At 30.1% G+C, this 72,089-nt stretch overlaps 3 protein-coding genes across 5 annotated transcripts; all 3 read right to left on the reverse strand.

Moving 5' to 3' along the window:
* Positions 1-9,989: 9,989 nt before the first annotated feature.
* On the reverse strand, positions 9,990-17,864 carry LOC142330230 (cyclin-dependent kinase 2-associated protein 2-like). 2 transcript variants are annotated; one of them, XM_075375384.1, is made up of 2 exons: positions 17,659-17,864; positions 9,990-10,720 (listed from the first exon to the last, which is right to left on the reverse strand). In XM_075375384.1, exon 2 carries the CDS (start codon positions 10,658-10,660, stop codon positions 10,268-10,270), a length of 393 nt encoding a protein of 130 aa, XP_075231499.1. In that variant the 5' UTR covers positions 10,661-10,720; positions 17,659-17,864; the 3' UTR covers positions 9,990-10,267. The 2 variants fall into 2 exon arrangements, with proteins under 2 accessions (XP_075231499.1, XP_075231500.1); XM_075375385.1 differs by lacking the exon at positions 17,659-17,864 and adding an exon at positions 17,517-17,628.
* A 7,041-nt stretch (positions 17,865-24,905) lies between these two features.
* LOC142330245 (thymidine kinase, cytosolic-like) lies at positions 24,906-58,402 on the reverse strand. 2 transcript variants are annotated; one of them, XM_075375413.1, is made up of 4 exons: positions 58,217-58,402; positions 34,067-34,306; positions 33,407-33,616; positions 24,906-26,865 (listed from the first exon to the last, which is right to left on the reverse strand). In XM_075375413.1, the coding sequence occupies exons 1-4, from the start codon at positions 58,268-58,270 to the stop codon at positions 26,701-26,703; spliced, it is 669 nt and encodes a 222-aa protein (XP_075231528.1). In that variant the 5' UTR covers positions 58,271-58,402; the 3' UTR covers positions 24,906-26,700. The 2 variants fall into 2 exon arrangements, with proteins under 2 accessions (XP_075231528.1, XP_075231529.1); XM_075375414.1 differs by lacking the exon at positions 58,217-58,402 and adding an exon at positions 54,774-54,905.
* Positions 54,900-57,732, reverse strand: LOC142330244 (ankyrin repeat domain-containing protein 27-like). The gene has a single exon (XM_075375412.1). It carries the CDS (start codon positions 57,684-57,686, stop codon positions 54,915-54,917), a length of 2,772 nt encoding a protein of 923 aa, XP_075231527.1. The 5' UTR covers positions 57,687-57,732; the 3' UTR covers positions 54,900-54,914.
* Positions 58,403-72,089: the final 13,687 nt, after the last annotated feature.

The raw sequence follows: 72,089 nt of genomic DNA on the forward strand, positions 1-72,089 counted from the left end.
TACATTTGTTTGACATGAATGCTTTGAGGCATTTAATAAATAAATTGTATGCAACCAAAAAATGCATACCTATTGTGAAGAGATTATGCAAAAAGCCTGTGAAAATGAAATTAATTTCAAAGGGAGTGAAAGATCTTTGAATATTATGTAAAATAGGATTTTGATGATAAAAACGGAAAACAATGGAAAATACTGATAGAACGGCATGACATTAAAATGCAAAGAATGAAATTTCTAGGACAAATTTCCCTGTTTTGTGAAGGAAGACTGATTATTGTATACGCAGATGAAACCTACATTTATAATAGTCATGTGAATCAAAATCATGAGTAGACACAACAAACCTTCATTAGGGACTGAAACACCAGTATCTAAGGGCATAACATTAGTAACTGTTCATGCCGGCTGTAATAAAGGATTCATTAACAACGCTTTACTTATGTAAGTCAAATAAGAAAGGAAAATAACACAAATCGATGGATTCCAAAATGTATATGAAATGGTTACTCCTGTAACCACTTAATATTCCTTACTTGTAACCGAAGTGTATAACGCATCATATCACAATGTTCTGCTACAAAAGCAGCCAAATTCTAACTCTTTAATAAGTGATATAATAAAACGGTTAGCTGAACAACAAATTAACTCCTACTATGACAAAGACTGAATTATATGATACTATAAAATTACACAAAGAAAATCAAGAGAAATTTCTAATACATGATTTGTTTGAAAATTATGGTCACACATTTCTACGGTTACCCACACCTACTCTACGGTTATTATCACCCTGACTTAAATGCCACTGAAATGATTTGGAGTCAAGTGAAAGGGCAAGTAGCTAAAAGAAATACAATTTTAACATGTCGGACATTTTTAAGTTAGCTGAAGAGGAATTTCATAAAGTGTCTGAAGCTGAGTGGAACAATGTCTGCGAGCATGTTGTCAATGTTGAAAAAAAATACATTGAAGATGAACATTTATATGATGTGCACATTGATAATTTTGTAACAAATGTGAATTCACAATCGGACACGAGCTCTTTAACATCTATCGACACAACAGCGACTTCAGAATTTATGAGCTACAGCAACAAAGTGAGTAGAAAATAATTATTTAAAGAACTTTAAAATAATAATATTAATTGGGATACTTAACTAATTTTAATTAAATAACATCGCATGTATTTTTAGTTACAAATATCATCTATATTAAACTGATGCACTACATTAAGTAAAATATACATTTCAATAAATACTTTCACAGCATTATAAGATTTCAAATATAATGATAGAACATGTTAAGCAATATTAATATATCAAGTTCAACCTACAGATTGATGATATTGGTATCTGAATTGTTGATAAAGGCTGGGTATATATTCACAGGCAGTAGGACTCGCAATAGATAGTGGGTTGGTTTTACTGAAATTGTAATTTGTAAATAGGCCAAGTATAGAAGGCTAGTTAATATCAAGAAATTCTCCCTTGTCCTCATGATGATACTGTCATCAACAAAAGACCAGGCATGTAGAAAACACTTAATTGAAAATTTCATTATAACACTCCTAATCAAAACTTACATCTACTCCAGAACTTATAAACTAAAACATGTAAATCCCACGTACATAAAGCATTTTTCATGATTGGTTCTTGTCTACAGTCATGATTTGAGAACGAAGAGGATACGATAAAACAACCAGATACTGAACACAATCCACAAAAGACTTCCAGGAATCTTAAAAAAAATACTGGGTAAAATGTCACAAGTATTACAATTTAAAAACAATATGAGCAAGACAAAATTTACAAGTTATTTTTTACTTAAAACACTACATGATTGAATACATTTTGAACAGACCTATCTTTTGCTGATAGAATTCAATTATTGGCAATGAGGAAGTATAATCTAATAATACCCGATTTAAAGTTTTTTCTCAACTGGTTGGTAACAACATCAAATCAAAATATTTGTAGTAAAAATGCCATTGTCAAAGACCACATTTAATACAATAATTCCTAAACATTACCACAGTATTTAATTAGGAAACTGGTATATTGTTAGTATAATCTGGCTGATAACCTTAAAAGTAAATACCTGCAAAATTGTCAATGAAAATTTTATAAAACATGTATATTTGGTTAACTTACAGCACTAAAAAAATATTTGATTAATGTTGTTAGTACATGTTATGTAACTTTTTACTGGCAGTGATCTGTGATAATATTATAACAAAGCTACATACACAGTTCTTTTTAGGGATCTAGAGAAAAAAAGGTTGCTTGTGCATCATATCTGAAATTACTAAATACAATCCTTTCTTTTTCAGCAGTAAATAAACAATGTCAAATATACTGAATGACAAGTAGGTAATTCAATTAATCAAATACAAATAAGCTAATGGATTTTATGAGATAATAAAAGCTAGCATAAAATTTATCAATTGCAAAAGAATCACTGTAAGGATGTGATGAAATGACTAATGGATTACCAGAAATTGGAGAAAAATTAACGAAAAGTAAAAGACTCAATTCAATGAAGATCACATAGGAGAGCAAAACCATCATTATATGAAGAACATAATCAGAGCAATTAAGAGTACTGCTAAAGAGGTTTAAAAAGGAATTACCCATCAAACTGTTAGCAGAAAATATGATTATCCTAAAACCCAATGAGAAATTAAACACTGAGCATCAAATATGGTTTTGTGATTATCCTCATAATCAGATACAAGAATTGTAACACAGAAGCAATTCATGAATCTTGTGTTACATAATATCAATTCTTACCATACCAGATAATTAATTAATTACCAAATATGAGGACTGGGTATTCACTTTGAACGCTTAAAACAATGAACATAATCAGAAAGTTTCTAAAAAGAGTTCCAATCCACAATATTAATTTCATTAACAGCAGAGTATTAGAATTTATATCAAATGATGTGTTATAAGGTAGTTAACTCTTCAGGAACATCATTTTGCAAAAAAATATAACTCCAATGTTTTAATATCACTCACTGTACCAAAAGTGATTTGACTTCATTGTAAAGCCCCATGTTTAAAGAAAAATTTATCACAAGAACTGTTATGGAGTACTTGTAATGAATGAAGTACAGATGAATCATGAGATCTGAACATAACTAAGGACTTTTGGGCTGATCTCAATGATACTAAGTTTCTGATAAATATGATTCAATGATAATAAATTTTTGATGGTTGTCTAATAACCATTTTTCAAATGACATTTATTGGGTTAAGAATATGCCATTATTCATGATATAAAGTGGAAACATAAATTTTAAACACTTATTGTCTTATCTTAAAAGATTGTGTTCTATTTTGAACCTAACCAGTGGGCACAACTAACACCAACATAAATATATGTATACATGCTTATTAAAGTTTAAAGGGCATAAGCTATATATGAGGTGTAGTTCAAAAGTAAGGAGTGATGAGTTATTTAAGGAAGGCTGTCCAAAATTTCACAACAAATAGAGATGTGGCAGGCCTAGTGTCCGAACTGATGAATGTTGAATTCTATTGAATGTAAAACTGAGAAAATCATCACTTTACGATTAGCAATCTTTTTCTAGAATCACCAGAAATTCTAAAAACAACATTGATGTGAATCATAACTGACACTCTAGGCTATCATAAACTATGTGCACTATGGAAGCCAAAAATTTTGACAAGTGTTCAAAAAGTATGACAACTGCATGTGCTTTCCTCAACCACTTTAACCACAAGGAAGTGGTTAAAGTGGACAAATTTTTTCCCGTATCGTCATAGGTAACAAAACACGGATTTCTTATGTAAATGCCGAGATGAAACTACAATCCATGCAATGACATCAATCCGGTTCACCAAAACTGGTAAAATTCAAACAAGACTAGTCTCAAAGGAAAATCATGACAACTGTATTCTAGGACCAAAAAAGTGTGCTTTTGATTGATATCCTGGTACCTGGAAGATCCATCACATCACAAGTCTACTGAAAAACACTTTTTAAACTGCACTGTGCCATTCAAAACTGATGACTGGAAATGCTGAGGTCAAAATTGTTCTTCATGCACAACAGAAATAAATAAAAAATTTGAATGGGAAATTTTTTACCATCCCCCCTTACAGTCCTGATCTTGCACCAACCTGACCTTCATAGGAGGCTACTGGGATTGTCTTGTGACAATCCCAGTAGCCATACTAATTTCTCAATTCCCAGCTCAGATGGAGTTTTTTGGAGGTCGTTTTTTAGACCCTCTAAACCTGATAACACATTTAGTCATCAGTCCTCTGTTAGGATGCAATTGATGCAAGACATTTGTCTGATGGCAATGTCTGCCTTGGCAGACATTTCCATCATGGTATTTGCACAACTATCACCTTCCTCCAACCATAACCACCTACCATAACTTATAACTCTTAGATGGTAACCTAGTGACTAATATCTTTTCCTACAACTCAAAAATTGGCTTGCATTTCAACAATTCGAGGAAGTGAAGAGTTAAAAATCTGAACACAAAAGTGGTCATAATCCCAGGCAATGGAATTTTATGCAGTGGTTTGAAGAAGCTTGTTTCCAAAATATCACAAGTGTTTGGAAAAAAATGGTGATATTTAGAAAAATAAAGTAAATATGTATTTGAAACCATTAATGAAGTTTTCATTAATTTTTTCAACTGTTTTCATTTTGTTACTAATCAGCCCATACTTTTGAATGCCTTGCAGTAACCTCTTTTTTATTAACACCTAAACTATTGGCAACATGTCAAACCAAACAGTCTGATATATAAAACACATAACAAATTTATTATCAGTAATTTTTTTGATGGAACAAATATTGCATTTAGTAGAGTCTAGATAATGAACTTGTTGAAGTTCTCAATTTAATAACCGATATCTAAAACTTTAGATACTAATTATCAAACTAAAACTGTTAAGCCAAGTTATTTAAGTAATTAAAAAGCAATTATCTTACCTTCATTATATCTACTCTAGATACTTATATTTTAACAATCAAAAAATATATAATAGTTTATTCTAAAATAATATAAATATTTTAATATTAAATAGAATTTTAATAATAACAGGTCAAGTCAATTAAGTTATTAATAACAAGTCAAGTTTAAATTAAGTAAATTTTTCTCACTTAACTAAGTTGCTGCTTTACTTTTCTGTCATCAAACAAATGATTTTATTTAATTTTCAGGTGATCAATGTAAAATATATAAAATCATTTCCCCTTTACCTAAAGATAAATAGTTAAACCTTTAAGGTAACATTTATAATTATATCTATAGTATAAATATACTATTTACTTCAATATAGTATTTATATTCTACAATTATGTAAAAGAAAACTACAACTAAATTTCACATAATAAGTAGGTACAATAATACATCTATCTAGGTTATTACAGATAACAGCAAGTATTCTAGTTTACAAACTCATTTATTTTAATATAAAATTGGTTTTGATTGTAGTTGTTTACACTTACACTGAAAAAAAGTAACATTCTAAAATAAGAAACTATGTGATACTATTATATTTAATGGACTTAATAATTACATGCATCAATAAAAACTCAACTAATAAAATTAATTTGATCTTTATTCTTTTACAATATTTTAAATCAGTCTCAACAAATGTATAACTTACTTGCTAGTTAAACAACTATATAAATATTATAATCAAGAAAATTCAAGTACCTGGAAACATAATGGTCCCAGATGTGCAGTACATCATACACAACAGAATATCATTTCAATTTTTATAAAATGAAGTCTTTTAATATTTTTCCTTTTAGATTCTTTTAAATGTCAACAAATATAGTTTGTTAATACTAATAACGATTATAAATTTGGTTATTATAAAGTGTCCAATAGAATTAAAACAATTAAGATACTACAAGTCAATTCCAATAAAATGCTTTGATTTATTTTGTGAAAAAATTCAATCTAACTTCGTTATTATAAATGCATTATTATTTTTAAAAAAATATATATTTACATTTATTCTAACTACACTCAACTATATAACATTTGGGATATTATATGAATATAAAAATATATGGATTTTCTTTTTCATAAGCATACATTTTATGACACAACATGAGATAAAATCCAGACTGAGTAAACCAAACCTACTGTTCCAATCATTTAATTTATATCTATTAACAAAAACCAAAGATTACTTTACATATAATGGGGTAACCTTAATTTGACATAATTGCTGCATTAGCACAATTTATTTTTACTTCATCCAAATATTTAAGAAAACTACTTCCTTTCTTCAAGTGTAAACTAATAAGTTTACAACTAGTTTAAACTAATAAAATATACTTATTTTTTCACAACTTCCTAGTTACTTATGAACACAATATGTAAAAAATATTGGAAAGAGCAGAGAGAAAATACAGCAATTATAAAAATAGAGGATACACAAAGTTAGTGGCTTGACCTAGAAATAAGAGTTGGGGCAAGGGAGATGCTTTCCCATATCTTGTTTGATATGATCAACAGTAAGAGGAACATGTAAGAAGAATGGTAACAGAAATACAGAAGAAAAATAAAGCTAACTAAAGAGTCACACATAGCATTATGTTATAGGAAATGAAGCATAGAATACCCAATAAACAATTAAAAAAAAAAAAATTATAAAAAATATGATTGAAAATGAATATTAAAGAGAACAAAATTTATAAGACTAGGAGACAGTAAACCAGTGAATATCTACACAAAAGAAAGAAGAATATTAGGTACAATGTTAATACAAGATTACAAAAGTGAAAACTGAAATAAAGAAGGATCTTATAAAGAAATACATTTGAATCTTAATATTATATAAATATAGGATGCAGATACTAAAAATGGGGAAAGAAAGACTAGAAGCATTTGAAGATGGACCAGAAGGTATGGGCTCAAAAGAATTCGGAGAAGATTGAATGGAATGAATGAAAAATTAAGAATTAACGAGTGTGTATGAGAATGAAAAATCAGAACTCTAAATAAAAAAGCTAACTGACAGGGACATTTCATGAGAGGATTGATTTAACACTGCTAGAAGAATCAAAAGAAAAGATGAAATGAGATGCTGGAAAAGATTAAAAATTATAAGTAATCTATAAGAAAATGGAAGCTATCAGGAATTAAATGAAAGAGAATGAATGGAATGGATATGATGCAATGGACCTGTCTCAGGGCAAAAAAACTTTCTGCTATACCAGACAGATATCATGTATCATAAAAGATACATGTATCTGATATCACTAAATGCTCTTTTATATTAATGACTTTCATCAACAGAAATTATAATTTGAAGAAAGTAAAAGTAGAGATGAAATGATATGAGATACAGTCGTATCTAGTACCATTTCATCTCATGAAGGAGAAGGAAACCTCTGAACCTTGTGATTCTACCATGGAATCAAAGAGGGGATAAATAATTCAAACTGTAGATTTGAATGGATGATTATGTATATAAGAGGCTGATGGTATACATGCACGTCTATCTTTAATGTTATATTATTTATTTTGTCTACATAACATATGAGCCAAAATATACAGTAATCAATTTTGCGCAGTTCTCATGCACATGTCCGTTCACCAGTGTATTGTTGCATCAGCATAATGTGTTGTTGTTAATAGTGCAAAGAACGTTGTGCTGTAAGGTTGGAATTGAAAACTGGTCTCGCAATGGAGGAAAATGTTTTCATTGTGGAGTATTATTTTCACTCTACAGAAATGCAATCAAGGCAGTCCGAGTTTGAAGTTAGTGGCGAAACAATATCGCAAACAATTTAATAAGGTGACACTGATCAACACAGTTATGCTGTCTATCATTATGAAATTTCACTCTACTGGTAGTATATTGTGTCAACAACAGGAAAGGTCTGGTAGGCCAGCAACTGTGTTCTCAAATGAGAATTATGGATGTGTCCTCAATCAGGTTTTGAAGTCACCTAAACAAAGTCTTCAATGAATGACCTTGAAAATGAACATCAGCAATACGTTGCTTCAGTGACTGTTCCAAAACATAGATGGATTTCCATACCGAATTCAGGTTGGACAAGGATTGACGAACCAAGATATGGATGCCAGGGTTGTGTATTGTGGAAGATTTTTGGCCATGGTACGAGTATCCAGATTTGTTGCTCAATGTGTGGTTCTCTGCAAAAGTCACATTCACTTGGGCAATTTACATCAATCACCAAACAACTCGCTTCCTTGGTTTCAAGAGACCAGATGTTATTGTCAACAAACAGTTACATAGTGAGCATGTGACAATATGGTGTGCAGTGTCAGCACACGATGTGCTTCGTCCATATATTTCATTGAAGATGATAATGGTATACCTCTTACTGTTACCCAGGAACGTTATAGGAAAATGGTGGTCTGGCCATTTATTCAGGATTTGAGGTTTTGTCATGGCAGGAACCTTTGAATGGATAGAAAGTGGTTTCAACAGGATGGGGTGACCAGCCACATAGCTTGACAGTCTTTAGCAATGCTAAAGACTGCAGGAAACCTTTAGCTGCAGGAAACCTTTCCAGGACAAACCATTTCCCATTGGACTGAGTTCATTACCCATCACATTACACCACCTGATGCCTACAAATGGGAAATGCTGTAAGAGAAAGTGTTCAGCTGTGCAGATCTATCCAGAAGTGTGTCTGCATTACATGAGAAAATAGTCTAGATTTTCAGTAATCTACAGCAACCTATGTTCCAGGATATATTTGAAAATCTGCATGACTGTTATGAACAATGCCTACAGCACAGTGGTGTATATTTTGAAATAAAAATAGTACGGAATAACAGATCCAGTACTGTATATTTTGGTGCATACTGTATGTATGTGTATATGATGAAGCTTACGATTATCAGATATGTTATAAAATTGTAAATTAGGGTGAAAACATTTGTCCTTTAAAAAAATGAAGGCTGATCTAACTATTTATAAAAATAAAAGAGTGACAATTGTTACAAATATTATGAAGGTTTTAGGATAAAAAAATTATTTGTTTGTTGTGTTTTACAACTTGTTCGGTACCTGGTTTTCTGTTAGCACATTTTAAATTAATATTAAAAACTGTGCAATATATAATATTGATACAATTCAATGATTTAAAACAAACAAAATACAATAACACACCTTATGTATGCTTGCATTATTCAGTAGCAGATTCACAATTAATATAGAGCAAAGTAAACACATTATATAAAAAGTAATTTTAAATACAATATAGACTCTACAGAATTTAAAAGAAATGCAATATATTAAAAATAATATACATCATAAAGGTAATTTTACTTTCTTTGGTAAATTAAAATAAATTTTCCCTTAACATAGTCAGGGCATCCCTTTTTCCTACTTCTGGATCCATCTTTGGCTTTGATATAAAACATAGTAATGTAATGATGTCTTTACATTCCATTAACAAATATATAAACAAAATGAATAGTATAAAAATGAAAGTAAAAACTAATCACTCTTTTTCTTGTAATTAATGGAAAAAAATTATAAATGAGAATTATCACAATCCTCTGTGGTTATACTATACCTAGGATGCAGTATACATTTACAGTATGAATACTTTATAACATAAATCATGTTTTACTAGAGCCAAAAAAAGATTACTTCAGAAAATACAGCACCACAGTTAATATGAATACACTAATTTTTTCTTATAAACTTAATGATACTTACAGAATAACAGATTTAAATAAATTTATTAATTTAAATATGCTTCAATTTATAGCACACAATAAATCTAAAGTACAAAGACAAATAATTTCTGTTTATTAAATACAACAAATAGCAAAATTGAATCCAGATAATAAATAATATATAAATATAAACAATGCAGTTAAAAACTTAAAACTATAAAAATGAATCATTTTAGTTTGATACCTAGTTTTGTTTTATATTTAAAAATAACTTATTTCATAAGACTTAGAAATCAATATTAAGAACAGACTAACACTTGTACATTATTTATAATAATTATTTCACAAACACAACCTCAATTTGTATTAACATTTCATTAAACATAAGCGTATAAGGTCATTCATTACCTAAAGAAAAATATTTTCAAAAATATCTCAGAAAATCTGATGACTACAAAAAGAAACAAATAATAATCTATACAAATACATAAATAAGGAAAAAAGGATGAGCAACATTAATACTTTTAAGTACTGGTATAACTACAATTTTTTTAAAAAAGTCTAATCATCTTCGCAAAGATCAGGTAATTTAACTGGCCATCACTGTTGCTGAGCACTTCTTTCAGTTTCCATAAGACATTCCCTAACTAATATTCTAGCATGAACAATACCTCTTTTAAGGCGTTCGGTAGATGACTTACTACCAGCATAAGTGGGTCTGATATCCTTACCCATTTCTTCTATAACTGACAGCAACTGAGCATATTTAGTTTGTCCAGGAGGTATTTGTAATCCCACTACTCCTGGAGAAACCGATTTATGATTCAGATTATTATTATTGTTATTGATGCTATTACTATTATTATTATTATTATTACTGCTATTATTATTACTACTACTGCTATTACTATTTGAGCCAGGAGACATCACATCCGTTTTTAATATTATTCCTGAGGAATGTTCAATACCATTAACATTATCTTCTTCCATCATGATGTTATATCATTTTCAAATGAACTATAACTTCTTATTTAATTTATCTTTCCACATAACCTGAAAATTTTAAACAGTTATATTAAATATTTATCGATACTTAGTTTTTTATGTCAAAAAACTTAAAATGCAAGTATTTCTTATATTTTTATTTTTAATTATTTTTTGTAAAAAAAAAAAGAAAAATTATTAAGTTTGTGCCTAGCATAGGAGATGGGTGGGGATAGAGCCACCATCTTGGCATCAAAATGTTTCTACACTCAGTACGCATTAATCTTTCATAGCGTGTGGACTGTGATTTTTCTACTTTGTTTGTTGTGTATTATTGAAATGTGTGCTTTAATAGAAAATCCCACGAGTTGTGAGCTGCATTCAGTGATTAGGTTTTTACTGGCAAAAAACCCCAAGCCAATTGAAATTCATCTGCAACTTTGTGAGGTGTATGGAGATGGAATAATGAGTGAAAGTGGAGTGAGGCAGTGGTGCATTCAATTTAAAAATGGCTGCAACAATGTTCATGATGAGGACTGCAGTGGTCAGCCTAGGCTTGTGAATGATGAACCGATGATGAAAATCAACAATAAAATTTGTGAAAATCACGGCATTATGATTACAGAACTCTCGCTTCATTTCATTACGTTTACTACATGAAATTGTATCGGGGAAGCTTGGTTATCACAAGTTTTATGCAAGATGGTGCCAAAAATCTAAGACAGCAGATTTCTACAAAGAAGGAATTGAAAAGGGCTTGTACATCGTTACGATAAGTGCCTCAATTTAAATGGCAACTATATAGAAAAAATAGTTTAAGACTGCCCCTAATTTTTTATTTTGTTGGTTTTTTATATCCACATGTAAGTTACTTCTGGGCAGCCCTCTTAAATAAATGTGATTCTAAATTCAAAGATTCTAAAATACACAGATGTTATCTGATTAATAAAATAAATATTATGGCATATATACAAATGACATTCAATATGAGCTGTTATTTTAAACATGGAGTGCTCTGTAACAAAAACATTTATATTACAAGCAGGTGACCATCAATGATCAGTAGTCACTAACATTTTTAAACCGATTCAAATCCAAAAATTAATCATAATTAATTGAATTTCAATGCTTAGGATACTGCTAGAATTGTTTAGGTGATTGTAATATAAAATCAGGTTGACACCTACAGCTCTTCAAAAAAGAGCCTACTGTACCACAGATATTAAATGGTTACTTCCTTAAATTTTGTGCCCAGTTTAATCACCTGACCTTATGTATTTTAAACTGTTTTGTATAATTAGGAAAAGTTGATATTTGTGATTTAGAAGTATTTATAATAAATTATTTTCAAGGAAAATTCAAGTAAAACTTTATTAGTGCTTATAAATTCAAAACTTATTCCTTAGTCCACATTCTCGAGATCTCCTCCAAATTCTTCCCAAACAAATTTTAATTGACAGGGACTGATGTCCAAGATCTGCGATGAATAGGAGGATATATATGCCCAGACATCCTTGCATTCTGTTCTCTTATTCCACATAATTTTTTTATTTATTAATTTCATGCTTCTGTAGGATTTCTTACATTTAACTGATTGTGAAGCAATCACAAATATACATGCACTTTTTCAACATAGCATACTACCAGCATAAATATTTACAGTTTGCCATGCACTCAAACTATATATCAAGCCAACCCACTTTTTTAACATAGAATAAAGAAAACAACACTGCAGTCAATCTTTGAGTAGGAAACTTTTTCATTGTTTACAGTACTTCATTCGACTCTTGCACTACTGTAGAAAAAACTCCACTTGTTGGTCTAGACTGGTGCAATTATCACAGCGATATGAGTTATTAAAAAACTGTAAACTGGTCAATTAAGTCTCATGAAATTTGTACTTGGTCAAACAAAAATCATTCTTTATTAGGAAAAACTAGACTTCATAATTTATTGACTGCTGGTGTACCTCAACATAAAGAATCTGGAAATGACTTATGAAAATACAAACCACAAGCAAACATATATCCCGGATTTAACTGATGGACTCATAATGTATAGAACAAATGTTGGGAACCACATAACAAAGAGACAAAAAACAACACTATACAGCACAATCAACACTTAACTAGCCAAGTTCATGTCCAAATTCAGATGGATTGCGGATTCTTTAAAAAGCCTAATATCAGGAATTCATGTCTTCTGGCCACTAGAATAAGTAAATAAACAAACTATTTTTTAAAATAATAAGAAACAACAGCTTTTACATCTTGATAACTGAAAAGAACCAATTAATATAATAAAAAATGAATATGTTTTCATAGATTTTACTAAAACTGAAAACAAATGAATAAACATTTCATTACCAACAAATAAAACTTAAAATTTAAGTTGCATCTACACAACGAACAAAGAATTTAGCTGAATTTATTTATTTTTCAAATCTCATAATCTGTTTTGAAGCCTACCATTCACTTCATAAATAAACATCATAACTTCTTGTATTATCAAATTAACATTCCAAAGTACTCAATACTATAGGAGATAGGTTTAATGTAAAACTCACTGACCACTTCTACACAAAATAAATTTAAAAATTAAAAACGACATCACTCTGGTGAGTGTTCAAATATAAGTTAAAAAAAAGTGCTAAAATTAAAGAAAAATAAATAAATATATTACACAAACCAAATAATTCTACTCCTTTTAAAGTAATCTGTTCAAATTGAACAATGTAATACATAATTTTGAATTATGAAGGTATAACAATTTCTAATAAGATGGTACAGTAATTTTCCTCATAGAAATAAACAGCAACATTAATTAAAATCAAGACATCTTATACACAGAAAGGATAACATTTTACATTCTACAATATTCAGGAAAAGGTCAGTTAGTTAACTGATATAATAAAAGTCACCTCAAAAATGGTACAACCATTCCAAAAATAAACTTAACATATCAACAAAGTGAGGGATTACCGGTTTCCCAAGGTGTTCTCTACAAATATATTGTTGTACATTAGCATGACAAGCCTACCAAGATGCAGGTAATATTCAGCAGCTGACTTTCAAGTAACATAATTCTCACTATTCTGGTTATTCAGGGTTCCCATCAAATTTTAAGACTTGTTTTTCCTACCTTTTCTGACCAATTTAGTAAATATTTCCTGACTCATACAGTAAAATGTATAGATATTTAACTTTTTTACAGCTTCCAACATCCCCATAACTGCTAAAGTCACACCTTTTTCTATTATTTATTGTTATATGCATTTTGAAAGTTTATTTTTTAATGATTTTTTTTTTTTACAAAATATATTAAAAATTAGGCTATTTTTTGTGATAAACTGTTTCAGTAAATTATATTGCAAAGTACAAAAAAAAAATATTTAATAAGTTCTTTTTCATAAAAATTAACATCATGGTCAACTAAAAGTAACACAGATAAGAAATAAAAACTAACTACAAAGTCAATCAATTTGAAGTGACCCCAAGGGTGGTTACTTGACCAATTCAAAAAAAATTGAAACTTACCCACTTGTTTCCTATATATCCAAAAACCTTAAAACTATTTTTTTTAAGTTTTTTATTTAAGCAGTTTACCTGTGGCAGCCATTTTTGTTACGGTGCGCACACCTATTTCTGTGATTGTAAGGGTTTACGGAAAAAATCATAACTAAAAAAAAATTATTGCTCCTGGAAGGATGAAACAAAAAGCAATTTATTCATATTTTCTCCAGGTAAAAAACTGATCCAGTGGTTTATTTACCTATCTCTCATCTTTCTATGAAAAAATTACCAATAAAGTTGAACATGAAAAATGGTAAAATTTCACTTTTGATAATTTTTTTCAAGAGGCAGGGATGGTATACAGTTGAATTATTTTTTTATATGTAAGTAGCTTTACCATAAATAACGTAAATAGTGAAATACTTACCCCTAAATTTTTATGAATTTCTGAAAACTAACCTTTTTAAAAATTTTGGTTTCAAATAACTCTGATGGGGCGGTGATAAAAATCTCAAATTTACACAACTTACAGTGTTTTTGTAGATGTTTATGGCAAATAAAAATGTTTCTTGTGGATTGTACTAATAAAAAAGTACAAACTGTGAAAAAGCGAGAGGTGGCAAACCTAAAAAGACCATTAACAGTCGGATACGAAACCAATTCAAACACAAATTCTATAGTCACAGTTTTCTATATAATCAATATAAATAGAGTCTCTTTTTCTTTTACCTTGAGAAAATAAGAATAACTTGCATTCTGTTTCATCCTTCCAGGAGCAATAATTTTTTAGTTATGATTTTTTCCATAAACCCTTACAATCATTGAGGCGGCCAAAAATGGCCGCCACAAGTAAACTGGTTAAATTAAAAATAGAAAAAAAAAATAGTTTAAGGTCCTGAAACATGTAGAAAACAAGTGGGTAAGTTTCAATTTTTTTGAATTGATAAAGCAACCAGCTTATGTTTTTTTTAGGACACTTCAAATGAAATGACCCTAAAGCAATTTTTTTAAATAACTGGCTTGCACCTAAGATTGCTAAAAAATTTTCACAAAAACTAGCTTACATTATTTTGGAAAGTAAACAAAAAAAAAACAATAACTTGGTTTGTATAAAAATACTAAGAAACACAGATTTCAATTTAACGAAGAATACATAAATGATTAATTCAATTTAACTGATCAAGAAAAGTAAAATTACTGTGACTAAAAGTAATACAGATAAGAAAATTGGAACAGCAGAACACCTTATTTTTTACAGAAAACAAACATTATTAACATTTACTTGAAAAATATTTTGTCATTATTATTGAATGAATATGCAGAATACCATCAAAGTATGGTGCAAGGACATGATTAATGACATAAGAGCAGTTAGTAGCTCCAAGCTAGAGTTTTGACGCTATATATCAAGAAACAATTTTAAAAGCTGCTCCAATATCTTCCCATGAACTTAAGGATAACTTCTTTTGTACAACATTGAGAATATACACAATCTCCACCTTAGAAACATCATCTTTATAACAAAAATAAGTAATTGAGTGTCATTTTGCATAAATGAAGTCGAGGACTCAAATGTGCCATTTGGTGCTAAAATGCTATTACTCTGACCAGAAAATCCAGGCAAAAATCAGACAGATGTATCACAACTGTTCATCAAAGTTTTAGTCTGCTGAGTTGAAGTACCATTGGAAGATTGGAAGAAAACTTTTTCAGTGAACACTGCTTCTTATCTTTACTACTTCATTATGTTGCATTCCTTTACAGTGTGAAGTCACTGCCTTTCGGCCCACATTGCCCTGTCCAAAATGTATTTTACACACGTCACAAAAAGCATGATACATATCTCTATCTCTTCTTAATCAACTGAACTCTGGGTGTAAGTTTATATCTAACCACTGGTCATTAAACAGTCTTTTTAGTGCCATTTAAGAACAATTAATTATCTAAAATATAAAGAAATTCATGGTGGTTTGAGAGAAATTCCAAGAAAACTGTTAACAACCTTAAATTGTTAAAGCCATTCTAATTCAAAAATCATAGGTAACTTTTCATTAAAATTTCACCAGTGAAAAATTAACTGCAATTTGGAATATTCCTCCTTTAATATAAAAGAATTAGGAAATGTTTAGTTAATGGCTGCTTGATGTACTTAGTTGCAATGTGCTGGGTGATGGGGTGACTTCCCGATGTTGGGAAGGTACATCAAATGTATTTTGTCATTACTTAAAAATTTGAAATAAAATAATCTTAATTCGGTAACAAAAATGCAATTCTCAGGAATTTTTGCAATTTTCATGACTTTTTCTGATTAAGTTTATATTTCCTGCCAGTGGGAATCGTGTTATAGGACTATTAAAAAAAAATAATTATTCTCAGAGATGCAGTCCTGATTAATGTTTCTTGTACTACATTTCTTTACAAAAAGCAAATAAGAAAATATAAGCAGTTTAAAACTGCAGTGATTCTGGAAAATTGTGAAATACATGAAGAAACAAATTGATCAATTTATTAAAGTTAAATAAAATGTTAACTGTTAGCCCGTAGAAGCAATGCATCTAAAAAGGGTTTAAATTATCTAATGATGAATAGGCTATCTATAAAATAAAAAACTATAACATAAAATGTCATCATCTTCTTTACTAAAACACATATTAATATTAAAAAATATATTTGTTAAATATTATGAATTGCATGTTAATGAATCATAAAATAGGTATGCTCTTCAGTACAAAATATAAATGCCATTTTTGCATATATTGTATTTCTATGTAGTCTTTCTTTGACATCCAAAAATTACAAATTTTGAATCAAAATATTTCTGAAAGGGGAGAGGAGAAACATCTTAACCCTGACAATACTTTACGAATAATTTTTTCATTGAGGAAAAATACATCATTATTCGGAGAATAAAAAGAATTTTATATAACCTAGAAATGGAAATTACAAATTATCAATTAATCTGTTTTAGTGGTAAAATTACTACTTTTCCAACTTACTTAAATGTGTCAAAATATACAATGTAAAGCCATTACCAATACACAATGTAAATAACCAAAAATATTAAATACATATAAAGTGTACGACAATCAAACGATATCCTCATTCAAACCTTGATTAAAAAATTCATACAATCAACTACAAACCAAAACGTAATATTAATCATAAAATTAAATTTTCAAATAATCGACGTAGGTAGGGTACCATTACTAGGAAAACATGCTATTAATAACAGGGTGTATAAAAATGTATATTTACGTCAACCAAGTACAAATTTATCAGTTAACATGATTAAGTTCTGAAAACAAACATTACTAAAGGTAAGAGTATAACCAATAACGATGATGATCATTCACCTTCCACAAAAGACTATCCTACTTTTTCCGAAAGAAAAATACACTACAAGTTCCCGCAAAAATTGTAAAAAAACAGTTTTCTCATTTTCTATCACATAAAAGAAGTTTCCCTAAAAAAAAAAAAATCACACAAGTTACTTACAAAATTTTGAATTTGGTAATGTAACAAATAGAATAATCATTCTATTCAATTTAGATAAGTGTGATACTTGGGAAATCTAACCACAAACACACGCGGCCGTAGTAAACGATTACTACCTGCGCTGTATGAGAACTGCACTCGACACTGGCGCCATATTGCAAGCAGCTGCTAATGTATATACTGCTGCGGAGATTTAGGTAGGGGAATGTGAATATTTCTTGCCAACTGTGAAATGACTGTCCATTATTACAGAAGTAAACAGTATAACTATCATTTTATAAAAACATCTTTTACTTCCCTTCTCAGATGAGCCCGAATTTTAAGTGTCCTAAAAAACTGATTAAAGTTAGATTCATAACACCTAAGCCGACAAGTACTATTGGGCAGAATTTAAAAGTTGAATTTTTCAAAACCTCTAGCATCAATTTTAATGTTTACTTTCATGTGTACTCGTAAGTTTTGATTTGTACCGCAACAAGTCATAGATATCAAGAAACAGGCCACTTTATTAGGCTTGAGTAATTTTTCATATTTCATCAAACAGTAAACACACATATTCGTCCTACAGCACACTCGCGTGTTGACATTCCTCGTTCTCTCACCGCCAACAGTTCATCCTTAATCTGGGTCTTTAACGACTTTTTAAACTCTGACGATTAATTCAATACTATATTTTAAAGACAATTTTCATAAAATATTATATATATATATATATATATATATATATATAGCTTTTCCTTCAGTGAAGAAATATCAAGGATGGTAAATTACAGTCATACTATTCCTGAAACATCTCAAGTAGCATCCTGTAAATTACAGTGTAAAATATGCAAAACTGCCAGTGACCTAAGCTACATTTAATAAATTGGTTTCCATTGGTCACTAAGACTTAACGATTTAAATCTTTTTTTTTTTTTTTTTTTTTTTTTATACATTGGCTATTATTATACCTTGATATCAGTGCCACTTACATTTCAAAAAACTTCTGATAAACCCACATCATTTATTACAATCAATATCAATATGGCTAACTAATCTTCAAATCTTGGTTGGATCAATATCTATCGTGCTAATTGCCCAAAAGAATTTCTCTTCCTTTTTTTTATTTTTAGATATTGTTGGCTACATTTTTAGTTATATTCTTTTATATATCAACTTTTTTTTTAATTTTAAATTATTTAAGTCGAATTTTTATGGATGCACATAACATTCTAATGTTATCTAATTGCAGTGCATGTGTTTATTAATCTATTTCAATAGAAAAACTCCTCTTATTGATGATTAGAAATAAATGAGCAAAAGGTAACCAATTTAAAATCTTTTTTGTTCAATTATAGGTTGGTAATTAAAGTGCTAATCAGACTAAGATCTTTTATAAATATCATGTTAATACATCGGTCGTTCAGACATAGTATAATGCATGAAACACTTTAGTTAAAAAACTAAAATATTTTACATGAAACTATAGTTGTTTTACACTGCCACTAGTTTATATGAAAAATTACCTACAAGTCTTATTACATTTACAAATAACAGTGTATTCTAGAAAATTTTCTGGTACTTGTAAAAACTTGGACTTAACATTCAGATAAATTTTACATTAAATCAAACATTAAAAAAATTAATGAAGGTTATCAATTTATTCAAACTAAAGCATAAACCTGAGATCCTGTTATCAGCATATATTTCTGGGAATTTTAACTGTTTTAAACATGAGGCAGTACTCAGCCAATTTAATGCACAAAGCTTAAATCAAGATGTGCAAAGGTAAAATATTTTGACAAAATAATATATAAAATGAAGAAAAAATAACAATCACATGATGAAAGGGATTTCTGAGCTACTACAAAACAATGGTGCTACTTAATACCAACAATGAAGCTTAGAAAACCTACGACTATATTTCTACTTCTTATATTAGTTACCATAACCAAATGGTTGTAGCAACCTGAAACAATCAGCTATTCCCAAAAGTAGGATTGACACTCTGATGAATAAGAAACACCTAACATCAGGTTTATAAGGTCAAGTAAAGAAGTTTCGTGCAGAGCCAAATTTACTGATATAAGAATATGAGAACAAGACAGAAAGTATCTGCACTTTCGCCATAACACCTCTTCAAGGTTTGTTTGTTGTCTACTGCCTACTGTGCATGCATGCTTATAGTTAGTACGACTATGGTCGTGTGTATGAAGTTTAATCCTGATCATGTCATTTGCCTTCTCGCTATTTCAGGGTAAACATATCTGTTCAGCTAGCAGTTTGCACAAAGAAATAACAAGTATTTCTCTGGTTGAAGGGTGTGAAAGGAGTTAAAATTTATCATACTTTTATCGCAATATGGTGACAGAGCTTAACCACATAAGTGTTTTATCATTGATCAAGAAGTTTAAAAGTGGCTGGGTGGGTGTGACGTATGAAAGAGAGAGCAGGACGCTGTCAATCTCTATCATGGAAGATAAGATTCAGCAAATTCAGGAGATTGTTCTGGCGAATAAGCGAGTTATCATCAATTAGGTAGCTGTTTCTTTGAACATCAGTCACAGTTCTATCCATAAGATCATGCATGACACAGTTTCTGTAAAGTCTGTGTGTGATGGGTACAAAGAAAGCTTACTGCAGAACACAAGCTCAAAAGGGTTGACATCTTCCAATGCTTACTCGATTGCTTCAACAAGGAAGGTGACACATTTTTGAGTAGAATAGTCAATGGTGATGAAATGAAGAATTCAAATGGTGGTGTTGTACGACAATGCCCGCCACATTGTACAAATTATCAAACTGAATTCTAAGGTAATGGTTCAAGATCCAATACCTTAGAATCTTGCTTCCTCTGACTTTCATCTGTTTGTGATGCTCAAGAATACATGATTTTCCCCAGACTTAGACATGCAAGAAGCAGTGCAAAAGTGACTTCACAACCAAACGAAAACCTTCTTGGAAGGAACACGCAAGCTAGTATATGTAGAAAAATGATGTACAAGTTGAACCCCTACCTTTGTGTAAATAATTTTTGACCAGCCTTTGTATATCAGTATGCAAAGCCCACCAAAACGCAGATAATATGAAGATGAATAACACTCTGTTTCACCCACCATTGGTCTGGATTTATAATGATCATCATTACTATCAGAAAAAGTTACCTGACATGCAATTTAAATTTACAATTCAGATGCTTTATATATTACAATAAAAAAAATAGGAGGTAAAAAATTAATTTATACCTAGATGCATAAATTAAATCTAGTGGTAAAAATAAATTTAACCCTAGAATTGGTATCTTAAGTTCTGCATTGCCAAGTCTACTTATTGATTTAGCAAAGGATCGTAAATACCTTTGATTATCTTGGATACAAATCTGTTAGTAATATACATAATTTTAAAATTCGTTTTTTTAAATATTTAATATAATATAAATTCCATGATCTTTGAGAACTGAGAAAGTAAAACTATCACAAAGTTATATGAAAATAAAAATTTATTGTTAGAAAATATAAAAATGCTAACTTTTTTTTAAGCATATTCTCATGATTACTTACCTAAAATTTCAAAATACTAAAATCATAAAGCATAATTTATAATAAATTCTTACTGTTGTTTTGTCAATAATCTAAAATGCATTCAGAGTAATATCCAATTTATAATTCAAGTCAAGATATTAGTTATATTAACAAATGGATAATCTAAACCAGCGTTTATCAAAACACTGGTTAAAACCTGGCAAAAAAAATTTAGTCAGAATATTTTCAATAATTCTGTGACTAAATTTCCATATTCACTTTGATGAGCAAGCCAAAACATATCTATAACTTCATATGTGAATTGTAGTTGTAATGTTTTATCGGTAGACATTTCAATGAGATGGTCGTGAATCTCAACTGGTAACTTAGAAGCTGCAATAACATTTTCACTAAATGGATTTAGTACCATCTCTTTGAAAAATCATTTTTATCTTCTAGGAAATACCCTGCTAACTGAATTTTTAGCTCATGTAAATGCAACTTCATGCTATCCATACTATGGTGAAAAATAGTGTCTTCTTCAACCAAATTTTTCTGAGTATAATCGGAAGTGAGTGAAAACATACCAAAATTTTTGAAGGCGAATAATCCATATATCAGGCTTCTAAAAGAAAATATAAACTTTGTCATTAATAAAATGTTTTATCATGTCCTTGTAAATTCACATTCAAGTCGTTTAAATGCGAAAATACATCAACTAAGTAAGCCAACAGCAACATATACTCATTATTCTGTAAAAACACTGAGAATGGCATTTGTTTAACCTGGAAAAATATTATTAATTTTTAATTAATAATAATTCCAATAACTGGTTTAACACTTTGAATTGTGATAACCACTTATGTGGAAAAGAAGAGTTTTTTCTTTTCACCAATTTCATTACAGTTTAGCAAACAACTTATTCTTAATGGTTGACTTTAATACGAGGGCTATTCAGAAAGTAAGGAATGTTTCCACCTGACACCGCCAGGCACGTACATATTGGTGTGCTCGTGCTCGGCACCTCAGTCAGCGTCCAGCCGTGACAACGGGAACATCTCCATACTGCCCATTTTTTTTTATATACAAATTTGAAATATGTGCTACAATCAAAAATCCCGCAAACTGTGAAGTGCGATCTGAGATTCGTTTTTTGTTGGCAAAAAACTTAAAACCAATAGAAATTGATCGGGAACTGTGTGAAGTGTACGGGAACAACGTAATGAGTGAAAGTTTTGTCAGGAAGTGGTGCATTCAGTTTAAAAATGGCCGAACAAGTGTTCACGATAAAGAGAAGAGTGGATGTCCGAGCATTGTGACTGACGATCTGGTCTCCAAAATTGACGAAAAGATTCGTGAAAACCGCCGTTTCACAATAACTGAGCTTTCTCTATATTTCCCACAAGTTTCACGCACTTTATTGTTTGAAATTGTTTCACAGAAGCTAGGCTACCACAAATTTTGTGCAAGATGGGTGCATCACTGAGTGATTGAGATTACAGGCGGCAGAATTCTATAACACAGGAATTTCAAAGCTTGTCCATCGCTATGATAAGTGCCTGAATTTGTATGGTGATTATGTTGAAAAGTAGTATTTTAGTCCCTCTTTCACATGTATATAATAAAAAGTTTTTCTTGTACTTGGTTTTTTAAAAATTCCAAAACGTTCCTTACTTTCTAAATAGCTCTCGTAAAATTAACCATTTTTACAGCATTACAAAGAATTTGTTAGAAATTTTCCGGCATATTTTTTTCTGGCAAGAGGATGTCTGTGAAGTAAGTGCACAGTGCATCCATCCCAACCTTAGTATAAGGTGATTTTTTAATTTTTTCAGAAATCCACTGTTTTTTTCCTTTGCACTATCACTACATACTGCATACATTTTTGTCCAATCTATGTTATAGTTCTTAGTAGTTTCATAAAAAACCATCAAAAAGACATTGTTCTGTTGCATGACCAGCTATTGATTTGCAAAACAACATATTTTGTTTGATTGATGTATCCCTATCATTTTCATATCTCACAGAACATAGACTGAAAGATTCATCAAATTGAATACTAAAAAATTCACTTAAACTAACTTGCTGAATTATCTGATCGTGAACATTGGCAGCCATGTCATCGATTTGCCTTGATACTGTGTTGTTAGAAAGCAGAATTTTTTTTGCTTCTTCTATGCCAATTAAAACACTGACCATACCAATTGCAGTAAGCAACATGAGGTTTTCTACAACTGTATGGGGGTTTGGACATCTTAGCTACTCTTAAACCTATGAGATAAGATGTTTCAAGTATACTTTTATGAGTACAGTTGGATTTACAAATAGAAGATTGTTGATTTTACAAAGAATGTAATTTTCTTTTGAAAAATTTGAAGGGTTTGCTTTTATGATCAGGATGTTTAGTTTCCAAGAGTCAAATTAATTTTGATAGCTTCATGCTTTCATCAGAGAGGACTTGAAAGCAACAACACACTGGGGGGGCTTTCCATCCAGTGAGGTAAAACCATAAGTTAATAATTGTTATTGTACAATCCTGTCTTTTTACCAATCAATTCAAAGGATGTGGATTGCAAACTTCATTTTTTCACAAATTTATTCATTTTGCATAACCTCATCTTTTATTTTCAATGAAAGTATGCTTTTAAAATTTGGATGAAGGCACAACCAGATGCACGCTTCTCATTCAAAACTAAGCTGACGTTCTGCAATCCATCATGTCTCTTCTATACTGATGAGAGCACAAATGTATTGTATGCATGTTTGAACATAATGATCTCACAGCAGACCAAATTACAAGGAGCACATATACAAGTTAGAACCCGTAAATTGCTCACGTTTGTACACTTCACACATACATGTTCATACCTGTCGCTAACAATGCAGCTAAATAGTTTTAACCAGGTTTCATAGGATTGCTGTTGGGGAGGTGGTCACAAAATATTCATTATATATATATATTTTTTTACTTTTTGGGGGTTGTGGAACTAAAAAGGATGAGATTTACTGACCTAAACAATTAATTTCTACAGACACTAATTTCAAGTAATATAAATACAGTATTACTTTCTTTTAATAGTGCATCTCATATTTTTGATTAAAAAATATAAATTATCTTTACAAATATATACACTACCCAGTATAATATATTAAGGTTAGTTAATTAACATTAACATTTTCAAAACATCATCAAATCATGAGGATAAAAGATTTAGCAATAAAAGTGAATGCAACTTATGACTAAAAGTAATGGGGAATATGCCACAATAGCAAGTGATATCCTTCAAAACTACTAGAAATAGACATTATAGAAGTAAATAGGTATCAATTTTTAATAGTAGTGTTTAATAGTGTCAAAAAATGAAAAGATGCTGCTTTCAGGGTTTAACTATATTATAAGTTATCAAGGTATCACTTGAAATCTTAATAACTTGGATGGTCTATTTGTCAGAGGCTAGCATGTTATATACAAATCTTTTTAATATTAATTTATATCCAATTTTATCTTATCCAAAGATAAGTTGACCAGTTCTGAGACAGTAATGATTACTAAACCGAATGTCACTATTTTCAAATCCAACTTAAGTTGACAACTCTTACTAGGACCAAATTAAGTTTAAGTGGCAGTTTACCTTGAAATTGTGTTCAAATAAACAACACACATATACAATGTTTTTTTTTTTTTTATTTAAGTTTTTATTTGCTTTTTTTATGTTTTCTATATAATACCAAAAATGTATGCAATGACAGAAGGAGAAGAATGAAAATGTTCTGAACAATAAACACTGAAAAATGAAAAGTATTATAAAAATGTATAACATAAAAACACCAAATAACTGTTATTCTTTATAAGACTAATAACACAATCACTTTTACTTGATTTTATATATATATATATAATAAAATATAAAAATAAAAAACAATTATAACATTTTTGTAAGAAAACAAAATGCAAAAAAAAAAATGAAAACAGAGAAAGATTGAAAACAGTAACTCTAACACCAAGTAACAGCATGTTTTTTGTATTATCAGCTCAATAATAAACTTAAAATCAACTTTACAATATAAGTACCCTCTAACATTATGAGTCAAATTAAAACAATAAAGCTGTCAAACTTTTATTTTTCTTCTTAAATCTTCAAATAAATAATGTAAAAATTATTTCATAATTTTGAATGGTTTTTTTGACTGATTTAAGTAAAACTACATTCACACACATTCAATAATTATATATTTAAATGACAGTAATACATTTAAGCAACTGCAGTTAGGATTGTCAATTAAAGACAATCCTACAGACAAGCAACTACCAATATCTTTTAATACAAAACTCTACTATATGAATTGGCTAGATTTGATGTCTCCTAAAACAGAATCATTCATACTCACTAGAAATATGAAAGTTTTTCGAACTTATCTTTCAGTAACTTTAAAATTTGTTTAAAAATAAACAGGCTGTCAAAACAAAACTCAGATAAGACTATATATTAGATAAAACTTTTCTCTTCACATGCTTGACTGCATGTTGCTTTAAATAATTATGAAAAGTTTATTTACAAATGAAAATAATAATCAGTTAGTTAAAAAAATGATCTTCCACACAAAACAACTAAGAAATTAAATATTCTCTAATTTGGGAACTCACTATCCAAAAAATGCATGCAATAAACTAACTCCTAATACATCTATGAAGCTCTGAAGAAAATACCCATTTAATACAGTTTTCTCAACAAGAACTGGTGAGAAAAAAGTAGATTAAGATTAGCTATTGTATTATACTTATTTATAAACCTGTATTATTTAAGTACAGCTTTGAATTTTAGTTTAACCAAATTTTACTATTAATTATTACATTACATACAACAAAGTTGATTACCGTTTCATCACCTAATTTGGCAAAGAAAATCTGATATTGTAAAATTATTAGTGTAATCATTAAGGGATACTTCTCAACTATATCTGACACATTTTTATGTAAAAATAAACTTGGACTAGACATGTTCAACAAATATGATATGATGGAATGATGCTGTCACTAAAGAATATAATTATCACTAAATACACAAACTTAGAACTAAAAAATGAAAATGCATACATGACTTTCATTAATAATAAAAAAATACTTTTCCTAAATAATATACAACTTTATAATTGAATTCAGTGCATTGCATTAATATTAATCAATAAATTAAATTGCAATACATCCATTATATACAAATTGTAGTTACATTAAATTTAAAATAAATAACTGTAATAGAAGACAAAAAATTGTAAACCTATAAAATAAATTTTGCACACCTCACTTAGATGCACACAATTCAGTTTTTTAAATACCTAAAAATCTTTTCCAAATAAAAATGCAACAAATATCCAGATACTAATACACAAATTACAGTACTAATGCATTATGTACCAAGCTATACAAAGAAAATTAAGAGCATTTTGCTCTACATAATACCCTTTTTATATATAAAAAAAAATTCTAACTTTCGTTTCTATTTCATATCGGTAGTATAAAACACATTTAAATATTTATATTTCATTAATGGACATTATTATCCAAAAAGAGATTTCTGCACTGCTTCGTCACATCAAAACCATTAGAAACAGGCAAATCTTTAAATGGTGACTGTTTAACAGGATTTTTTAAACGATGACATTCACGGCAGACTGCCATATACTTTTCAGCACCACCAATTACTTCAACCTACATCAAACAAGATAATTAAAAATGTGTGAAACAAAACCAAATATATCAAACATTAACAAAATATGAAATAAAATAAACATAAATTATATCAAAATAAAATAATGACAGTATAAAATCTAAATTACAACCCAATACTTTTGTTTATTTTATATTTGAGGAACTCTGTTGTTTACGCCGTTTGGCGTAAAGTTGTTTTTATTTTCAATAATGTTTTTTTGTCTTTATCTTATCCACTGTGGTCGCAATGTTTAATAAAAGCAATTTCTATTTAACCACATTAGTTTTTAGCTGTTTGTTATTTAATTTTAATATTGTCAAGTTCCTAGAAATATACATTTCTTTGTCTGCGATCACGTCATTTCCTGTACTTGTTCGTATTTCAGTATTTTTATCAGTTTTACGTAACTCTTTTAATGGTCTGTTTGCTTATAATATTAATTTTCGATATGGTTTTTCTTACCCCAAACTTCCCGTCTATGCTAATTTCTTTGTCTTACCAATACCAGCACACTAGCTCTTGTTGTCAACACACACACTCTCGTCGGTTTATTGCCTTCTTAGTTTCCCCCTCTTTTCATCACGCCACTATTTCTTCAGTCCAGATTAGACTTTCATAGTGTGCGGACCCAGGACTCGACCTTGTCTCTATCTTCGTACAGTTGCAGTCCAGGACAGACTTTCTTGGTGTGCAGACCTATGGACTAAGTCACTTCTTTACTTCGTCCAGCCTCGTTTCTTTGTTAAGTTATTCTTCAAATTCACTATATTACATCTATGTTGAAAGTGCTTCAATTACTACAAACTGACAATTCTATAGACGCTGAATCTTCTCAAACTGCAGATTTTATTTCCACCGATACAGAATCTCTAAATTCGTTGCTGCATATCTGAGATACTACGTATTAGCCTAACTCTACACCACGTCTCACCCCTGCACTCCAGATACACCACGGCGGACAACGCCCAGGAATTACTGCATGTATTCATTTACCTTCATTCACAAGTTTGTCGTTTACTAATATTTGTGTGCTATAGGCAAGTTTAATTTTCATTATTTATTACGTTTAAACAGTTATTTTATCAGTAAAAATTTGTGGAACATTCAGTTCATCGTACCTTATGCAGTTTCACTTTCAAGTGTAGTTCACAAAACCATTTACTCACTTAAGTACAGTCACGACAGGTTACTTACATAAGGTTGTATCATTGTTCAGCTGCAACCTATTTTACGTGCTTTATTAATTTCAATTTTGTAGTTATGATAATTAACTCTATAATTTAATCTTGTATCTTGTTAATCCTCGAGATTAATCTTTTTCTACTCATGAACTGTGTTCATAATACTGCTCTAAAATTAAACTAAAACAATTTATTCCTGATGTGGAATTATGTTTTAGGACTTTGCAATTTTATATTTTCAAGAATGCTTATTTACCAAAATGAACTCTACATATTATTACTTATTTCAATTTGATTATTGTAATTAACTCTTTTTTATACTGAAATTATTGTAATTCATTTTTCTAAGTTAATGACATTTGTTCATTCCTAATTTTCAATATTTACTGCATTTGTCAGCAATGCAATAGTTTTTCAGACATACTATGTTTATTGATGTTATGTTTTTCTAAATTTATAATTAAAATAAGGTATTATATGTTCTCTTGTTTTCAGGCTTTGTTAAAATTGTATATTGTCAAAATGTGTATTTAAAATGTATATTCATGTATTTTCTCATTTAATATCATTGTTCATATGCTGATTTCAGTTGTTTTCTTTCTCATTGAAGTCCAATTTCTTTCGGCAAATACGAGCTGTGTTTTTTTGTTAACTTTACCCAACATCTGTAACTTTGTAGAGTAATTCAAAAAGCTTTACTTTTTACTTTAAACAGATTTTCTCTTAAAACTTTCTATACATATAAGTATACCATAATTTTTTGGGCCAATCTAACATACAGAATGATTTAATAAATAGACTTCTATTAATAGATAACACATAAATATTCATTTAATCAAGGAAGAACCAATTTGCACAAAAGCAAACTTAAAAATTTAGGTGGTTTTGATCTACACTTCATTTCAGAAGTAAGAAGTAGCTTAGGAACACACTGTCACATCCCTCACTATCAGTAAGCACAAAAAATGACATGTGATAACCATATTCCAAATGATTAAATCACTGCCATAAAACAAAAAAATCAGAAAATAATGTACGCTTTTCCTAGATTTTTAACAGATACTAATATTTCTTTCTTTAGAGTACTAATCTTTCAGAGTACAATTTTTTATGTAAAGAAACAAACTACCAAAATTAAGAAAATATCAAACCGTTAACTTTAAAGTAACAAAGATTTTATTCTAGTGTAATTAGTGGCAAAATCAAAAACTTCATTTTTACAACCAAAAAATGAGATTACTATTATCATAACTTATCCTCAGATAATTATATCTAATACAGAAATTTAGATATGCCGCACATATTTTTTCATGCTTCAGGACTTACTTTTTTATTCTAATAAATATGTACATTAACATTTTATATATATATATACAAATTTTTTTTGAAATCAATTCTTTTAAGAAATTTTCAATGTAATTTTAGATAAATATATAATGCAGCTGATGATGCGAGTAAATCGTGAAAGCTCTCCTGCATATACATGGTAGAATAAGGTAAGTCATCCTTTCTTTCTTTTTCCTGTTTAGCATCCAGTAATTACCTTTCAGATAATACTTCAGAGGATGATATGTATGAGTGTAAATGAAATGTAGTCTTGTACAGCCTCAGTTCGACCATTCCTGAGATGTGTGGTTAATTGAAACCCAACCACTAAAGAACACCGGTATCCATGATCTAGTATTCAAGTCTGTGTAAAAATAACTGACTTTACTAGGACTTGAACGCTGGAACTCTAGACTTCCATATCAGCTGATTTGAGAAGACGCGTTCACCACTAGATCATCCTACTTTATTTATTCTGTACTTTGGTTAAGCTAATAAAATATATATAAATATATTATATTAATCTGGTCAACCTATGTACAGAATTAATAAATAAAATAAAAGAGGATGATACCTACCTTATTCTATACATCATGCAAGAGTGCTTTTGGGAGTTACTCCCATCATCAGTTGCTCCATATAATTTTTTTTTTTTTCAAATCATTCGTAACAAATTACATATTAAAACTGAAAATAAAAATTATCCTGCACTATAATTAAAATTTACAATTGTTAAAAGATACTTTTCCAAATTAAAATCAAAACTGAAATAAAAATTTTAAATTCAATTTTTTTTATAAATTTAAATTAAAATTAAAAATTGCATATATGTAAATATGAAGTCATTTACTAAAATTAAATTAAAAGTTAAAGCTAAAATCAATAATAAAAACAAAATAAAATAAATAACACTGATGAGAAAAAAAAAAATTTTTATGTTTCTCAAAGTGTAATACCATTTCTTGAATTGCTTTTTTGCATACATTACAGATCTGTAAATACAATTTTTCCATCACCCTTAGTTTTAAATAAATTACACTTCAAAAAAAATTAAGGGAAAATATAGTTAAAATCTGTAAAATTTATAATTTTGCATGACCATACCTGTGTTAGAATGATTACGCTGATGTTTTGCTTTTATAAGTAGCCTCATGCACATCCCAAATTAATATCCAACAATAATCGGCTAGAATGTTAGTATCCCATTTCCCTTTCTAGCAGCTTTCCATCACCACAATATCTTGGTGGAAATGTTCACAGATTTCGTCACTTATGTCTCAGAGGTTGCCCAGGAAAACATCCAGATGTGAGTGGAGGAAATGTATTTTCAGACATATTACATGTCATAGTTCTGTATGAAGTAAGTAGTTGATTAACAATATCACGGTAATTGACGGATTTTTGTTTGCCGAGAAAAATTTTGCTAACTTCTTTAAATGAAGTCCAAGCTCCATTTTCTACACTATTTAACAGTGAATTAAATACAGCATCTTTGACCAACTCTCTTATTTGAGAACCAACAAATATTCCTTCTTTAATTTTTCCTTAAATTACATTTGCAAATTTTTACACAATACAAAAATCCAGGACTACCCTTCTTTATTGCTTTTACAAAATTTTTCATTAGTCCTAGCTTGTAATGGAGAGGGGATAAAAATATTTTGTTAGGTTCAACTAAGGGCGCATGAATAATATTTTTCCCATTTGGAGTTAAATTGCCTTATTTCTTCCACTCTTTAGTAACAAAAAATTTATCCCTAACTCCGATGTCCCATTCACAAAGAAAACACATGTATCTAGTATAGCCTAAATGCATGTCTAACAAAATAACTACAACTTTCAAATCACCACATACGTTCCAGCTATGTTTTTAAAATTTGTTTTTTCAAGAACAACTTTCATCACATCATATGTCTCTTTCAAATTAATATATTTTCATCAATAAAGTACTGAGAAAGTTCTTTTTGTCAGCTTCTAAAGCCCGAAATTTTTGTATTTTTTTGAAGTAAATTCCAACCTTGCAGTCTTGATCCTAACAGTTCAGCTTGATTTTTTAATAAATTTAAATCCCTAAGTCATTTAATTCATTCACCTTGTGGTATAAGATGTGGCTTATTGGAAGATAATTCAAAGTCAAAATCATTGTTGTCTTCTTCAGTACAGCCTGATTCTTCATCGCTGCTTTCGAAAAATACATTCACAGGTGGCTCAGGAACTGGAATAATTTGTGAGGTACAGGCCTGATTGCAGATTGCAATGAAGGATATTTTACAGTATGTTTAGATTTTTTAAAAATTCTAGACATACTTGTTAAACAAAAGTAACAATCGGTTACATGATCTTTTCGTTCACGCCAAATCATAGATACACCAAATGGCAAAGCCCTCCATGTACCTTTCAGTCATCCTCTTAAATATAAAGAACAATTGGTCCATACTATATGAGGAGCCCACGTCTTAACCTGATCACCAATTTTACACTGAAAGTAGAAATGATATGCTTTTTTACTTAAAGGTGTAATGTTTTTTTCTATTGGATTTTACGGTAAACTCACCACATACATAACAAAAGGCAACCACATCATTTACACAATTTTGAGGCATTATGACAATGCACTGTTAACAAACTTAAGACAGCAATAAGACTGAACAAAATTAATTCATTCCTAAATCCGGTGCTTAATACAAACAACACAGCTGTTTTCAGCTACAGTTTTGACCTGCAGAAACATGATTAATCTTGTCCATGAAGGCTCACTCTTCAGTATTAGATATGATGTCGTAATTGGCTATGATATGAATTAATTGTCTAATGTTGTTTATAGTTTACAAATTATATTAACAAAGTTAAGCAATACAAAATGAGCTAACAAAATACAATACAGGAGCTTAAATTGCTAACTATATGTTGAAATATGAAAAAAATCATGTAATTAAAATTTTTTTTAAATTTCAAAAATGGTGGTTGATAGAAAGATTCTGAGTTCATATTCGTTTTCAGCGACAAAAAACAGATTAAAATCATGTATTGCATGTTAGGAAATAAAATCAGTGTAATCTAAAGAAAATAGATATCCATGAGGACTAGCTAACCAAAGTTATGTAACTGTACAGAGTTGAAGTATTATGAATTATCAATGACTTAAGAAGTACTGCTATCTACAGCAGCTTTTATGATTGTATCTCCTCATGCTATGTATGCAGGTTGATCAAATTAAATTTACTTTTATATATATATATATATATATAAAATATTTATTTATATATATATATATATATATATATATATAAAATCTTTCTAAAATGTCAAAAATCCTATTACTATTATTAATATTGTATTTATTAATTTCCAGTATTTCTAAATTTGCATGAATATCGGATATTGAATGTGTATTATTAATAAAATTATCAGAAACATTAGAAACCCAATTTTTAGAGAAACCAATATTTAAAGTTTCATCAAATCTAGTTGTAAAAGATCTAGCAGTTTTACCTATATAAATATGATAACAATCATTGCATTTTATTTTATAAATACCACACAAGCTGTGTACTGCGCATAAACAATGTTTAACAAATTCTGTCTCTGCAGGAAATACTAAAGATACTGTTCATTGAATTGCAACATATCATGGCAGTCATGTATGACGGCTTTATATATGAATTTCTTGCCTACATATAGAACCCTTCATTATTTCTGTGCTCAAACATAATGCAGGTATATTAATCCTAATTAAATAAAGGTAAAATACAAAAAAAGGAAAATTACCTCTTTTTCAAACTAACTAATAGTTATATAAACTGTTATTAATAAGCCCCAAGCAATTTTATTTTCATCCATACTAGATAAATTTTATGTTTTATGTACTATTATTTATGTAATATGTGATGTAATAGTATTACATCATATTTACCAGAGATTTGTCACAATCTTAGCACTTCAACTAATACATTGATTTTTATCTAACTATTAATTTAGCTAGCTGTTTGACTGCAAAAATTTAACTAAATTAAGTAAATTATTGTTACTTTACCTCTTTCTCTAAGCCAATCCTTTTGGTGTAAGATGCTTCTCTGAAGCATGACATACAAACAGCAGTTAATTTAACAACACTTTCTGCAAGCGGTACTAAACTTAGAATATTACCAAATCCTAACCTCTGATATGTTCCATCTAATGCAGCCACTACAACTATTTTACCTCTGTTAGCCATCTCTTCACAATATTCCACTATATCAGGAAACTGAAAAAAAAATGAATCCCAAATTAAATCTTTAAGTATAATAATGAAACACAATTCTAATAAAACTATAACCTTTTTAGTTTTTGATTCAAATCCAAAAAATAGTATTAATCAACTCTGAATAAAAGCAGCACACTCTTTACATCCTCTGCACCAGCAGAACTTTGTTATGAACCTTTCATTTTACTAAGAATTCATAATTTTTATATTTTTCATTCCATTGCTTACCATACTGTCCTATATTATATTACAATCCTACATCTTAAGAAGCAAAATTGCTTAACATGAAGAAAGAAAAAGGAATAATAATAAACAATAAGTATGTGATAATTTTTATAAATAATTGTTTTGCTGATAGAATTGCAATTTATTTTTTATTAACATACATTTATTATTTGAGCCATAATATACATTTACATAAATTAACTATAAAAATAAATGAATACTTACAAACTGTCCCTCATCAATTCCAATTACATTAATGGCATCATAATTTATATTAACTTTCTTTAATTCTGCAGCAAGAACAGCTGGCAACGACTGACGGTCATGAGTAGCAACTCTATCATTAGAGTATCTGTTATCTTTTTCATATCTGATAATAACACAACGGTAATTAGCAAACTTGTATCTTTTCAGTCGTCTGAATAATTCTGTTGTTTTTCCAGAAAACATAGGTCCAAAGATCACCTAGAAAGTACTTTATCATTAATGAATTGTATCCATTCTTGTTATTTCCTACATAAATTATTAGTAAGTAATAGTAGGCTATTTCACTCTTTGACATAAATATATGTCGATTTTTATAAGCATATCTTTAACAATACATTTACAGCAGCTTACATGATGTGGAAAACATGCAAAGATTACAACTCTTTAGCCTTGGAAGTCTTATTTCTATACAGTAATATAAGTTTCATATCAAAAACACTAGCTAACAAAATATAATAAAAATAACATAGTAATATAACTAAGTGGTCACTTTTTCTGTAGTCTAAGAATTACAAAAACATAACTGGTTTAATTAATAATTATTGATTTTCTTTTTATCTGATGTATTATTTTCATATAAATGCAGCAACAGATTTGTAGCAATAAAAATATGCCTGGTTTTGACTAACCATATTTCTATTTCAACCTACTTCTGCTACAGAAAGATCTCATTTTATGATGTTAAGAATCGTACAAAGATGACTGACTACGGAAAAGACTACCAGCCTAAATGATAAATTAAAAATACAAAGAAAAGCCTAGAAAGGACTTGTTATATTTTTAATTTGAGTTCAGATGCTTGTTGCTTTACACTGACTGCCAGTCCCTTAATGATTGTGATGCATAAGCACTTGTGATAGTATAAGCAACTTAACTGCTTTCTCCCAAAGTAGTGGTGTTCAACAAACAGACAGCAGTTGAGGTATCACTTTCAAAGCTTAATATCATCGTACTTCAGCCAGCTGGTAACCTAATGAATAGCAGTAAATTAATTTGTGATCAGTTAATTAATCTGGGAGCAGTTTTTACTTGTTAATCATGCCTACACTATTATACTCTGCATATGTCAAGCTGTTTACCATCAATGTTACGATACCAACAAAAAAAGGTTTGTAATGCAAATCACATCAACTATTATTGACAATTCAGCCTTCAACAGATTTAGCTTTCGATAATTGGTAGGAGTGAGGAGCAATATTTAATTTTTTTTTCCAGAAAAGTGGCACCCAGAATAACACATTTTAATCAATTTTTGAAACACTAACATCTTGTTTAAACATCTTATCCGTTTAACTGAAATGTTTAATATGGCAGTACAAGAGTGGCATGTACTCATTACTTAGACACAATTTTTCCTGAATCCTGAGTAGGAGTAAGGAAGAGATTTGATGTGACATATGTTATTCTGAGCACATATTACAATAATTTAGTCTAATTAGCAACAGTAGGAAATTTTTGAAAAATTTTCTGAAGTTTCAAAAATATTATAGTGTAATATTAAAATGTTATGTAGGTGTAAACTCACTGACATAATATTTGGACAATTATGTGTGAGGTGTTATTATAAAATAGCAACTTTTCAATTCCATAAGCTATTTCTTTTTGATTGAATTTGTCCTTTCTCATACAATTACAGCACGTCTATCAATATTTTCAGCCATATTAGACTTGTTCAAATCTAGCAGATGAATAATTAGAACATATTTATAAGCGACAATTTTTTTTGAAAATGATGAAACAAAAGATTTACATTAAAAGTGAAATAGAGTACACTGAAGTGGTGAAGATAGTGAAGGTTTTTGGCGAATATGTTTTGTAAAGATGTCTTCAACGTCCTCATCGCATCTTCAACCGTTATGGATTAAAGGGTTGGACACATAAACATGTGAAAATATAGACAAAACTAAGAACATTAAGATCAATATAATTAATGGATCACTATTACAGAAGCTGCTGAAGATGTGGGAATCTCTTATGGATCATAAGAAATAAAGTTTCTGACATTTTGGATTTGAAACAAAAAGTAGCCAAATTTGTTCCAAACTGACTTTCAACAAGAGCAACATCACAAAATTACACAAATGTATCAGCAGGTGATAAAACATGGGTGTATGGTTATGATATTGAAAAGAACATCCACCTGTCCCAATGAAAGCTTCTTGAAGAACCAAGACCGTAAAAAGCACTCTTAGTTCAATTGAATGTTAATTTGAATATTAATTAATTTCTTTGATTACAATGGCATCATCTGTTATAAATTCTTACCAAAAGGTTTATAGTCAACAGAACAGTATTAATTAGTACTTTTCTGCCACTTTGATGAAGCAATCTGAAGGAACTGATCACAAATCTGGGAAAAGAATTCGTAGATGTTACACAGAGATAATGTTGCAACCCATACTTCACTATTAATTCTTGATTTAAATAAAAATTACACCAAAGTGATACCATAGCCTCTATATTCTCCAGACACAGCAACTTTTTCTTGTTCCTACCAATTTAGAGAACATTAAAAGAAACAGAATCTGTGACGATATCTGAATTAACAAAAAAATGCAAAATCAGCTTAAGGCTGTACCAAAAAAGAAAATGATTATTCAATAAATATATTTTTATGGATTGGAAGAAATATTGGCAAAATGCAATGCTTATCTGTGTGTTATACTGAAAGGGACAATATCAGAAGAATAAGTACATTCTTTTTGATAACAATTAAACTCTTAATTATTTTATCACACCTTATAGTCACTATTTTTTTCATATATTTAATTTCCATAAAAGTTTATTTTTACCATTATTGTACAACAAATAAATATAGAAAGAAAGGACCACATTTATAAAATAAGTTCAATCCTAAAATGCAAGCTACTTTTACAAAATCGTTTACTTTACTAACTCCAATAACAATTTAAAAATCCCGAAAAAAATACCATTGACTCAAAAAAAAAAAGTTTACTTGTCTAGAGGTTCATAATTTATTTTAATAATTAAAACTTTATTTGAAATTCATTTTGAAAGAGCTGATTTCATTAAGATATGTTCAAATTCTTACTCATGGCTTTTTGTAAATAAAATACTTAATGCGATATTGTTTTTCATAAAATACTTTTAATAAGCTAACTTTTAGTCACAAACAATAGTGCTTTATAACCTTAGAAAAACAAGACTTTTCTTTGTTAAAAAAAAAAGGAGCTCATATATTCTAGTATCATATGCGAATTCACTAATATAACAACTATTTTTTTGACAAATTTAGATAATTCATTTTCTGAAAGGATTATAACTGATGTAAAATTCAAAATTGCAACAATAGCAATTTATGATTAATTGAATTTCTTATTAGCCTTTCTGATTTTGTAAGACTTCTGGATAAATAAATTCAATTTGAAGAACTAATAAATTCCCCATTAAATACTGTTCGATCGCACATTAAGGTTTTTCACTTTAAGATGGATACCATAAATGACAGCTCTAACAAGATCTTCACAAGTAGTTCTACTGTTCAAATGTAGACATGTGATTCAAATCATAAATTTATCTTTTTTTCCCACAAGACTAGCATTTGCTTCAATACACAGGATTGGGTTTACAAATAACTGTTTACCGAGAGATAAAATAATTTTAACTGTAAGCATACAAATTTTTACACATTATTTTAGTGATTTATCTCATATAAATCCATTAACTAAACATAATGGTAATGAATTAACATTAATAACTTACTATTAATAACTGTGAATAAATAACTATGAATAACTTACTATTAAGATTATTCTACAGATAAGCAATTTAAATGCAATGTTATATTATGAAATTAATCTTCAACTATAGCAAATTAAATCATCAGAGCATGACTTTAATCGCACAACTACTAGAGCATTCATTGTAACAATTCCTATTCATGGACAATAGAGCAAAACGTTACTCTCAACAATTCACAATCTCAAAATTACATTGAACAAGGAAACTATTAATTTATATAAATAAAATTCTCTATTTATTATCCATTCATAGTCAAAATTGAAGTAAATATTACCAAAATGTTACAGTTGTAGTATAAAAGTTGTGTCATAACGAACGAACCAGTAAGACATGGTGTGACTTGTTACATGAAACAATGATCAGAATTTTTGGGATATCCTTAATACAGCTGGTTATTCATAACATAAAATCTATTAACACTTACTACAAAACAAGGGTCACTCTTTACAAGCAACAAATTTACCACGGCTGCACAAGATACCTGGAAATTTACAGGATATCCTTTATTAATCGATCAAATGAAATATTCATAATCGATGTGAGAGGAAAAATATTTTAGATTATAATATTTTAGATAAAAAGTTTAAGATTATAATTAGTCATATCACAGAAGAAAAGTTTTCAAAGCACAAGGTTAAAATAATAAATACAAAACATGTGTTCCTAATAATTTATTAATTAATATATCACAGAAAAAATTACATAAAAAATTGAAGTAAATTAGAAATGTAAGTAAAATAATCAATATTTAAAAAAAGCAAAAAAAGATAATTAGAGGTTAACTATATGACCACAGCAATACATTTACATCTTTAAAAATTAATGAAATGCTATAAAATTAGTATACTAAATTAATTTATCTTAGCACCAATTTTTCAAAATCAGAATTAATTTTGTTTTTATATATCAGCATCTAATCAAACAAAATATAAAATAACACTCAAATATTCTACATAATGTTCATAATGAAAAGTAGTAATTAATTAGTTTTCACAGGAAAACAAAGAAATCACAAAATCAGTCATTAAACTGTAGGTTAATTTTCTTTGGAGATATAAAAACCAATTACTTTAACAGAAAAGATTTAATAGATAAAGATTTTGTTATCCAGTTAAAAAAAGAATTGAATTGGAAAATTCTTAAATGTAAATTGTATTGTGTGTAAAACACAATTCACAAAACTTAAATAAATGTTTTTCTGTGAAATTGTCAGAAACTTCTTTTAACAAATCAGCCAGATGGCATAATACTATAATAATCTATAACATTCATTATTTATTATAGAAATGAGTACAATACCCATAAAATAAAATAATAAATTATTAAGCAGGATACATTATCATTCTTCCAAGATTCCCAAAAATGTTCTGATGTAAAGATGTTCACACCAAATACTTTACATGTTATAAATTTTTTTACATTAAGAAAAAATTCTAATTTGGATATCACATGACTTTCTTGTACATCTATTAAATTACATATACATATTTTTTGCTGCACTTCATTTAAACTTATTTTATTTGAAAGCGAGATACCATCCTTCAATTCTTTAATAAAGTGGGCAGTTACACAATTGCTGAAATATTAGTTTTTATTAACATCGAATATTTGTACAATTATTTATTCAACAATCTTACATGAAACATTAGGATAGTCCCTTTATTACTATATCAGTATTGTTCTTATCTTTGTGAGTTGCTGATTAACAGAAGTTTCAGATTTCTGGTGTGTTGTATAAATAAAAGTTAATTAAACTATTCTGTTTAGTGAACTCTTGTATACTGGTTACAAATGTTAATTTTGACCTTACAGTGTAAAATATTCAGTTTGTATTATTGGATTATTAGTTGAATAATCAAAAATGAAAAAGAAACATCATACAGAAAAAAGATAAGATGAACAAATATATCTATAAAAAAAAGACAAAAAAATGAATATGAAGAGGACAAAAATGTTAAGAACATGGTAACAATAAAAAAATTAAGAGATGATAAATATAAAGGGGAAGAAAATGTTAAGAAAAAGGAAAGAATAAAATGATACAGAGAGGATGATGAACATAAAGGAAGAGAAAACATGAAAAAAAGAGAACGTGTACACAAACTAATATCTGAGGAATTATATCAAACCAAAGAGCAATTAGATGATTGGCAAAAAAAAACATATAAACAAAATAATGAGCAACTCCAACTTAGGGAGAATATTGTCCGACAATATCAGAGGAGTAATGAACTAAAGGATAAGAATTTTTTGCAATTTATTAAAGATCAGGCATGTATGCCTCAGTGTATATGTTTTTCTTGTGAGGGTCTATTTTCCACTCACTCTGTACTTAACCTTAATGTAGATAAAATTAAACGGAAATTCCAGAATTAAATAATATTAAACAGAAGTTAAACTAGAAAATACAAAAATAATACGATTCTAAATGGTAATTTTCAATTAATATTAAATAATCAGATGTTTCACCAAATCTATTACATATACACATATGTAATAATGCCCATGATGAAAGTAACTTGATGTTACTTTTATCATGATAATGCCTATTAAATTACATATACACATTTTTAAAAGTCCATAAAATGTTATTTCACTAATAACTTCTATCTTATTCCATACATATATATACTTTTTTTTGTTATTATTGAATTATTATTTATTGTATTTTTTTTTTACAATCATGGGTTAATAATTATTAATAAATCAATATATTTAAATTTAAAAAAAAAGTTAAAAATAAATTAAAAAAAAGGAGATGAAGTTTGATTCCAACCAACGTGTGCCTTGCCTTCCCTTGTAAGATCCAAATATTTCATTAATTAAAATTTTATTTGGCTATAACTCTGGAACCAATGAAAATAAGTACCACTTATGATATATCGTTGAAAAGCTCAGAGAAAGCTTATTGCAGAAAAAGTCCAAAATCCAATTTTTTTTTAATTTTGGGCTTTTTTCGACAATTTGTTTAGTCAATTCCAATCAAAAGGGGAGGTGCACAACTAGATGTTACAACAGTCCTAAATCAAAAATTTCAACAATCTATGGCTAACCATTTTTGAGTTATGCGAGATACGTAGTACAAATGTTATGCCAAAACTAGCCAAAATGGATTCAGGGATCGTCAAAATGGATACTTACATTGAAATCTGAAAACCAAAATTTTTCACGATCACAATACTTTCTTTACTTCACACACGAAAGTAAAAAAAATGGCTGTTAAGGCAGTAAAATTTAACAAGACTTCTGAGTCCAATACATAATAACTGTGTGGAAATAATTGACCAACTGTACAAACAAGTATTTAGATTACTTGAGCAAAAATAGTAAACTTCTGATCAGTTAGCCCTAATAAACATATTCTTCAGAATAAAAGAAATGAAAATGAAGTATCAACAAATTAAGTTCTCAACTGCAGAAAACACAATCCTTAGTTGATTTTTACAGTAATCATAATAAATAGCAAAAATAGAATTACCAAAGAAAGAATACAAATTATGTAGTCATTCTGACTACATTTTTGTTTTATCAATTAATTCTAAAAATTATATATTCATAAAATATTTACCACTAAAATATATATTTATTAATCTGTAAAAAAAATCACTCGCATAACTCTACAAAATGATACAATACAATAAATAAATGCAGAAAGAAAAACTACAGCAGTGACTAGTTTATCTACAAAAAAAGTAATAATTATTTCACAGCCTTTTAAACAAAAATAACAAATTCACAGATGAACAAATCTATAAAATTATTTCCTTATATTCTTAACTAACATGTTACCCATACAGAGTGATAAATGACAAAACAATCTCCTTTTGTACTAATATTATGCATTCCTTATAGAACAAAAGTTAAGTCAAAATAGAATAAAAGTTCAATTATTATTCAAGAACACAGAATTCACACCCACATACAGGTAAAGTATGCAAAAAAATATAATTTCATTAAAAACATTTACAAAAATTCCAAATCAGGAAACTGTTGTTTCTTGGATAAAAAATAAAAATAAATTAAAAGCTTGGTATGAAAACATTCATGTAAAAAAAAACCTGACAACCATATTTAATCACAAATCTTACTGAACAATCTCTTTTATATGATGCAATTTCATTTACCCGCCATTAAATACAAACAAACAATGAAATGGCTTCCTCAATTCTTAGCCAAATTCATTTTTTAAGGATTAAACTCAAGAGAAGTCTGACTGTTGCAAATTAACAGAATAATGTTATTACAGAACAATTATAACCATTACAAAGATTAGCTTTTAATAGAAATATTTGACCTACATTAATGTTTTAATGTAGCACTGTATTCATATTTAGGTGTAATTAAAAAGTTTTGCCCATGATTTGTGTTAACTTATTCATGAACTGTGCTTTATATGCTTTACGTGAAGTATTGTTTATTACCTATTTTTTAGCAGTTTTTTAACATAATATTTTATAGAAAAGAATTAATATTATAATATTTCTATTTTCTATTAAATATTTAACATAATATTTAATAGACGAAGACTGATAAGATGCTTAATGACATAAAAGTAAATAGTTTAAAGGTATTTAAGCACAAAATTGCACTTTAAAGTATCTTAAAGAGATGACATTGAAAACTGTTCATAAAAATAATGTTTTATGGCAAGCAATGAATGTAATTTTAAAAAACAGCAATAACACAATTTAGGCCTTTACCTGAAATTACTTTAAATATGCTGTTATTTTTCAGCATTGCATTAAATGGCTGCCTAATATGACAAACATAAAGAATGAAGAATTACAAGAGCTGTTTATCTGAATGAACAACTTCCGATGTAGATTAGAGATTCTGGACACCTACTTAAAAAAGGATCCTACAGAAAATTGTAATAAACTTTGAACCATATAAAAAAAAATTAAAAATAAATTGGTACTTCCTGGAAAATTTATTAGTGGTAACCACATCTTTTGGACAACCTCCAACCAAGTTATCCAGACTGGCTCATCATCAAAGGCAATCATTGAATAAACAGTTCTACCTCTAAAATGGTTCCTTTTTTTTTATTAGTAAATGTCGATTTTTGCACATTACTTATTACTTTGTTTTTATAAATTTATGTTAATTTTCCTTTCTGTGTAGTTGAATCTTTATTACCTTTACATTTACATTTATTCTGATTACGTCAACAAAACAGTTCCTTATAGCTGAATTTCCTTGTAATTATCTTTTTTCCTTGTAATCAATTTGACCTTAGCCTACATCATTTTTTCCTTTTATTATCCAGATATTGTCATTTAAATTCAATTTTCTTTTAAAATTTATCTCTATTTTATTCTCTTGCCAAATGATAACAGTTGGCATAAAAATTGACAAAATGATTTATTATTAGAGATTTTTTAATGATAATTATTTCAAAATCATTTTAAGTCGTTAAATAATGTTTTTATTAAATTAAATCATTTTAATTTATGTAAAAGAATTTTAAAGAACAGTTAAGTGATATATTTTATCATTAATGAGATCAAGTTATAAGCATCTATAAACATGCTTGTTATGCTTCGTCAATCGTAATTAAACATTTCTCACACAAAACTATGCCATTATATAATTTAATATGTTTTCAAATTAATCTCAACTACGTAGTTTCTAGTTAGACAAGCTATTTTATTAATTTCTTTTCATAATAAAATTTATAATGGTTAAATAAACAATTATATCTGATAATTCCTAATTAATTTTTTATATTTGCCATGCATTTTTAAAATTTACATTAATGTGTACATTTTACTTTATATTTTTTGAACATTTTCAGCTGTCATTTTATTTATATATTGTGGTTAACAGTAGTAATTTAGAATTTTCCTTTACATAATTATGACTAATAACAAATCATTAACAAACAGCAGAATTAAGGCAAGCTTAATACAATTTCAAACTTTTCTGAATAAATGCATTGATAGTTTATCATCACCTGCTGAATTAAAATTATGATTAAACAATGCTATAAACATCTTAAATGAATTTAATAAAATTCAAAATAAGATTGAAAATTACCTTATTAAAGATGAAACCCGGGACTTGTCTGAATCAGAAGCCATTAGAAAACAATTTGAAGATAAATTTGATGAAGTGCTTGCTCAAGCAGATCTGGTTAGTTCATTCAATACAAATGTTAATAACATTACTGGTATCTGCAGTAGTGAGGACTGGTATCTGCAGAAGGGAGATTCTATAAACATCACCACTCAAATAAGATGCCATAAATTGAATTCAGGCATTCTCAGCATTTTATGAAAACTGGATGCTATTCAAGAAGATATTTACAGCTATTATTGATAAAAACAATGTGTTAGATGATACACACAAATTATATTATTCGCATCAGTCATTCAGGGGAGATTATGCAGCAAATAATAGATGTAGTTAACTTTGTTTCAGAATTATAAGTATGTGGGAGTTATAGTTAATTGTTGAACATTTTGTAAATGCAATTTTTGTCCAGCCAAATGGAATGGAAAAAGGAATTCTTTCTCAAATGCACAATTCAATATTACTTTCAGTAATGGATCTAGGCTCACCTGTTAACTCTAAATAACTTAGAATACCCAACCCTATACCTGATTAGCTTACATGAGGGCCCAGCTCTGAACTGAGTACGGGCTGATAATAATTGCAGACACTGGGATGGGAGTCTCAACCCCAACACGGTGCATCCCAATGGATGATAGGAAACAATCCTGTAGATATGCAAGACAAGTGCAAATAAGGTGAAAACCAAATAAGCACTCGCAGATCAACTGAGGCAAAGAGGAAATGGTCAATGAACCCAAAGATGGAAGAGAAGTTTTCCCATTAGGAGGTGGTGGAAAACCCAAAGCACATCCAGATGCTCTAAGGTGGCACCCCATCACTGGTCTTACTTTGTGTGTAAGTGATTTTATTTACTGGCAAGCAATCACAAGCCTCAGATGGACCGAATTTAAAGTTAAATAACAGGACACATCAACAAATAAATGATTTGGAATTTTGGATCAACTGCATTTGAGGACATAGAATGGAAGACGGAAAAGTCTGCTCAAAGTGCATCTGTTAAAGGAGGTTTTGCAGGTAGGAAATACTGACATGGTCCTTTAAACAGAAAAGAAGAAACTGAAGGGAAGCTATAATTATGAGAAATACACATTAACATATAGTGGTGTACGACAGAATGTAGTGCAAAAGCAGTGTAGTTATTTGGTGAATCGGTAGTGGAAAAACATTTGCATATATGCAGCAGAAGAAGGAAAGAAAGAAGAAACAATAGAATTCTACGAGAAGGAACAAGGAACTACTGACAGAACATATTGCACATGTTGGGAAGATGCCCCTAGAAGGAATTATTGGATGTAATGGAGAAGCTGATGTGAATTATAATGGAAGACTACTACAATATTTTTCAAGCTTTAACATGAGTAATGAATACGTATTTTAAATATAAAAGGATTACTCACAAATATACCTGGTCTGCTAGAAGACAAACCTCAGTGGTTGATTATTTCATTGTGAGCCAAAAAGCAGCGTTATAATTTAATAACGCCAGAGTATTTAGGGAAGCGAATGTTGACTAGGATCACTTTCTGTTAGTGGCAACAGTTAACAATAAGGCTCGGTGGATAAAGAACCAATCTAACCCAAATAAGGAATATGTAAAATGCTCTTCTCAATGAATCTCTGTAACAGGATGGATACTGTTAATGAAGAATTCCAATTAAATAATATTGATGAGGATTGGGAAAATTTAACTAGAATAAAGAAAGCAGCTTGTGAAGCCCTTGAACATCAGAGAAAGTCCCAGAGGAAAAACATAAATTTATGGAGTGAAGAGATGAGAGGTAGTACAGAAGAAATAAGAATTATATTTAAAATGGTTAACAACGGAGGATGATAGGAAGGAGACAACAACAAAGGAGATAAATATATATGTGAGAAGAGAATCGCTAAACAAATTTGTAAAGAACAGCAAAGTATGAAGTGGGACTCAATCATAAGTAGATTTGAAAACGATGTCCACAATCATTGATATATTGCTCATAAAGTTATGAAGTGCTTAAGAAGTGAGGTGAAGAATCATGCCCAGATTCCAGTTGTGGAACATGAATAATTTGTGACTTATTTCCAACAGCTTTGGTTAATGGACAATTCTAATAAAGAAAATTTGGATGATTAAAATGTTGGCAACTTAGAGGAAATTGACAAGTTGAAAATTTCAGGGTTAAAAAATGAAGAGATCAAGAATAGGAAGGCTTCAGGAAGTGATGGCATAGTGATGTACTTAATAAAGTACTCTTCTGAGAATTTTAAACACAGATTCTTGAGATTTTTAGATTTATTGCGAGGGCATCAGCCATCTAAAAACAGGTTATAAGATATTCTCAAGAATAATAAAAAATTAAAGGTATTAGTTGAAAGAACTTTGAAAGAAGAGCAATCTGGTTTCAGGAATAAAAAGGGTCTTGCACGACAATGTCTTTGCTTTAAAGCAATCATTGAGAAGCACCAAGAATACAATCGTGAAAAACATGTACTGTTTGTAAATTTGAAGATAGCCTTTGATAAAGTAAACATGGTAAAAAGTTATCGGAAATACTGGAGAAAAGAGGAATACGAAGACAGCTTAAACGGATTGTGCAGGAAATGTACAGCAATACAGAAATAGCCATGACTTGAGATTAGAATAGAAAATTAAGCGTATATTTAGATGTTAGACAAGGATGTAGCTTATCACCACTTCTGTTTAATATATATATATATATATTGACAATCTCCTTCAGCTTTGGATAAAAAGATCAAGAATTATACGCATGATCTAAATTCAGAGAGCATTGTTTCCTCAATGCTTCTTGCAGATGACCTGATAATAGTTGCACATTTCAACTCTTTGCAGAAGGTAGCAGTTGAATTTGGTCAAATTGCAAAAGAATATAATATGACAGTCGCAGTAAGTAAGACCCAGGTTATGACTTTCAATGGTAAGGATATTCTGATATAAAAAATCGTCTTTGGTAAGCATGTAATAAACCAAGTTTGTGATACACAACATTTGGGATGCACGATTTCTGTGTTTGAAGAGTCTGATGTGGGCAGCAAAAGAGAAAAATTCAATTACCATAATGGGCTCATAAAAAGAACTTTGAAAAATAAAGTAAATAACGATACGCTTTTAGAATTTTATAAAGTAACTTCTATTCCAGCGTTTACATATAGCTCAGAGACATGGTGCATCACCAAACAGATGGAAAAGTGTATCCAGGTGGCAGAAATGCAGTTAAGGATTGCTCCCGTTATCATTTGGACAGGAAAAAAAAAATTAAATAAGAAATGAACTGAATATATTTGAATTAAATGAAAGGCTTAGAGCATTAAGAGAGAATTAGAAGACACAAGTCGGAGAACAATGTGAAGTGAAAGGTTACCTAAACTATTCTACAATTATACATGCCATGGAAGAAGAGTGGGTCAACCTAAGAAACATTGGCGAGATATGGGCATTTAGCTTTGGGATATTGAATGATTTGTGACTATCGTAAGTCTCCAAAATTGTTCTAGGATGACTAGGATCTCCATCAATGAACAGGAATATATTTGTGACAAACTGTGTTGCAAAATTCAAACCACTTCAGTGCTAGACAAATGGTGTTTTCAAAATGTAAATAAAATCCAGCTAAGGCAATTTATAGAACTCACATCAATCAAAGTGTATTTCTGCTTATAAAATCAAAATGACCTAAAAAATTAACAATTTAGTACAAAAGTATGTAACTTCCACATTACAGATTCAAGTTTAAAATTATCTAGTGAAATTAACACAACTCCACTCCAAAATTATTGAATAATGAATATTTATCAAAATCTAGGTTTTTTACATTTTGAGAAGTTATTGAATTTCATTAATTTATTTTAATGTAAATCGTAAAACGTTTTTACTGGAACAAATAGATGTATGATTTACACTAAACAGGAAACTACAAGATTTCACTTAATGTTATATTTAACATTATAAGACAATTTAAAAAATCCATCTTACTAAATTTAATATATCATTTTCATACAGACAAATAAATCAAAACAAATTCCATAAATCATAAATGTCTAATATATGTGAGAAATTACATAAATGCATTTAGGAGCAATTCAAGTTTTACATAAGCATCTTAGGGGGAAGGAAGGTTAATCACGCTATGCTTATGTTTTTTTTAAGTACGGAGAGGTCAAAGCATGTACCTACCCTTGGCATGAAAGCATGAACAGCCCCATGCTATTCTAATGCTTGCATAAGATAAAACCAATAATGTAAAATTTAATGAAGGCATATTGTCAAATATTTAATGTAGATACTAATAAAATAGATTCTTTCTGAAAGGGAAATATGATATTTACTAATATTACTGAAAAAAATGCTTACGTAATACTTGAATGATTCCTTAACACTGAATTTCAAATCTTAAATTTAAAACACAAAAATTAAATATTTATTTAGAATTCTACTGAATAAGAAAAATTAAGAATACACATTTAAATATGTGTAATATAATTATTATAGTTACAAATAATTACAACTTGACTATCTAACTATTTATTTTGACAAAGGAGCAGCAATAGTTCTTAGACAGACAACTGTGTTACAGAGATATAAGAATTCCATAGAGAGTAAGTCACTATCGGTTCATCTTAATTAATGATCATATTTATAATTATTAATTAAAAATTAGTTCCAATTTCTAAGAGTAGAATGAATCAAATTTTATGGAATATTTCTAATAATAACAATAAATAAATTGAAAATTACTGATAAGTATTTAAAAACAACACTAAAAAACTTTAGTAGTCTATTTGTCATAAAAAGATATTGTACTAACAGTCATTTTGTCAGTTAGTTTTGTCAAATAAACAAAATGAAATAATATGCATTTATATCTTCAAAGTGAAGGTAATAATTATTTAATTATTTTTCCATTAAGTTGCAAGCAACAAGATAGTGATCCCATAATATGGATTTTCAGTTGTTAATTTTAATATAAACAAATGATTAAATGCCAATTTTTTTTAAAGAAAAAAGACAATCTTTCTTATGATATATACACGTTCACATGTTAAAAAAGATAAATTTAAATATTGTCCTTCTTTGGACATCTTCAAGAACATTTTTAATTACTATTATTAAATCAACAATACTTCAAACTATTAAAAAAAACTTTCTTAATGAAAAATCCCATAATTTTATTTAATGATAAAGCCAATTTTGACAGTCTCAAATGTAAGGCACCATATTTATACAATATAGATTTTTTTAAGGAAAAAAATAATTAAATTCTTCAGTATCTATTCTTTATAAGCAAAGTTATCTGTAAAAATAGATAGGTCAACTTTGGCATCGTAATTCCTTCATGTTTTTAACTATTTGGAAAAAGTTTTGCTCTTTATAAAAAATAAGGTTTCAAAACAAAATTTTAATCAAGAATATCAAATAAAACCAAGGACATCAACCAATTCAATTTGGAAATTAAGTCGGCAAGGGCAGTGCCCTTGCCAGGATATGTATTTTACATAGAACCCTGTGAAATTTGTACTTTTTATCATTTTAAAGACCAACTTTTTAAAACTTATTTCAATATATATAGTTACACCGAATGATTTAAAAAGGACTTCACAACATTAGAATAAAAAAATTTACAGAGATAATTTACAGATTTGGCTGAGAACTCATTTTATTGAAAAACACAAAGTTGTCACCCAACATTCACTTTGGTTTGATATAGCTCCATTTGTAATATGACATAAATCTCTCTTGAAGTTGATTTCATTCCAGACTGTACCTAGCAAGTGCATTATCTCTACAACTGCAGCATTACTTCAAAGTCTTCAACAAGATCAGCAAACAAAGGTGGCGCATAAACCTGACCTTTAATGAAACTCCACCAGAAAAAATCTAGTGGGATCGAATCTGGGAAGTGAGGTGGTGATGCAACTGGACCTTCACAACCAATCCACCAAACTGGGAATCAAGTATCAAGAAAATCTTGAACTCCTAGGCAGTAATGAGGAGGTGCCCCCGGTCTTGCTGATAGTAATGGTGTCCATCTTGGTCATCATCGCCGAACAGAGGAATTTGAAAATTTTGAAGCATGTTCAGATAAACAATACCAATTACAATTGCCTCCTGGAAGAAGAATGAACCATACAGTCTTTGTTTGCTGACAGCAAAAAAACATTGACCTTAGGGCTATCATGAATGTGGTAAGGATTTTACATGCGCATAAGGGTTTTCGTTACCTTATATTTGGAAGTTATGGTTGTTCACCTTTGCCACTGATGTGAACATTGACTCATCACTAAAAATTACATTGTCTACAAATGTATTGTCTGCAATTCCATCCATCATTTCCACATAAAACTGCAGCCAAGCAACTTAGTTGTCATCTGTCATGTATTGAACCATTGTTTAGTATGGCTTCAAGTTCAATCATTAACATAATATGCGCCAACAGTCAATTGTGGAATGCCAGTCTCAAGTGATGTATGTTGAGTTGATTTCTTCAGACTAAGTGCAAAGCTTTCTCAGAGTTGTTCCACAACAGCTTCATGAACGCTTGTGCATCCTGGTGATTTTGTATGTTTAACAGAAGAACCTTTCTCAATGAAGGTTTAGCGACAATAGTAAATTATATGCCTACTGGGAGGCTCCCTATGAAAATTAAATTGAACTGCAGTTTCTGATTGCAAATCGTGAAACCAAAATACACAGCAAGCACCAGTTCCGCACTAGTAAATGTAACCATTTTTAACAACACTGGTAGCCGAATTCAGTATTAATGGACTAAGTGAGTCAAAACTTACTATGTTTTGCTACGAAATGAGACCAATGTTTTGCAACCAAATCTAAATAAATTTTTATATACTTTTAAGATTGTGAAATCCTTTTTGAAACTCCTGGATTAATTTAAAAGAAAAGAATCAAAAGCAATCCTGAATTTTTAATCAGCATCTGTCATTAATAGATCAAACATTAGAATCCAGTTACAGATACAAGAAATAACATTTTGAAAGCCTGCTATAAAGGGTAGAAGAGATTAAAAAACTATTTATCAAATCAGTCCATGAAAGCATGATCTCTAGAGAAAATAAAAACAAGTGCGTCGGTGCATGGACATTTGACACAAGTAAAGCTTCTTAAGTAATATTATATGAAATATTAATAGTGCAAAATAACACACATACACAATATACATAAATGAGGAATATACAAAAAAATTTCTGACAAATTATATTATTCCATTTTTTATTTCCTCCATAGAATTGAGTTGGCTGAAAACATATTTAAACAAATTAAATTCTTTGATGTTATAAAATATCTTTGTAAAATGTTTAATTTTTCCACTATATTTTGTTTTTTTTTTTTTTAATTGTCTAAGTATGTAAACTGTAAAGTAAGTTTTACTTTTAATTCTTTAACAAGCAAAAAAATATTTATATACAGTTTTATTTTATATTATAACATGGATAATTAGTTTTCATTATTATAAATGATATAATAGTTTATTTATAACTAAATCAGATGATTGGTGAATGTAAATTTTAGAAGGTAAATTTACAGTAGTTTTATTAAAATCCATTTCAACAGGCACCGGATCTACTTATACTGATTTGATAGTCAAATCAAAAGGATCAATAGCTACATGATTTCGATTCAGCTAGTGCCTTACACTCATTTTTTCTGTTGACTCCACATCCCGAAGCCTATGTTAAAAAGCTTCACTTCAAAAAATTGGTTAGATCATTTAAGTAGAACGGACTAAAGTTTGAGCTGAATTAAGAGTTACGGAAGTAGATAGCAGATTAATATAAGATACTGCACAGGAGGTACATAGAGCAGAGCAAAATATTTAACTTATCATCCAACTACATATTTGTTAGATCTAATTCAATATTAAAAATATATTAGATCTACATTATTCATCCAGCCAAAAAGATCAAAAATTTGATTCTTATGTTTATTCTAATCATATGTTTCTGAGATATAAATCATATCAGACAGCTTGGTTTTTGTTAGACATAAGAAAAGAATGTTTAATAATTAAAACGCTTATAAATAACAATAAACATTAACAAAAAATGTAACACTTTTTTTAATCAACAAGAAAAAATCAGAGATTAAGACATATAGGCATAAAGATTACAAGATCTAGTTTATCAACATCTGCAATCAGAGAAGATTTATTATATTAGTAGATGCAGTAATTTTATATTTTATAACCTCTATTAAAAGTAAACAAGTCGCATAATGTTATGACCTGCAGTGTGGGTTGGGTTATATTAATACCACACTGAAAAGTATTAATCTCAAATATTTATTTGCCCTAATAGATCATTATCATCTGGCATTTTTTTACATTTAACTGATAACAGTATAATAATAAAAATACTAAAGTAATTATTACATAAATTAACCATTCTGTCGACATATTTTTTTTATAAAAACTTTATTTGTTTAAAAATAATTTATACATCATTTTTAAACTTTATTACATGAAAGCAATTTATTCTTTTAATATTTTAATTGCCTTATTTAATTCACAAATAAAATGTTACAATAACATACACATAAAATGTAACTTTGCTAATAAATAAGTGTGGTCCTATATAGATATTTGGTACTTAAGAAAACATTGGTTCCCGTAGGTCCTGTTATGAAACTAAACCCTAATGAAGCAATATCCATCAAGTTTTAACAGAAGGTGGGAACAGGTGAAGGTACTATGTGAACTGGGCAAATTACATGCAAGAAGTTTAACAACAATTTACAAAGTAAATTCAATTAAAATTGGCAAATAAGGATGCATTATAATTTTGTCAACAGTTTATTCTTGCATTAAAAATATCAATAGGATGTTTTTTTCTATGAACAGTGAGTAGGTAATAAGTGAATATTATTGTAAGAGAAAAGAATTTTTTTAAGTTGTAAAAAAAATACCGAATTACAAGAACAATAAAAACACATTCAAATTAACTGTAATGCTTATTAACTCAAGTTTATAGCAGTAATAGTAGATGAAAACACCATTCACCTACAACCTCTGAATTTTTGTTACCTTCCCATCCACGATCGTTACGTTTTAAAAACTCCCGTACTTTTGATCTTTATTAAAAAGAGAAGGAAGAGGAGATCAATTTCAAAATTCATAAACAGGCTCTCTACAATTATGTTACAGAGTAAAAATATTGTAACTTATGTCCCTTTCCTTTACAATGAAGTACTTGTGCAAAAATTGAAATTTTTGCATTCTAAATGCTTTGATTCAGAGCTGATTTTAGAGCATAAACAAAATAGGAAAATGATATAACAAACGTAATATAGTAATTTTTGTATAGTTAAGAGGTTTTTGTTTCAAGTCTCTTAGCAAATTAGTTTTTGATATAAGAAAACCCAAAAATGCCGAAAAATGCAAAAACTGGCAAGCGAGACATTGTAAAATTTATTAACCTATAGCACAAACGTTTTTTTTTAAATAAAAAAAAAATTGATTTTGAAACTTTGAAATATGAGAGAATAAATATATAAAAAATTACAAAAATAAAAATGATCATGAGCCACCAGAGAGAGATTTAACATGCACTGACCTTATACATACGGTATGAACTGTATTAATTATAAAGTAACATGTTCTAAAAACCAAAATCTATCCATGTAACAAATACTCCTGTTAACACAAGTTAGCTATTAAACTTTATTTCCAAAATCTTTAAGCAAAACTTAAAACTTTGAAATTGAAAATTTTTATCAGTATAACAGCGTTTCTCAAACAGTAAATGAAGCAAGGAATTTTAAATTTAAAAAAAAATTCTACTACTACTTAATTAAAATAAAACAGAAAATTTTTTAACTTATGCAAAACAAAGTAGCATTTTTTATTTCAGTTTATATTGAAATGTGAGCTTATAATTTTATTTATATTATTGTTTGAAGATTTTATGAAATTGGCTAATGATTTTATCATTGGCTAATTGATTCTAATAATCAAGCCTAATTTTTAGGAATCTAATAATTATGAATCAATAAAATATTTGATCCATTTGAATTTACTGTTAAATACAAAACAGGTTCTTGTTAATAGGACATGTTTTCTATGAGTAATGAGTGTTTAGTGGCTGTAATCATGAGAAAGAATGTTTCTTGTTCTGATAGATGGTAGAAGTTCAGATAACCTTCTGGTTACTACCAAAGACTGTTCATCCTGAAAATAAAATTATTATTGGTAGTAAAAAATGCAAGTGTTAAAATCAAACTGAATATTTACTGGAAAAATTAACACATGAGACAGCTACTAGTAAATACAGTTTACCGATGGTAACAATCAGGAGTCCAAACCCAAGGGTATTGAAGGTACTGACATTTTTAAAAAACAGGCACAAGAAACAGCAGTATAATACATTTTAAATTGTTCGATTTATATCAATGTGAGTTTACATAATGGAAAACGTATTATTATAAAAACTTATTTATCAGTTAAAAGTAGATATTTTTGCCTATTTTCTTTCTTCTTAGTTAACAATAAAATATGCCAGCTAGTACTAATTACATTATTATTTAGTTTCAAAAAAAGGAACTACATAAATATTGAATTTCATTTTATTCTAATGCCAAGAACAGTCTTGATATCCTAAAATGCAAACGACAGTACAATTAGGTAATTATGCTACTGAATATTTTATACGAAGAAAAAAGAATTATATAATAAAAACAGAATCCATATTATAAATCATACTTTACAATAAATACATTCAAAATATTACCAACATAAAATCATTTAAAAAGCTTTAATGATTAAAATATTAACTAATATAAATATTATTAATTGGTGTAAATTTAATATATGTAGCATACCTTGAAAATCATCTAAAATTTCATACATTCACTTCCACGTTTAAAAATCAAAAGGCAAAAATACTAATCCAATACTGTTCAGGTAAAATTGAGCAATGCATTAATCCATAAAATAAATTTCTTCAACATTATTTAAGTAAACTATACAGATATTTTGAAGGCACTGGTACATGCATTTGAAAGTAATCGAACTAAAGTAAGCGACATTTTTTCTTCTGCTTCTTCTTGAGGTGTCTTCCCAGTGTTATTTCTAACCTGAAGATTTGGTTTAAACTTCAGTAAAAGTTCTACAAGTCTAGTATTTTTTGTCATACAAGCATAATGTAATGGTGTGTTACCTAAAGAATCTTGAATATTAATGTTGCACATATCCGTTTCTAAAAGCAACTGAGCAACTTGAACTAATTTATTTTCACACGCAATATGAAGAGCTGTTCTATTTTTATTTCTTGTACGGAGATTTATAATAGCCCCAGCACTTAGTAGCATTTTTACAAGCTCAACCTGACCATGCATAACAGCAATATGTAGTGGAGTATATCCTTCAGAATTACAAACATTTACGTTAACAGATTCTGTCAACCTTGAATCTGTTTCAGATTCAGGAAGATCATGATGGACTGCTTTAGAGCACAAGCAAAGAGGATGGCATGAATGAGTTTTTTCAATGCATTCAGATCTAAGTGATGGCAATTCTAAGCCTAAATAGAAACAAGCAAGTCTTATGTCACCATAAGCAATAGCACGTAATAATCTCTCAACAAGCCTAATTTGGTCTGTAGTTCGTGGTCTTATACCAACATCCATTTTTTTCTTATCTACATTTGTTGATTTATCTTCATCATTGAAATCTAATTCTTTTGTTGAAGCAGCTGCTACTGTAACATCTTGTTTGACAGCTTCATTTTTTGTAATCTTTACATTTACGATAGTTTTTTTTGTGAAAGAAGACAACAAACAAGATATATGAAGACTATGAGCATAATCAACTGGTGTTAATTTTCGTTTATTTTCAATGGTAGGATTAGCACCGTAATCAAGTAATATTTTAACAATTGATTCATAACCCCAACGAGCAGCATTATGTAAAGCAGTTTCACCATGTCGATTCTTACTATTAACATCAATTTTTACCCCAATATGCTCTGTAAAATATAATAACGCTTTAACACAAGCTTCATGACCATTTCCTGCTGCCAGATGAAGTGGCATGTTTCCTTCATTATCAATCACATCAACAGCAGCACCACAATGTATCAATAATAATAAAGCATTCTGATGACCTCTAGAAGAAGCATAATGAAGTGGAGTAGAACCAGAATAATCTGAAGCATCAGGATTAGCACCACAAGACAATAAAACATCCACAACTTTTGGTTTACCATGCATACTGGCAATATGTAAAACTGTGTATCCTCTATCATCACAGGAATGTATTGTGGGAGTTGTATTACAAAGATTTTGTGAAATCTGTCGTTCACAATTATCACATGAACACAATGGATGACACAATTTTGAACTGAGATCACTTTCAAGCAAAATTCGTTCTTTATCAGTTTCACTATTCTCCAGAATACTTTTTAATTCGTCACCTTTTCCCTGTCGAGCTAAATCAAAAAGTATGGATAAGGAACTTCTATTAGTATCCCTTATCTTTAATAAATTATTTAAACTGTTACTAATATCAATACTCTCTTTAACACCATTATCATTAGTTATACCTTCATAAACAAATTGACCTTCTGGTTCTGAAGGACCTAACAATAAACCGGATTTAATATGCTCAATAGCAGCTTCCAAAGTTGTAAGTAAAAAACAGTTCTGATCAACCTGATTTGATAATGATGCTGAAAAATTAAATAATTTCATGTATGTTAAATGTGCAATCCAATTAGGAAGGCCAGATTTAATAACTAAGAACACAAGTATCGGTAACAAATCATCAGCAGTCACAACATTTCCTTGCGATATATTTGGAGATTCATATTTTGAAATCGCTGCTATAGTCCTTCGCAAACAACCAATCTTTCCTAAAACAGTACAATAACCATCAACTCTGGAAAGTTGAGATTTAGCTTTGGATACAGTATCATATAAATCTAACCGTACATCCAAATCTCTTAACTGCAAATCTGAGAGATTTCTAACAATTTTATTAAAATTAGCATCTTCATAAGCTGTACAAGCAGTTATACCTTTGATTAATTTTTTATAAATGGCATGATGAACATAAGATTCTACACTAGTTTTTATATTCTGCAAGAGATACTTATTTGAATTTGTTTTTGATCTTAATCTACTATCTTGAAGAGTAATCTGTAGGCAGTTTGTATATAAACCTCCTACTAAATCTCTTTGTCTCTGTAAAGACTTGTATTCTAATCTATCATTTGCAACCATAAAGTTTTTAATTGCCTCATCCATCTTTTCCAAAATTTCTTTTCCAGCACTTTCAATCCACAATAAATCGATACAGTCTCTTAATGTTTGAACAGTAATAACACTAGAATCAACATCTTCTTTATGAAAATCGGAATATAATTCCAAAGGATTTTCAATGCATAAAATTTTATACTTTAATAGCTCACTATCATAAAACGTTTCTTCAAATAACACATGCGTACTAAAGGGAGCAGAATTATCATTCGGTTCAACAGTCACAACTCTATTACAAATTTTAACTTCCCTATCATTTAATGTTCTGAAATGTGTTTCCGGTAATTCATCACTAGGTATTAAAATGTGACTAAATAAATCTTCTTGAGCTAATGCATATTTAGGTAAAGAACCCGCTCTGGGAACACAAATAATCCATCCATCATGAATTGCTTTATTAAACAATTCATAATGATCAGATTGAAGAATTTGAAAAAAGATATTGTCGTTTAAATCCTCATCATAATTTGACTCCATTATAGTTCTACCTTTGCAAACATAAATTAACAAAGAACAGATAAACAAGACTCGCTAAACAAACACAGCCACACCAAAATTACGTAATACACACACTTCAAAATAATTTACAACAGCTGTTCCTCAATCGCGCGCTTTTCAGCAAAACAAAAAATCTCACAAGGAAATAATAAATCTAAGTGAATTACACAAGATATCGTTTCGATGTTAAAATAGATATAATTAATATCCTGCAATAATAACAATAATAAAACGAAATTAACTTGTTTTTCTTAAGTTACTCTATTTTAACTTTACACTCAACGATGTTAATGGTTGGCAACGCTGGTACAATCAAACACGTACAAGTGGATATGCCGCCAAAATCGTCAGAACATAACCTTACAAGGCAGGCAAAATAATTTTAAAAATTAACTTAAATAAGATCAGTCCAAGAAAATGACCTGCATAAAAAATGTAATAAGAATCATAATATCGAAACATAATACTTATGTAACCATAAGTATCTATAAAGGATAAATAAAACTTACTTGAATTTGTCCTTTTGTAGCAACAGCGACGTCGTGTAAACCGTTACTAGTCATTCTTATTAATAAAATAAATACGATCTTAAATAATAATTCGATTTGACTAAAACAATTAACAATTCGTAGACCAAACTAGACAACCGAGTCTGCCTAATGTCAAGCACCTCACAACAAAGTGAGTTCCCGCATTCGTACTATTGGTTCCGGTACTAATTTACAAAATAATTACTACCAACAGACAAAGTTAGAATTATCACTTGAAAACTATCTGGATAACAGAAAATTATGCAAGATATAACAATAGTTTATATCTATCGTTTTTAAGGGACAATATAAAATGAAAAGTAAAAATAATGGGTAAATAAGATATGCAATACATTCGTTACCATCCAAACCAAATTTGATATTGATTGCCAAACGTTGTAATGTGTACATTAATTTTACTCTCAGTTTACCATAATAGATTATATGTTTTAAATTACTAAAATTTATATAAAAGATTTATAATTTAATTTCAGAAAATCGAGATTAAAAATTAATATAACCCGTCGTTGGGTGCAATGATGTTTCCATGACGTTTTCTAAACATAGTTCGTACTTTTAAAATCACTTAGATGATGCCGATGTATTATCCAGTTCATATAAACTCATTCAGAAGCAGTTTCAATAAATAGTAGCTTATCTTGGCAGATAAAATTCATAATTTAAATACGGGCATGCTTCTCATAACTAATAATTATTTGGTTAATATTACCAGTTAATTTTTCTCTTAAAATAATAAACCTATTGAGTAAAAGATGAATAAAAAATTATTCAATAAGACAGTTGTCTATACTACACCATAACCATACTCATTATCACATATTGCTATCAATACACAATTGAATCTGTTTTGTACTTTACAGTACTAATTTACCTGGTGAATATTGCAAGAAGAATAGTTTATTTGTAAAATAAGTTGCCCAGGAAAACATTTTTTATTACAGGTATGTTTGTTTTTTAAAAATCTACATATAAAAAACACATTAAATTAAAAATATGAGTATTATATTATAATGGTTAGGGGTAAGTATGAATATAGTAATCCTTTTTTGTAACATCTGATAATATTTGTTGATAACAAGTTGTGATAATACAATGTTTAAATGTAAAGAACTACTTACTTCACAGAAAAATTCTAAACACTGAAAAAATGGTTATAGAAAAGTTTTCTAAAAAACAACAATATTATGAAATAACAATTAAAAATAAATTGTATTATCATAAAAATGCCAGCAACATTCAATGAAACCCAGACCCCTCATTAAATTTGATGATCTAGAGAAAAATGTTCATTGGATAGGCCTTGGATGTTAGAATTTTATCTTACTTCACAGCTTGTAATTTCCAGCACACAATTCTCCAAGGGATTCCAGATGTTGAACCATCAGTTTATAAGGAATGCTGTTTACAGTCTTATCCACAACCCTTTTTTCTTTATATTCTAATATGGTGCTACTGAATTGTTTCTTTTGGTTATTTCTTTTTGTGTTTTTCCAAATTAAAAATTTTCATTTATGTGCTTTATAGCAGTATCATTTTCTGGGGGGGTATAAGCAATAACAATACACTTGGTTAAGATGTAAAAAAAAAATCCATGATTTCAACTTATCAAAACTTATTTTTATGTATATTAAAAGTTTTGGTGATACAACAATTTTGTATATATGCGCGCGCATACACACACACACATACTTATAAGCTTAAAATAGTTTTTATAAAAGTGTTAGACATACCTAGCTTTGTTATTGTCTATAACAAAAACACTGTAATCCACACTGGTAGAATTTATAATCTCAGAGTTTTAGTGGTTCAGGTCTAGTGGTTAACGCGTCTTCCCAAATCAGCTGATTTGGAAAGTCGAGAGTTACAGCGTTCAAGTCCTAGTAAAGCCAGTTATTTTTACATAGATTTGAATACTAGATCGTGGATACCGGTGTTCTTTGGTGGTTGGGTTTCAATTAACCACACATCTCAGGAATGGTCAAACTGAGAATGTACAAGACTACACTTCATTTACACTCATACATATCATCCTCATTCATCCTCTGAAGAATTATCTAAACGGTAGTTACCGGAGGCTAAACAGGAAAAAGAGAGAGACTTTTAATATTAAATTTTTTATTTTGGTATTTTATTATGTTTGTCTTTTATTTTAAGTACACTAAATTTTGTTTTTCTTAAAACACAGATGAGAACAAGTATGTGCATCAACAACGAGTTTGTTTGCATGTGTTTGTTTGTTGATGCACACTGAATAAGAAGTTTCTTATTTTTTTTATTTTTCAGTATAAAATATGAAAAAATCAGGGCAGAAGACAACTGATAAAAATAAACCTTTGTCAAATTCATCAATACCAAAAAAGCATTCCTATACTTCAAAAAAAACCATAAATAATGTAAATTCACAATCTCAAGCAACGCAACAGTTCAAAAATAAAAACCAGTCTCAAAATTCAAGAACACTAACCAAACAACTTACACATCAACAGACACTAGGTATTCAGATAATACAATAAGAAGGTAACTAGATTTTAAAAAATAAATAAATAACATTGTCACCACAAGTGGTGTGTATAAAAGCAAAAATATTTCAGTATCTTTAATCCACAAAATTAAAAAATTTTTGTATGAATATACATTTGGAAATGCCCAGTCTCTTATCTTTCTACATTTTTATAAGGAAATTCATATCTCAGGAATAAATTACAAATGATGAAATTATGCTTGATTTTATCAAAAGGTATATTTATGCCAAGATTTTCTAATAATGGAAAACCTTTTTTATAAGCCCAGTATCTCATAAATATATAGCAATACTTTGTAAATACATTTTTTTTTTTTTAGATAAATCTGATTATAAATCAGCCAATGGTTGAGTATAAAGCTAGTATATTAAAGAAAATTCATATTTATGCTAAACCTTATAAAGGTGAATTTATAAACTTCACTAAACTTAAATAATGCAAAGTTTAACCACAAAGTAAAAAAATCTTTAGCTGTATTATAATTAGAAAATACTAAATTGTTAATTATAATAAAACTTACCATATTTTTCTTCAGAACCACCAGTTAAATTTAAACACTAGTGTTACTAGTTTTGTTATTTATTATTTAATAGATTAGTAGTTAATATTGTTAGCATACATTTTGATCTCACAGTTCTAAAGTTATGCTGCCTAACAGTACCTTTACCAAGCAAAAAAAAACATTATTGAGCAAGAAATTAGGACTATATGGTGGAGGCTCAAAACTTTCTAGCTAATTTTTTGAAACAGTACGTTAATTGTTGAACTGAGTGCGAGCAAGCATTAAACTAAAAAAAAAAACATGTAGTTTGTTTTGTACTTCCTGATAGAGCCAGTTGGATGATTTTTTTCTTTTTTTTAGTTTGAAATCATTAAGTGAGGACTTTCCTTCACCATTAAACATTTTCTGTCTGCTCATTATTTATTAAATTCTTTTCATTTTTTAAGGAGTTATGAATGATGTTAATCCATCCATTAACCTATGTTTGTTGTGAATATTCAGCCTTTCTACATTATTAAACTTACCTTGATTCACACTTAATTCACTCACAATCTCATCACCGCATACTTACTTACCTTATCTGGAGTATAAGTTTCTACAGGATAAACTCTTGAGTGATTCATACCTGTATCACTTCAAATTTCACATTTGGCAGGCGTTTTGTTTTTCCATACATTTTAACTTGCTCACAGCCATGCTTAGCATACATTGCTCATGATTGACTTTTTTTTTTTTGCTGTTGGTGTTGCAAAAAAATACCATTTACTCCTGAGGTCAGATCAGCAAAGCATGACCCTGGGAGTGCCTTTGAGCTCAAGGGGTCAAGAGAAGAGTTTCCATACCTCATCATCATCATCATCGCCCATCTGCACAAGTGCAGATGAACGATGGCTCTGCAGAGGGCTGTCCATCACCTCTTCGTTCTCCGGTCCAGTTCTTCACCTTCTCTCAAGACTTTTTCTGTTGGGTCAGTTTATGACCTGGTCTCTGTCTTTTTTCTCTTGCATGCCCCTGACCCCTGGGAGGGGGAACCAGGCTCAACTATGTCATTCCCAGAACCCGACCTGACGGCTGGGACTCGGTCTTATGTTACTGCACTAGCTCCTTAAGTTCCTCGACGCATCCCTTTCCACTTGCTGCAGCAGCTTGTACACAAAACTGGACTCCGCTGCAAATTTATTCACTTCAGTTAGATGTGAATCACAGCGATCATGTTGTCAGGATATATCCTCTCAGTTATAGTTGTACATTCTTGTCTTTTTTTCTCCCAGCGGATACATGAGAAAATTTCTTTCCACCATATCTCTATCACCACAGTAATGACATTCTGGGCTCTCTGCCCTGTGCCTCGCGAAGACGTACACCCTGAAGGAATCTTGACCAATCAGGAATTGAGTGAGACAAAAAATGAGCACACCAAACACCCTCCTAAACCATGGCCCTATATCTTTAATTAACCTCTGGAGTCCATTCACCTTTCCTTGGTGTCATCCATCTGTTTTGCCACTCTGTTATTAGCTCTCTATGGGTGCCCTCCTTGCTCATCCCTTCGGCTATCTTAACTATTTCTCTTGCCATTTGCTGTAGCAGAGACACACCTGTGATCACAAATAACGCCTACATGGACACCAATGAATAAGCACATACTATTCTCAGCGCCACATTCCTCTGCGCCCCTTTCAAATGTCGTCTATTTCTGTCTCTTCTCAATGCTCTATACCACACCGTGACTCCATATAGCAGCACAAAATGTATGACATGTGCGTATAATCTATGAATAGAGACCAGCGGTCCAGTGGTCGTTCTCATCAGTCTATTTAAATTCTTAACCACTTCCTCAGCTTTGGTACGAGTTCCTAGCTCATGGAATGTGAAAGATCGTATGTGGTCAAGCCACATCCCAAGGTATTTTACATTTTTTACTGACTGAACCGGTCCTTCCGCTGTTCTGATCTGGATGGATCTATTTTCCTTCGTCCAGGCATTAGAATCATCATAGTTTTCCCATATGAGAGCTGTAGACCTCTAGCCCTCATCCAGTCACCAACCATCATTAATACCTCGTTTGCTGAAGCAGCTTCAGCAAACGAGCTTACGCTTCTTCACATATCACCGTAACTACAAGTGCAAGGTCGTTGCTTAAGCTATGGAATGTATGCCCTCCAGATAATCCCGATGTAAAATTGAATCGAACACGAGGTTCCATAGAACCAGACCCAATACTGAGCCTTAGAGAACGTCGCTCGAGACTCTAAATCTAATTTCACTCTTACCAGTGCAGTATATGAGGACCCTCTCTTGCTAATATCTTTGAATAAGCCTTCTTAAATGATCTGGTACATTAACTTCCCTCAACACCATAAATATGGCCTCCCAACTGAGAGAGTTAAAGGCATTTTGTACATTGACCAGTAACACCACAGGAATGAGATGTGTCCACAAAGTGCCCGCAGCCACGGTGTTCACCAGCCTCATTACCTTCTTCACTGCGTCAGTACTTGGTCTCCCTGACCGGAATCCGTACTTCCATTGGGACAACCCTCCTCTTTCTTTGATATGTGTTTTCAGCCTTGTCTCAATCATTCTCTCTAATAATTTGCATACATTATTTGTTATGCAAATTGGTCTATAATCTTCCGGGACAATCGGTTTCTTAATCAGGAATAAGCGTGATGTTTCCAGGAGGTTGGAATGAAGTCCCCTCACAACATCTCATTCATGAATCCAAGTATGGTTGCTGGGGCCTCCTCAACCAATATCATCCGGACGACTTCAACTAGAATGCCGTCTAGACCAGATGAAGCTCTTGTGCAGCTTCATTTTCTTTCCTGCCGTTTTCAGTTCGTCCATGGCAAAGAGAGGTATGCCTTCCACTACTAATTATTCTCTAACTGGCTCTGGCTGTTCCGGGAAAAGCACCTCTACGTATTCTCTTACTCAGTTATCACCAGTAGTGTACGGCCAAATCTCCCTTTTACTAATTGATATCCCCTTCCCTCCCGGGTCACTGTCAATATCTTGGCATAATTCAGTCCAGCGCTTCGACTTAGCTTTTTTAATCGTTGCTGTATATGTGGATCGACATTCTCTTTTCTAGCATTCTCCCTTCTACTCTGACAACCATGGCTATTTGCTCTTTGAGAGGCTCTCTAGACAGCCCAGACCCTTTTTCGTAGCAACCCTAAGTCTAGTCCCGTCTAATATGTGTACCTTAGTTCAAGTGCTTGTACTGTGACTCTAGCCTTCTCACATTGTTCAACAATGATTTCTATCAATTCCTCTGGGTCATTGATGTTGACAAGCCGTCCACCAATAACTTACGCGAACCGGATAAATCCCGTTCTTGAGGTGATGACACTTCCAGGTTTAGTTCTGTTGTCATCTCAAAAGATGTCATAAAGTGGTCGAATACACTTTCATCTTTTAACACCCTCCAATTGCAGAGTGTTGATGCTTGTTCTTCGGAAACAAAAGTCAAATCTATAGCCGAGCTCGAATTCCTGCGCCAAAAGGTCGGCTCATCGTTATTCATGCATATTAATTTCCTTGCAGTAATTTTTTCCGCCAGGTATTGTCCTTTTATATTGCGCCTGCAAAATCGGGCGACTTGGCGTTAAGTCTCTTATTAAGATTATTTTCTTCCCTCTGAATTTCAGAATCTCTTCCTCCAGTTTTTTCAGAAAGTTCACAAAGCTCTCCACACCTGTACTGGAGGAACGATACCCAGCAAATACGAGGTGCGACAATAAAGTAACGAGACTGATGTGAAAAAAAATGTTGCTTACCGTTTTAGTCATGTTCAGTGTTGTCTCCTTCAAAGTAGTTCCCCTCTGATTGCACACACTTATTCCAGCGCTTCTGCCATTGATGGTAACATTTCTGGAACTCATCTTCTGTAATATCCTCCAAGACCCTCGTCACAGCTTTTTCGACATCTTGTGTTGTTTGAAAATGGTGTTCCTTGACCGCCATTTTGACTCTTGGAAATAGAAAAAAGTCGCACGGAGCGATATCTGGTGAATAAGGTCGCTGTGGTAGTACTGAAATTTGTTTTGAGGTTAAAAATTGCTGTACTGACAGAGCAGTATGGGATGGCGCATTATCGTGATCCAGAATCCAATTATCAGCAATGTTAGCACGGACACGAAGAACTCGTATACGTAGTCTTTCTAAAATTTCTTTGTAGAAATATTGGTTAACTGTTTGTCCAGGAGGCACCCAATCTTTATGAACAATTCCCTTGGAATCGAAGAAGTACACAAGCATGTATTTCACTTTTGACTTGCGAGCTTTTTTTGGTCTGGGTGATCCCTTTGAGCACCACTGCGAACTTTGGCGTTTTGTCTCTGGATCTTATTGAAAAAACCAACCTCCATCACCAGTGATAACACGGCTCAACAAATCTGGATTGATTTCCGTTTGCTCTTAACAGATCGGCTGCCACATTTTCCGTGTTTCTCGCTGTTGTTGTGTGAGATTTTTGAGGACCATTTTTGAACAAATCTTTCTCATACCAAGATCTTCAGTTAATATTAGACGAACTGTTTCTCGATTGATGTTGAGTTCTTCTGCAATCATTTTCACGGATAATCTTCGATCAGATCGTACGATATCACGCACCCTGGTCAAGTTGACATCTGTCCGTAAGGTTGATGGTCGTCCACTGCGGTCTTCATCTTCAACATTCGTTCTGCCTTCACTAAAAATTTTATCCCACCGAAAAACTCGAGCTCTTGACATAACCTCCTCTCCAAAAGCCTTCTGAAGATTACCATAAGTTGTCGTCGTGTTTTCACCCAATTTAACGCAAAATGAAATGGCATACCGTTGCGCAATATTTTGCGGTTTCATTTTTGTGACGAGAGACACAAACACGTGTTCACTTATTACAGCACAACTCACGACTGAGTTGCATCAATGTGCCGCTTGGACTAGAAGTAGTTTATAGAACAAGGTCAAAGATAGTGTGCCTACGAAAGCTGCAGGGTTGCCACATCTTGCAAAGAAAAATCAGTCTCATTACTTTATTGTCGCACCTCGTATAACCGTGTTACCCAGATTCGTCTACACAAAGCCAACACCACTACCACATGTACCAAATGGGGTTTACATAGAGGGAAAGTTCTTTTTTCGCTGCCATCGTCTCATCTTTAATCCATTCAGATCTGCTTACTATTGAAATATTGGGCTCGGCCACTGCATCGATATCAACTCTTGCTTGCAGCGCTATCTCCCAGCATGCATCGTGTGACCATTTGCTACGATTGGTGTTTGTATGCAGAATTCTCATTTAGAGGGTACACATTTCCCAGTTCAATGGCCCTCCGAACCACATATCGCGCAAATCGTTGGGTCCGTGCACTGTGCACTTTTGTGGCCTGACTTTCCTCAGTTAAAGCTAGGTGGGTTCTAACCTCACTTTTGCAAGTCGCAGTGACATGGCCTGACCCCAACATCTGAAGCATATCTATTATCGGGCACTCTGATATTGGCACGGCAGTGTACCCACCCTATTCGTATGCGAGCTTCCATGAGTTTCTGCACCGCCCGGTATGTTGTAATTACCGTCGCATTTTTTGTTTCCCCATATGCTCGTCTAATAGATGAAATCTTAAATTCATCTGTTCCTCCAATAATCGCGCTATTGCGTCTGTAATGTCTTGTTCTGTGGTATCATAGTCTATGTCTTTCAGGTGCACAATAGTTCTTCACCCACTTCTTGTCCTCATGTCAACATGGAAGTCCGCCGCCTTATTGCACAACATTGTGATAAAGGTTTCAGCCTTATCCTTCCTTTTTACATGAATGCACAGTTCATCCTTGTTCCCTTTTCTGAGTAACAAAACTTCTCCGGCTTCTTCCTGGGTTACAGTCTGTTTCATTGTTCTTAAAAGGTCCGCATAGAATCTACTCTCAGCTTTAACTATTATGTACGACTGTTTTCCATGGGTGGGGTGGTACGTTTAATCCCCAGACCCTTGGTCTTTTGGGATGTATATTCCGATTTTGGAATCAAGACACATATTTGATCTTTTCTGTCTTTCATTAGATAAACTAGTATGTTCCTGACTAGACTCCCCTGCCTACCTCCAGATAGCATAAAAGTTGTAGTCTTGACTGATCGAGTATCTTCTTCAAGGCTTTCAAGATTACCATTACAGTGTTTTCTTCCCCTCTGGCTGTTTCGTAGAAGATTGTGTACCTGCTTGCTTGGCTCACTGATTGCTACCTGCCTATTATAATCAAATTGTTCTTTACTATGTCACCAGAGACCAACCCAACCACACCGCGGACAGAGTGATCTCGTCTTTTTGATGGGCCATTTAAGTCACAGAACCCTAATGTCTCCTTCATCTGGTAGATTCTCAACTTGGGGGGGAACCTTTGAAATTATCTCCACTGGTCATCTTCTGGCAGCTAGTGCAACCAAGTCCATGTCGGATAGATCCGTACCTAGTTGGTCTCTTATTCCGTGCTCTCGGAAGCCTTCAGTCTGTGTCACCTGTGTGATAGTTGTCAAGGTTGGTGACAACTCCTTCAGACTCTTAAAACCCTTATATATTCGGCACAGTTCCTTCTCATGGGTCGTAATGTACTTCACCAGTCCTGCACCAAAGTTAAATTAAACAACAGTAGACCCAGTTGACTGATGAGTACGTCCATAGTCCCTATTACAGATTCTTCCTCTTCTGATAACATCTGGCTATACTGTTTCTTTCCCTTCCTGTACTCTCTCTTCGGCTTAGGAGGTGCCAGGGGCTTCAAGAAAAGAACATCCACATTTCTTTGATACTATTTTATTTGACTCTGAAGATAATATGCATTTTGGAAAAGAATGATTATAATAATACATTTCAGTTCATATTAATTAAAGGAAGCTTAAGGGTTGCATGAAGGCCCATTGGTTATCTAGTAAATTTTCATTGATTACTACAAAGAAACACTTATTTAAAGAAGTTTTTTCATCCAAAACTATTTTTAGTGAATACTCTTTTGATTCATTAATACATTTAAATACAGTTCTCTTCAAATAACTTAATGAATTCATGCTGAATTGAGTGAGACCAAAATAAACTGTATGAATTTGATCCTAATTGGAAAAGGGCTAAAACAATAAATACAAATTTATCACAATATATATCCTCAAGATGGGATCTTGTAATAATGATTAATCATATAATGATGGATATTTGATAACTGGTTAAGTTGAAACACAATATTTATAAAAATATTAGCTTCTGTAAGCTTAAATTTATTGAATTTCAGTTAAAGTATCAGAACCACTATGAAACTCCCTTCTTGAATGATATTCTAATCAAAACATCTTTTTACATAACAGAAATTTATATTTTTTGTCTATACCATGAAACATGTCAATGAAATGACATTTTTCATTGTTTTGTTTGTACTATACTCTGATGACTTAAAATTAAGTAAAAAGTGAGGCAAAAATTAAATCTAATCTTAAACATAACCTTCTACTTACCATTTGGGGGGAAGGAATTCTTTGATTAAGTAAAAACAATTTTTCAATTAAAAACTGATTTAGTTTTTTTTTTTTTTGTATAAGACATTTTCTATTACAATACCAATGTTAATCTGTAATTTTTCAACGAACTTTGGTCCTACATAATATTACTAACATTTATAAATACCATTCATGAAACTTCTGCAAACCTATTTGTTTGATTAATTTGAAGATCTTTTAACATATTACCTAGAAATTTTATACTTCCTTATCCCTACTATATAATTAATGGTTTTCTCTTGTACTTAAATATTTTCCTAAACTTTATTTAGATTATAATCTCCAAAGCAGTACTGAATGAATTTTCAATCAACAATCTATGATAAACTGCTCATAACAAATTCTCTCAGCAACCTTAGATATTAATCATAGCGAACACTTTTTTTTATTGTTTCAAAGAAGATCTTCATGACTTTCCTATGGTGATATTAATCTATGACATTAACATTATTTTCTTCTTTGCTATATTTACATTTAAAGCTCGCAAAGTTGCATTTATTTTCATTTATTACTAAATTACATTAAATGAAAGGCTAAATAGTTGAATGTATACTTCTGCAAGCATTACTGTTAATGTTTTTTATAATAGCACTGAATTTTTTGAGCATGTTTACTGTAAAAAAAATACAGTTCATTTATAAATACCACCCCACCAGACTGGTCAACTCGTCGTAAATCAGTTGCTTAACAGCTGATTATCAAAGTCGAAGATTCTGAGGTTTGAATCCTAGTAGTTTTTATACAGATTTGAATACTAGATGGTGGATACTCTGGTGTACTTTGGTGGTTGGGGTTCAATTAACATAACATCTCAGGAATGACTGGCCTGAGTCTGTACAAGACTACAATTCATACATATTATCCTCATCTCATTGGGCCAAGGGGGGTTACTTATTGTTCATTTGTTGAACAGGTTGCAATGCATACATTAGGAAAATAAATAATTTTTAAGTACAACAAATTAGTATTTATAGGTATTAAAAAATTTATAAGTACTACTAAGCTCTTTAGTCATTTACTTTTGCTCATTAATATATATGAAACTTAATAAAAACCTAGTTTTGAACTCACTGGTACCTAATACTTCAATAAAATGGGAATAATAATTTTTAATAACATTCCATTTCAAGCTATATTTCTGGACATTGTCTCCCACCTATATATTATGATGTAAATCAGAATGATTTATTGTTTATTTTATGTGACTATTGCTACACCTTATATTCTTATCATTTTCTTTAATTTTTGCTGGAAGTTAAAAATTCACACATATAATTACTTTTTTTTTCCCAAGGTAAAGGGGAAGAAGCAGAAACAGAACTAAAATATTCACAAGTTTCAAAAAAATCTAATCAAGTAAAAAAATCACAACAAGAACAAGCAAGAACAAAATATCAATCACAAGATCTTAAAGATCCAGTGAAAGAAAATGCAAATCAAACATCAGGTATCAACTTAAAAAATACAACAACAAAAAAATTGAATTTTATTACTGTCAATCATCACATAATATGAAAATTGTGATTTTCTTTCAGTAAACTGACTTAGAGGGACTCATTTTACTTTTTAACTAAAGTACAGTATACTCAGTCAAGGAACAAATACTATTTTTTAAATTTCAATGAAATAATTATAGGAATTTTAGACCTGTCAGAAGTGGAGATGCAGTAAAAAGGATAGGAAATTTTAATTATTTTCATTAAATATGTATGACTTTCATCAGAACTTATGATTAAGTTTGTGGTATATGTAGGTTAATTAGGTTTTGCCATTGTCTCTTGTGTAATTAGTATCTTTAAATACTTCATTAATCTAATAATTTTTTATTACTTTTTGTTGACATATTATCATGCATATGTGTTTATATCCATTTTTTGTAAGGTGACTGATAAATGTTGATTACTGTTGAATAAATATTTCAACACTATATTCTAAGCACACAATATCTTTGCTATTGAATTTTAAGGTTAATAACTCACTTCACCAAAACAGTGAAATATGGTGGATGATCTTATTTTACTCCCCAATCAGTTTTTCAGTTAAGAAATTTCATTTCATTACTGAAGTTTGTCTTAAAATACTGAAGAAAAACCAATAAAAATATTCTTATTTGGCTATTTTTAACTGAATATAACAACTTTAATTTTATAACTATAAAAATATGACAAAATAAATTATATACTATATATGTCACATCAGGAATAGCACGTTTATTATTTAAAGGAAAAACTAACCATTTTGGTATTTATCTAGAAGCATCAAGGGAAACCACAAAAAAATCAGAGCAGCATTACAAAGTATAAAATTACAAATAAAAAAGAAGATTGATTCCTGACTGAAATAGCAGTGTCTTGATAGTTGGAAAACTACAAGCCCAAATTTTTTGAAGACAAAGAGAAAAGTTTAGTTATACATTTACAGTCAAAGTAAGTTAAAGAGCAGTAAAAAATGTATTCTTCTCTGTCAATCTCCTAGCCTTTCTTGTTTTAAAAATTTGTTTTAAATATTTTTATAATAATACTAGGGAAGATTTAAAACTTTTTTACAAAACCAAACTTTTTTTGGTATCAATTGAAATAACTATCAATTATTTTTATCTAAAAGATTTTTTTTTTTTTAATTTAATTAATTTTGGTAATTTTCAATGCCTTGTTTTTTAAAATAATGCAATAAAATTAAAGTTTAAGAATTTTTTACCAAACTAAATAATTTTCTTTTTTAGAAATATATTCCAATGCAGACAATCAACTTAACAATAAACATGATGTTCCAAATGAGTTATTAGAAAAAGAAATGGAATTTGAAGAGTTATCTGTTACTTCAGCTGAATTTTATATTGAAGGAAAATTAACTGATGTCTCTGATGAGGAACATAAAGAAGAAAGGGAGAAAGAAGAAAATAAAGAAGAGGATACTGTTAAGAAAAACATTTCCAAAAAAAAAAGATTAAGTATAGAAGAAACAGGATCTGATGATGAATATGAATATGTGGAAGAGGAAGTTGAAGAAGAAATTGAAGTTGAAGAAGAAGAGGATGTAATAGAAGAAGAGATTGAAGAAGGAGAAGAAGAATGGGAAGGAGAGGATGAAATGGAAGAATTAACTGAGACAAAGAATGAAGATGAAAAGACACAATATGTAACCACAGAATCTGAACTGACAGTACCTGATATCATAAAGCAAGATGAGGCCAAAGCAGATCAAATCACTGTGACAGAAAAAGAACATGATGTAGAAACAGAAGAAGCAGAATTAAAAGAAAAAGAAGAAGAAGAAGAA

This window comes from Lycorma delicatula, chromosome 9, assembly GCF_047948215.1.
Source record: "Lycorma delicatula isolate Av1 chromosome 9, ASM4794821v1, whole genome shotgun sequence".
Classification (NCBI taxonomy): domain Eukaryota; kingdom Metazoa; phylum Arthropoda; class Insecta; order Hemiptera; family Fulgoridae; genus Lycorma; species Lycorma delicatula.

Excerpts from the sequence above, each read along its gene's own strand:
- LOC142330230 (XM_075375384.1), bottom strand. The coding sequence starts at position 10,660 with ATGATGGAAGAAGATAATGTTAATGGTATTGAACATTCCTCAGGAATA.
- LOC142330244 (XM_075375412.1), bottom strand. The coding sequence starts at position 57,686 with ATGGAGTCAAATTATGATGAGGATTTAAACGACAATATCTTTTTTCAA.
- LOC142330245 (XM_075375413.1), bottom strand. The coding sequence starts at position 58,270 with ATGACTAGTAACGGTTTACACGACGTCGCTGTTGCTACAAAAGGACAA. Across the intron at positions 33,617-34,066 it reads GAATTGATGAGGGACAGTTT|TTTCCTGATATAGTGGAATA; the intron begins GTAAGTATTCAT and ends TTTTTTTTTCAG. Across the intron at positions 26,866-33,406 it reads GGATTGGCTTAGAGAAAGAG|GTTGAAGTAATTGGTGGTGC; the intron begins GTAAAGTAACAA and ends TGTTTGATGTAG.